Source organism: Mercenaria mercenaria, chromosome 1 (genome assembly GCF_021730395.1).
Source record: "Mercenaria mercenaria strain notata chromosome 1, MADL_Memer_1, whole genome shotgun sequence".
Lineage (NCBI taxonomy): Eukaryota > Metazoa > Mollusca > Bivalvia > Venerida > Veneridae > Mercenaria > Mercenaria mercenaria.
In genome coordinates, this window is record NC_069361.1 from 79886850 (window position 1) to 79947797 (window position 60948).

At 34.3% G+C, this 60948-nt stretch overlaps 3 protein-coding genes across 3 annotated transcripts; 2 read left to right on the plus strand and 1 right to left on the minus strand.

Moving 5' to 3' along the window:
* Window positions 1–8657: 8657 nt before the first annotated feature.
* On the minus strand, window positions 8658–19860 carry LOC123532745 (dual specificity protein phosphatase 10-like). Its single transcript, XM_045314310.2, has 4 exons — window positions 18777–19860; window positions 15733–15888; window positions 15352–15537; window positions 8658–12023 (listed from the first exon to the last, which is right to left on the minus strand). Exons 1-4 carry the CDS (start codon window positions 19555–19557, stop codon window positions 11758–11760), a joined length of 1389 nt encoding a protein of 462 aa, XP_045170245.1. The 5' UTR covers window positions 19558–19860; the 3' UTR covers window positions 8658–11757.
* A 16229-nt stretch (window positions 19861–36089) lies between these two features.
* On the plus strand, window positions 36090–54612 carry LOC123532734 (beta-scruin-like). The gene is made up of 5 exons (XM_045314298.2): window positions 36090–36564; window positions 42841–43030; window positions 51763–51878; window positions 52416–52574; window positions 54157–54612. The coding sequence occupies exons 1-5, from the start codon at window positions 36207–36209 to the stop codon at window positions 54378–54380; spliced, it is 1047 nt and encodes a 348-aa protein (XP_045170233.2). The 5' UTR covers window positions 36090–36206; the 3' UTR covers window positions 54381–54612.
* A 2078-nt stretch (window positions 54613–56690) lies between these two features.
* LOC123545445 (uncharacterized) lies at window positions 56691–59760 on the plus strand. The gene is made up of 2 exons (XM_045331765.2): window positions 56691–57259; window positions 58288–59760. Exons 1-2 carry the CDS (start codon window positions 57021–57023, stop codon window positions 58973–58975), a joined length of 927 nt encoding a protein of 308 aa, XP_045187700.2. The 5' UTR covers window positions 56691–57020; the 3' UTR covers window positions 58976–59760.
* Window positions 59761–60948: the final 1188 nt, after the last annotated feature.

Consider the following 60948-nt stretch of genomic DNA (forward strand, 5'->3'; position numbering starts at 1 on the left):
TAAACTGGTAAACAATCAATAGAACGAACTTGCCACCCCTACAACATACACACCAAGAAATAATAAATCAGTGTTTGCGGATCGGTCTTCCATTTTGAGACAGTACTTGCAGCAGCCAACTCCAGGCCTGCTCTTTGACAGAAACTCATCGTTACTTGATATATCTATTTCTAGAGCTGATAGATTATAAGTTAAGACTCATTTACCATAAGGTCAAAAATCTTTTACAAATATCGAAACGTTCGTGCAATCGTTTGCCACAGAACAGTCATCCACCAAGAATGTTTATATGTTTGTTTCCCTCATTTCTGCATCTCCAGACTGACCGACAACCTTCAGGTTAATTCTGTAATTAGTAGATTCTATATAACACATGTGTTTGTATACATCTCTAAAGTGTTTTCCAAAATAGACGTTGTTACGGACAGACCGGTGCAATGGCCGCTAGATATTTACAGATATCCAGCGGAGTGGTGACTCAACGCCACAAAATTTTTGCTGACTTTTGATCTGCTTGTTTACCCACTCATTCGGACATCGACACCTTGCGCGAGATAAGTTACTTTTGAGCAAACATTGCAAATGCTGGGTGGGGGGATATGGTTTTATGATTTGAAAGCCAAGAACAGAGTCGCACAGGGCCAAGTCTAACCACCATCAAGGCTCAAAACGGTTAAAGAGTGAACAGGTGTTCCATACAACTAACTGAAGGGGCGCGTGTGGTCGAGTGTTCCCTGGAGATGATTTCTTCGCATATATAAGGACCAAAGTCTACTTAATGGTCATCCACCTCTGTTACATGTGGGAATATTATATTTCACCTAATTTCTGAGAACAAGTAAGTAATGGTAAGACATTCGAGAACACGGCTTTCTAAGTAATTAGTGCAAGAAAATGTGTGTATAGAGAATGAGACCAGCGTTTTAAAATCCTTGATTCCTGGATAAAAAAGACCGCATATACTGTTGAACTGAAAGACGTTGAAGCGAATAAAATAAATTCCAGATTATCTCACTCACTTGCAATGTTGTTAGCACCATTAGCATAGTAAAACTGAATTATTGGCTGGATATATTGAATATTAGTAACACAAAAGTGCGCATTCTTTCAAATGAGTATTCTTGAAAATATTCTTAGAATGCGCAACAGTTCAATGAAAACTTATCAGGAATTTATTGTTGTATGTAAGGTATGAAATTCCATTGTATACAGTAAATTAGTACTTTTTCCGACCTTTCTAGTTTCTAGTTCCACTTTAGGGACACCAGACACAAAAAGGCAAGAAAAAAAGAAGAAAAAAGATGACGAATAAAAGCAACAACAGCAAAAACAACAACAACAACAATAACTAATTAGAAACAGCTAAACACGTGCGTTCTTCGAAAGTTTTCTGCAGAAGTAGGGCTTATTTCTTCTCCACAACAAAAAGCTCGAGAGATCGTGCATATCGATTAATATTCATTATAATGATGTGCTAAATTCCCCTACATTACCACGATGCTACAAGTGTAGGTTCACGAAAATGATTAAGCTGGTTCTATGCGGGGGAGAAAACACAAAAAAAGAATTATTATTTTGGCATCCTTGACGCAATCATAAAACCAATTCCGCTACAATACGCACTTGCTCTTAGTTTTGCTGGTATACCTGTGATTACAGAGGTAAAATAGAAATCAGTTTGTACGCAGGAAACTTTTATAACAATAAATTAACACCAAAAAATCGAACAACAGGTATTTTGCGTTGGGAGTGACGTTTGTTTTGTTTTTTGAACGAATACGATCGGATCGTGACTTTAACATTGACGCCAGGCGCAGTTTTTAGACTGAAAGCAAATTATTTCCGAGCCATTTAACTATCCTGTTTTTAGGTGGATCAAAAATAGACAGAAGAATATCTTTTCAATGAGACTTTTTTGTACTTTTTGATCTTGCCTAAAAACGTGGCAGTTGATAATTGAAAGTATTAAAATGACAATTTGTCCTTGGCAATGTAAACTTTAATCAAATGCCCGTTTATTTTAGTTGCAATTACTTTCTTATCCGTTAAGGTAAGAATGAATAAAAGTCCATTTTTCATGTAAAATTGAAGCAAAGTTTATTTTAACAAAATGTGGTAGGTTTGAAAGTAACACGAACAGCATCATAAACAGTGTTGGTCGGCATAGGTTTTTTCGTGGTCATGTCACGAGGATGTTATTTGGTTAGTTAGAGTATAATTTGCCTTTTCTACTGAATATACACCTAAGAGCTAGTAGTTATAAAATATTCTAAACTTAAAACGTGTCTGAAGAATGCTATGCATTTTTTTCATATATAGATCTCGCCAAATTTTTATAAAAGAACAGTTATAAATCTGCCAAACGCTAATTTTCACTTTCATTTTTATCTGTCTGTATAAAATGTTCATACTATAGTCACACTTACTGATTTAACTTCTTACTAAACATACATTGCATGCCTGCCATACCTGTTTATATCTATTTCATTAAAGTACATTCTATACTTCATTGTTGAAGTAAGGTGACTTATCTGCCCATTGGGTCTGGTGCTTTTTTGTATTGTTGTTTATTGTTGTTATTTAATGTGAATGCCCAAGTCACTATAATAAACATTTTTTTCTTTTCTTATCTTATACGTCAACGACACTGTTTTCATTCAATCAATCAATTTATCAATCACGCAAACGCGTCATATTTGTAATTACGGTTCAAACCTAATCAATATATATCTGCGTCACAAATTCATTTAAACTTGCAAAATATCATATTTATAACATAGAATTTAAAATGTGAATGCGCATTAAAGGGGGTGGACTGTGTTTTTAATATCAAACGCAACGAAATTCTGAAGAAGAAAAAAACACTGTTTGCAAGTCGCGATGTAAGCGGATGTAAAGACGTTTATTGATTATTGATTATTGATCGGTGTAAGTAATAAGAGCAGAAAGGGTATCGGAGACATTTCCAAGACAAGTATTTTTTCCAGTAAGTGTGGCATTCAAGACCAAATATGTCAGAATATTTCAATGTAAAAATACTTAAGGCCTTACAATTTTAAGCATGCCTTTCCAGACATATATCTTATTGTTTATTAATTATTTCGTTAAAGAGGCGTGTCTTTGAGCAAAGAGGCTGATTACAGATCGGTCCCATCAAAGAAATAACATAAGACATTAAAGTGGAGGAGATACATATTGTATTTTGATAATACAGTTCATATTCTTTGATGCGGTAATTTTCATATACCTCTAACCTATCTTCATATATATTTTACACCTTTGTAATTAATTATTCTTTGGTGGAAGCGATAATGCTGTGTGACGTCATCAAATAGATCTCGTGAAACGAAGGAAGCGTGGGAAAGTGGTGTCGGCTGCTGCAAAAATTTGGCAGTTAAAATATTGTTGATGCAGCAGATAAGCACAAACAATGAGTACACAAAACATTTAACGCTAGCTGTATATGTTGGAAATGTACGCAATTTGACAGAATGGTTTAGATTCGGGAGATAAGCAATAATAGCAAGGTTACTCTTTTCAATAAGGTGGCTTGCAATGTAATTAGGCTTAGATGAAGTCTCAAGTACAACAAAAAAAAGTATGTTCAGATTATTCATGTGGTAAAAATCATTATGAAATATAATTGTTTCTCACAGACTGCGTTTATTTCAGTAGAGTCTGAAAACACAAACCTATCCAGTAATAATGATCCTAATGATTGTTGAATGATGAAAAGTGAAAAAAAAAGAATATTAAACCTTATTCTTCATTTTTGTTCCCTCTTTCTTTACAAGATCATATACATGGGCTCTTTTCAACTTGAAATATTTCTTTTTTCCAATTTTGTTTTCATTTATAAATCATCTCCCAGGACAAATAAAATGCAAAACAGTCACCACTTTCTAGCTTTTTTGCATCATGTTTTATATGAAATTTTAAACACTGATGATGATTAATCTAAGATTTTATAAAGAGATGCTTAGGTGACTGAAGTCCTCGGATGCATTAGTCATAGAATTGTTGAAAAACAATACAGGGAAGCAGAATTCACGGCGCCAGATGAAGAGCTGGATTAAATAATTGGATAGAACTAAAACAATGCCACTTGGTATAAGACACAAATGATTTCCGTTGTTAAAGCTCTCAGTTATTTCTGTTATTTCTTTCCTTTAAATTTCTATTAAAACAGCACTGTGTTCTCATGTTTGTGTCTTATTTAGGGCAGATTATAGGGCTTAATACTAGAATTAATGGAATGTTTTTTAAAAAAAATGTTTATTATACTTTTATTACTCATATTCCTGGACATATGAAATATTTATTCCACAGACCAAATAAGACATGAGAAAAAAAATTATAATACCGCACCACTTGCATTATGTATGTGTGTGCAGTACAGTGTTCACTACTATAAAACTTGCGTATATGACATTTTTTCATGTCCAACTTTAAGCTTATTGATTGATTTAAAAATGGATGATCTCTATTCCCACAACAATTGCATTTGTATACATTATCTGTGCATTTTATTATACATTAAATATGTATGTTTTGTAATGTGTGTATAAAAATAAAATAAGATAAAAGATATGTTCTGGTCTGTTCTTTTCTAGATAATGTGGAGAAATATGCTTGAACCTTGTATTATTAGCCTCTTGACTAAAACATTGTGACATTCGTTCAGTTTTATTCAGAATGACTAAACCTTTTATTTAATCGCCATGTTCATAACTGACCATGTCGGTCATTCTATTGATATCGTTGATTTTATCGTGGGAATTTCCGTCTCCCACCAACCAAACCGTGAAAAATGACCAAAATTAAAAATGAACCCGATCAATATACATATAGTATGTTTACCTTTCAAATTTCAAGCTGCCTTTTAAATAATATTTTAACTTAGATTGCTCGCAAAAGAAAAACTGCCATGTGTTTTTCATATTTGTTTTCACGCAGAGTTTTTTTCTATTAAAACATATACTACGTCTAAAGTTTCGTTATTACAAAAAAAACTATGAGAGCCGCGCCATGAGAAAACCAACATAGTGGGTTTGCGACCAGCATGGATCCAGACCAGCCTGCGCATCCGCGCAGTCTGGTCAGGCTCCATGCTGTTCGCTAACAGTTTCTCCAATTCCAATAGGCTTTAAAAGCGAACAGCATGGAGCCTGACCAGACTGCGCGGACGCGCAGGCTGGTCTGGATCCATGCTGGTCGCAAACCCACTATGTTGGTTTTCTCATGGCGCGGCTCATGACATTATGTTATGATTGCTTGTTAATTGCTAAAATCAAATGATGACTTCATGAAATCTTCCGGTCATGAAGTACATATTGCGAAACATACACGACGACAGGCCCAATTTCTGGCCGCAGTTCCGTACAAAGCTCTCGGTTGAAGAAGGGACGGGCATTTTTCGAGATGTGTTTTGGTACGTAAAGGGAGGGACGCAGCACAGCATATAGAACTCCTCGTATGTTAGAAATCTAACGAAACTTTTGTGAATAATGGAGAACCTGTACAAAGGGTCTTACATCACTGAAAGAAGTATCAATGAAAAGAACGCATTGATTTTAAGGGACGGAAGTGTCACTGGTTAGAATTTTCAAAGGGGCTCTTGCGATACTTAGAGACGGACATGTTATGGCTCTATATATGGAGAACATTGTATGAATACAGGTGCTTTTAATGTCACTAAAGGCAGATGATTTTTTTTTATCACAGCTGTCAACAAAATCCAGGACGGTCACTGTCCGCCAGCATTGACCAACTGACCATGGTCTCTTGTAACATCAGGTACAAGCAGAAGAGAATCCAGTTTCATCTTTTGGTAAAATTATTAATCAACGGAAAACGTCCCAGCTGCAACATTATATGTACACGGCGCATCTGTAAATCAGCGGATATAAATTAAAAAATGGATCTACTGTATGATTAATTCTTGGTTGATATAAAACATATGATATGGATTAATGCTTGCCAGTACATTGACCTGCCGATTTAGTGTTTATATGTAAAACATATGGACATTATGCATATGTATAAACAGGAAACAGCTTGCGCATCAAATCAATAGGAACATAATTATATTCACAGAAAATTGTGTTTCCTCGGCACCTATAGTATGGACTTGATTTCTTCAATTTTAATTTTCAAATACACCTACACCTGCTCTTTAATAAAAATCATAGAAAATTTTGGAGAATGTTTTTCTTTCACACTGTCCATGATTATTTCATACCATTGTTTAGTACTAAAGAAGAACATACTTGAAATCCTCAACTAAATGAAAATTTTATTAATAATTTCAGCGATATAATGTATTCATTCTTTTTCAGCTTAAAAGTACAAATAAGCCGCACCATGAGAAAACCAACATAGTGCATTTGCGACCAGCATGGATCCAGATCAGCCTGCGCATCCGCGCAGTCTGGTCAGGATCCATGCTGTTCGCTTTCAAAGTCTATTGTAATTAGAGAAACCGTTAGCGAACAGCATGGATCTTGACCAGACTGTGCGGATGCGCAGGCTGGTCCGGATCCATGCTGGTCGCAAATGCACTATGTTGCTTTTCTCATGGTGCGGCTCAAATGTATTACAGTATTTCCCCACATTGAAACTAAGATGATGAAATGAAACCGCACATTTAATTTTCTTTGTTTCACTAATGTAAATAAAATGATATGAGAGAGTTTCCTGTAAGCTCGGGAACAATTATATATTTTGTATTATACGAATTGTTCTTTCCATTGTGTCTAAAAGTACAGTAGTAATGTATAGAATTGTAACTTAAAATTTGATTCAGTAATTTGGATTTTCTTAGTATTTTGAAAATGTCTTTTTCTGCTGAGCGCCGACTCTAACGTTTGAAGAACTTGGGCTTAATCCGATGTTTTTGCTTTTCGAAGCACTGTATATACATTTAAACGCAATTAATTTGATTTAACTGACAACAAAAATATTGTGCATTTTTAAGATATTTAGTATCTTCATATAAGCAGAGAGAAAAGGTGCTCGTCGGTTAGTTTAATTGATCTAGAGCCAGACGATCACGTGCACGCGTATACCAGTTATCTTCATAAGGGCGTATTACTTCTGTTTATGCATCATATACAGTAAGTAAAGCACCATGACCACAAAAAATAAATATTTTGTCTTGTTTACTCATTTAAATATGTTTCTGACACAAGATGTCTAACTAAATCGTTCACACTGAACTGGCTGCCTTGTCAATCACTGGGTTAGTCAAAAACTCGTTCATAGTTTTTCGAACGTTACACTCTATCGCGTGCATTTTGCACGGCTGGTTAATTTTAACGAGCTTCTCTGAGTCACTATTTTTTTGCTCGTATTTTTATGAAAAAGAAACATACCATGAATTCATTCATAATAATTGGCTTTGAAAACTTCATCGTCATGGTTACCGTGATTCAGAATTTTGTGATGATGAAAGTTGATTTTAAAATTTTCATATTTTTGATATTTCACAGTTTCATGACTTGAATGAAATGATCCGAGAATGACTCGATGATTCATCAAAGTTGTTGATATTTTCGGTTAGTAAATTAGGACATCAGGTTGTCACAAGACTGACACGGAAGTTTCAATTTTATTGTTTTGATGATATTGACGGCCTTGAAAATTTGCAGATCACTTCAAAAAAGAAAAAAAAAACAACCCCGTATCAAATGTCCCCCATTGCATTAGCATGCAATATATCATAAAAAGATGCACTGTCATAATTTAAGGTAATAAATTCAGTGTAATATTTATTTTCTGATGTGCGCAAAGCGCAGTGTGGATTTCTTTGTATATAAGCATTGTATATTACCAGTCCCTGATTAGACTGGCTACTTGTCCCTGTCTATATAGGCCTATATATGTTTTTGCTATAAGCATATAATTGTATGTTTAATGCAATAAACTATTTGAGTTTGAGTTTAATTAGACTGGCCACCAATACCTGATTGACACTGTCTAACAGTCCCTGATTAGACTGACGACCAGTCCCTGATTAGACTGACAACCAGTCCGTCCTTTGACTGGATACCAGTCCCAAATTAGACTGGCTACCAGTTCGTAATTAGATTTGTTATCAGTCCCTAATGTTTTTTTTAAACGTGACTTGGCTTAGAAAAAGCAGTTTTAAACGTCAAGGGGGCATTATCCAACTATGCATTTAAGGGGACATAAGAAAATATATAAAAAGAAGAAGAAAAAACTTCTTGAAATACTGCAGCGCGCTTTGGTCCCAGTGCCAAATAAGTGACAATGTCAGCTTGGTACGGAAAATATTGCATAATTGCTTTGTAACTTATCCATATCGCTATCTGACAAGTTTACACAATGAGTATGACAACTGGATTGATTAAATCTTTATAATGCATTCATCTATAAGGAAATGATATTCCTGTAACATATATATCTTGCATTAAGTCATGGCCATGCTATGATGTATCATTCTACATTGGTTTTTATTGAAAAAAAAAAGAAATGTAGACTTGGACAGTTCTAAAACTGGTAGTACACTCTTTATTATATATATGGCAAACACTGAACTCAGATCGTCCGTGGTCAGAAGTTATGTAATCTTTTGATTCAAACCATTTTTATAATACCGTTTCCTTGGTTAAATGAACGTAAGAACAAACAACGTGTTTATAATTTTTATATTTTTTATTTTTTCTCGTTTTTTTTCTTTCATTTTTTTTCTTTTCAATATTTTCTACATGTTTACTCCAATGACGTAACAGTCACAAGACTCCATATAGATCATGTACATGTAATGAAGAGCACTTGATTGATAAATTAAAAACACAAGAATGAAATTTACAATATATAACCAATATGACGAAACTGAAAATATATACAACATTTTTTTTCCATTCACAACTGTGTGAAATAAAAATCTAGATAACGTGTAAATGCGTGTTTTTCAGCAACTTATATATTGCCTTCTCATATAACATGTAAAAAATATCAATACTTTAAAAATATTTATTAAAATCATATCCGTAATTACACTGATAAACATCTGGTACATTTTAACAATTATTTTACAACTTAATGAAAAATGTTCAACATATTTTAATCAAACAATCAAACATTTTTTTTATTGATCAGAGGTAGCTCCTGTTTTTTAATAGTCAGAGATCCGGGTCCGTTTGTTTCCTTCTTCCTTGTGGTCAAATAAAAATGATAAAAACCTAGTCATATTTACTATGTATCATAATTGATTTTCATGTGTAATTGAATGAGTGTACACAACTGAATCATTCCGTTCTTATCAGAAAATAAACAAAATCATGATTGATATTGAACTAATAAATAAATATCGGCGTCGTAACGCCCGCCCGTCTTTTCAATACAGTGATCTGTCGATACCGATACAAGTATTATGAACAAAATAAAATAACTAAAATACAAATCAATCCAACTATAAAGCCAGTTAAGATCTTGTCGGAAAAGATTATAAATTAAGATTACAAAACTAAAATTTAAATCTACATTTAATCACTTACAACTTGAAATACTTCTATTTCAAGTAGTTTAGGATTTTGACTCATGTAATTAAAAAAGTTCAAAACTTTGTAATGAAAGGAAATAAATTCGCATGAAATAATAATTAATATGTTAACAAGTTTTTTGGCTTTTAAAAGCATGCGTAATTGCGCAGTATAACACAGTACTATAAATACATGGGGACTTAAGATTGACGCTCTGACAGATCATTTTGTGACAACATATACAAACGACATTGCCGCGACATGAGTCACCATAGTCGAACAATAGAGTACATTGCCCCAAAGTGTTTGCGTTCAGATTTGAGAAATAAATAGAACGTCTTAACTAGAAATCTGCCTTGAATGAACAATAAAAGGATATGGGTTGTGAAATTCTTTTAAAAGATATATCCTGTTTTATGAAATGACATTTTAATGAAATTGACAAGAAACTTCTTCAAATGAAACTTATAATTAAAAGAATGATCAATTACTTGTTTCTTCATTAATAAAAACACTTTTTATACAATTTTTTAAAAGCTTTGTAACAAGATTTCTTCAACTTTAAATGACTTATAGTTAAAAGCAATATGTACCAGTAAAGGAAAGTTGCATGTGACTTAATTATATTCAAAGTGACAACGAAATATGTGTATATTTAAGATAAATTCTAAAATAAAGTCTATACTTTAAAGATGTGAATTTGCTAAAGGGTCAGTTAGAAACCACTTGAAATTGTTAAAAAAAACATCAATCAAGTATAATGTCAACGTAGGGCCAGAACACTGTAATTTTACTAATTGTTTAAATAGACAGAATTGTTACTTTACAACTGGTATTTGATTTTGCACAATAGGTGCTGTCAAAATGTCCTCTTTGAAGATGACACAAATGGTAGTATGAATTGTTTATGTTGCTTGAAGGTGTTCTTTTGTATTGGTCCCCCTTCAGTTTTACAAAAATACCAAAAATGTGATTCATACAAATAATAACAGGCTAAGGCCTATTTTTATACTGATGGTTTGTATATGTTAAGATTTTTTGAGCAATTTTCTTTCATGATAATGTCTGACTAAGTCGCTAGTCAGGATAATTGAGTCTTAATTCTCTACCAACCAGGCAATACTTGTGTGTGTTTTACAACATTAAAACAATTGCAAGTACAAATAATTTTAAAATAACTTCTAACATAAATTAATTTTTCAAAAATATCAAAATACCATTAGGATTTCTTTATCCTACATCTAATATTGATGTGTCTACACATATTAAAATGCCATTTCTGGTCGGAAATTCTTTGGATATGAATCTCAAATTATTTTCTATACATATATTCCAGTTTTCATTTATTACTCATATATCCTTAATTAAGTCAAATAGATCAAAATTTGACCCAAATACATTTACATAATCTATGCATCATTTCTCCAATCGTATATACCCAAAAATGATTCAACCGACATATTTACAAAATGAGTGGATGGGTAGAGATGGCCTTTTCAGCAAACCATGTGAAAAAAAAATTAATCACTATGCCTCTTTAACGTTAATCTCTCATGTATCACCACTGCTATTACAAATTCTCGATTGATGAGAGAAATATGTCTATTATATAATTGCGCCATCTGTAATGTTCACTTTCTCTAATTTTCTCCACCCAACCCATTGCTCATCTTTGACATTTCATGTTCAAAAATTAAAAAGAACAAAAGCGATTGCACAGGCCAGGAAACAAATTAGTGAAAGACATGTAATTTTCTTCTCAACTCGTTTTTTTCTCTTCACATCTGATTTCCATTATTAATGAGTCACTGAAAGGAATGTTCTTTTTTTTTCTCTACAGCCGAAACTATATAATTATCAACATCAGTTGGATTTCAAATAATTATTTTCCCGCGCAGCGTTTTTGAATATCTCTTCGAGGAAGAATTTACGCTGAGTCAGCGTTTCGTTTGCATTCGTTTGTCCCTTGCTACAATATTAATCTCATTTTCAAATCCCCGTCTCCATTCATTTTGGAAATGAAATAATTTCCACGTTTTCTCCTGAGCTGTCACTTAATCAGTTTTTCTTGTCACTTATTATTTTCTGATATTCAGCAAAGTCACTGCAATTAAACGCTGCATGAAACGTTTCCCCGCATCCCTGATAACGCCTGACAACTCTTAGGAAAGAGTTTAGTCCCTTTGTAACACACGAATCGATCCGCAACTAGGTTGAGCATTCACATATCGTATCTGAAGGAAAATCCGGGTCACACAAATGTTTCGATTTCTTCAATGCATGGCGTTAACGTTCTAGAAACTCGTCCCTGATTCAAAGCTTGTTCAAAGTCTAAAAGCTGACCCATAAAGTTGAAATTAGGGGAGATAATTTGGCGCTTCGACTTGACAAATCTGTAAGCGTCGGTCATTGACATTCGTGAATGGCGAAGAAGGAATGCTATAGTGATTGTTGCTGATCTTGACACCCCTGCCTGACAATGGACTAGAACTTTAGCACCCGCCTCACGTGCCTCATCTGAAAATAAAAGAATTATAAACATATGTAATTGAAGTACACATGGCACATGGACCAACTATGATTTATCTGACTTAAATCATCAAAAGGCAAACATGTTTTATTTGGCCAAACAGTATCTATCTCTATGGATACGAAACATTTCCAAATCATGCGCGGGTTTTTAACTTTTCGGTACGAGGACGCGCAAGTGCTGTAAGCATATACATCGTTCAGTTTATTTAGTTACAGTTTATGAAAATTACAGACAGCATATCGATTATTATTTCCAGTTTTGCAAAACGGCCAGTAATGATCTTTTCAGTATTATAAGAAATAGTCACGTGACATGTTTATTGTCCTTATGCGCATTAATATGTCCTACGACATTTACAGTGCGGGACTAATTTACATAAATGTCCTCGACATACAATTATAACTAAGTATCTTGTCATGTTATGAAATTTACCTTCAATAACATTTATGAATTAAAAAGGTCGAATCACAACCACAATGTTAAAATTTGATGAATTGTATTTTTACATTATTAGACTATTTATGTACGAATGCCTACATGTATGCAATATGTATAAAGTAAGCGTGGTATAATGGGAATATGTGCATCTAATATGGTGGGTGATGTATATTAATGATATTATTGCATGAGTCAGCAGGCCATATGCCGCCCGACTAGCGTTATATTATGGAAAGAGATGTATATCACTATTAGCGAGATTGCCATATTGTTCACTGCTGTGTCTACATATTCAGTCACATATTTCAAATAGAGTTCGCACACAAAAGGAATACATCGATGAATCGTTCCTTCGCTATAAGAAAAAAAGTTTTAATTTAAGACCGCTTTAAAAAAATAATTCGTTAAGTATGTTATTATTATTATAAAAAAACACACACACACACACTTATTCTGGTATAAAAAACGAAGTACTTTAATATTATAAATGTCAAGTTTCATTGCATCTGCAATGAAACAAGTCGTTGCTAAGTTTTTTATGTTTGTTTAAGTGTTTCAAGATCATCCGGTAGCAATCAAACATCCAGGCAGTTCAATATTCGATTAATAATCGTTTCAATGTTTTGCTTTCGCTATATTTCGGTGACTCATGTTTCAATTGAATGTTACAAATTAAGACATGATTTGAATGAATGAACGACTATCTTGGAAACAAGCGGGTGTTCAATAGAGCATTAGTTTGTCTCTTTTTATAAAAGTGTTTCCAGGTTACCATATGTTTCCCTCGAAATCATTATTTTCGACGCCACAGCGCAATCGCATTTTAAGCCTAACTGAATTAATAAGAAGCAGCAGTTACTATGGTTTTCCGCGGAACGCTCAATCTTGTTTGGTCATAATACGGATTTTGGAACGACAGCATCTAGTTTGGGTGACTCAGAACAGGTGTCAACAAAGTATCGTCTGCAGCCCCATAAATGGCGGGAACAGGTTCCCGCGCGGAGGAAAGTATTGAACAGATCTAAAAATGACCAAGCACAACAATAGGAACAACATAAATGAGTCAAGCGTTAACAATGGAGTCTGATTTGTATAGAAGACATTTTTGACAAAAGCTCGTGGGAACCGGAACTGGAAGAAAGTGACAGCGGAAGCGTTCTCAAAAATTTTAAGGATTTTCAACATATAAATCGTCAGAAATACAGGAAACACATCTTAAAGTATAAAATAACACTAAACACTACATTATAAAAGCTTCCGAAATCTTGAAGCCCTTCGAAATAACTCATATTTTTTGTATGGACAACAATGTTTTAAATAGATTATTGACTAACATTGTTGACAATGGATCGTATCCAAGAATTTAATATCATTATTGTGAAAAAGCCGTGTGGTTTCTTTAAGTGTTTGTACTTCTCTTGACTACATGACAAATAAAACAGCACTTAAATGGAGAAATGTATAATAAAATCGAAAGTTTGTCTAATAAATGACAGGCATGACTCAGCTTCTATTGAAAGAGTTAAAATTGGCCGATTAAGTTTGCGCATATGACTGATCCACTTTTTGGTCATAACTCGTATCTCTGTCATAATCGGCATGTATATAGGCCTACATGTAGAAATCTAGTTTATGTAGATAAAACTATTCTGTATATTTTGTTTAGAGTTCAGTCGTGGATCCTATACTTCTCTTTTACAACGAGAACATATATAATTTTTTTTTATTCACTAACATTTAAACAAAATACACGACTAAACCCAACTAATTTTTTTTATGAAAAAAAAAATACAGCCTTGGCTAAAACGAAAGAAAAATATCAAGACATTGCGTAATGATTCAGTAAAACTAGATCTCCCGTCGTCATAGGAGGTTCCTATGAAATAATTTATGCATTACTTTATTAGAACACTGTGCGATACTTCATTAAAATTTAAAGCAAACTCGTTTTGTTGATAAAAACGAACGTTCAAGATAAAATATCCCCAATCCGGTTATTTATAAACGAAATGATTACCGGGTGTTACATCCCGTGTTTTAATTTCCTGTTCAGATTTTTATTGACTCATATACGCATGAGTTTTCAACACGAGCAACAAGGGTTAATAGCTCTTTTTTATTTGCAAAACATTTATGAGTACATGCTAAAGATCCACTTTCATGAAATTCGAATTTCCGCTATAACAGCTATCTCATTTGGAGTAAAATTAATTGACGCGCGCAGTAATTCTTTGAGGGTTATTTAACCAAACCTAATTACCCATGATGAAGCCGCTTTTGAACAAATTACGAGAACTGGCAAACGAAATGTGGCAGCAGCAATATTGCGTAACAAAAGACTCAGCCAATAATTGGAACTTAGATTTCGATTCAATACCATAGATACCGAGAATGAGTCATCAAAACGTCATCATAACGTCAACAATACCACCACCGTACGGAGAAAAATATTAATTTTCATAAAGTTTATCCGAGGGAATACGAATCTGATCAAACGGGAAAAAACATTTGACAAAGAAACAAAAGTAAATGATACTGCAGCAGACGACAAATAATGCTCTCTGAAACCAGTATTAAATACAGGTATCGGTCGTTATGTAACAAATATTGACAAACGTTAGTCATGATATCCTAACAATCGACCGGAACTAATTGGTATTTTTTCATTGTTGCTGCGACAGGTGTGAACATTACGGAAACATTAGTCGCACGGCGTACACCGTTTTCCCGCCGCAATACGAAGCGATGTGACAACAGATGCGCGAACCTAGAGGAGAAAAAATCTCCAAAACTTGAAAGATTCAGTCAAAGCAACAAAAAAACATTTAAAGGTTCCTTAGTATAAAGATACTGCAAAAACTAATAAATATTTACCTATAAATAATCCGGCCTCTTCAAAATACTGCCTGAGATTTTGCTGGCCACTGTCCGAGGCTGGAATTCTTTTATATTTTATTCCATGATTTTCAAAATGAAGAGGTATATGTGATGTCACATTTAGGACGTAGGTAACCCCCAGGTCGTTCAAACGTTGTAAGTTTGCCGCGTCACGTTCGTTCCCTAAGAAATTAAGGAAGAAGGTAATTAAAATCGTATTACATTCACAATTAAAAGTCAACACTCAACAGCATATAAAAAGTCAGCGCGTAGTTTAAATTAAATTCAAGACTAGTTTACAACTGATACCAATTCACAAATCCATTTCATCAATGAATTATGATTAAAACGGACATAGATGGTGTGATTAAAACTTACCTAAGTATAAGAAAGGTAAAATCTGTGATGCTGTTGCCGTTTCTATGGCGGGTTCTATAATAGGTGTCGTGGGGCTATATAGGGGCTTATGCTCGTGGGCCTTCAGGGAACTTTTACACAGGTCCTCGTGGTCCGCCTGAAAGTCGTCCAAGCCTCCTGGAATATCAAGTAATTACAAATTAAAAAAAAAAGTTTATTTTTATATCATAATTTAAGACTTGCTTCTTTAATTGTAAAAAAACGTAGTGTAGGTAATGAAAAACGGGCGCAAAAAATTTAGCTGTTGACGCAGAAGTGTAAGACTTTTTAGATTGGCGCATCGCCACGTTCGGTCTTCTGCTGCATCCTCGATCTGATCGTATCTGCTTCCCACGAAGAAAGTAGTTTCCATTCATTAAACAGCAGCTTATTACCTGGATATTGGTTCCTAGCGTATACAAATCTACGTCAAGAGTCTGTTTATCTATGCTACTGCATTTTTGTGGCTTTATACAAGTGTGCTACATCTCCCAAACAGCTGATCTCTATGATAAATCTAATTTTAGAGCGCGCGTGGTGCTGCACTGGTAGCAGCCGACAGACTCATCTCCGAAAAGATTCAGTGACGTCATAGCTCGCATGGCCCCATACAAAGAGGGAGCTTGAAATATGAGTCACTACCAGCCCCAGTTTCCAAAGATTAGTCATACAACATAAAAAAGAAAACAAAGACAGCAGCGATTAATTTTACAGGAGGTCAAAAACCGCTACTAAAGAACTTTATTTCAGTTCATCCCGAACTTTAATGTCAAGAATCAAGTACGCCCTTATTTCGATTAATTTGTTGTGCCCGTCTGACTAAGTATTTTAAGTCTAAAATAACTTCTAATTAATCAAAGTCGTTTTGGGAGTATTTTATTTTACCTCTGCCAAATTTTAATCAAAACTTCTCTTTCAACGAAACAAATCTTGAACCACTGCTACCGCTACTGTACATGTTTCTAAAAATACCCGATTTTCGTCTGGTGGAGCCAAAAATCGCTGATATTTCAGCGGAGGGAGATTAAGAGCTTTATAGATGCGATCAAAATGAGTCATTTATTCTACAAAAATAGTAAAACACTTACTACTACGCAGAGAATTTGTTTCTCTGATGTGGGCTCTTAGAAATTATCAGAACGCAGTTATGTGCAAATGATCATAAAAATGCCTTCGTGGCGGTTTCATTAGAATGGGTAAAATTTAATAGTAGAGAAAAAGTAAATCTTTAAGAAAACCCATTTTAGTAGAGCATGCACAAAAAGTAAATTATGTTTCAGGAATCTATTACATCTAATTAACCGGGGCACGTCAATGTTCCATTGTAATCCATTCAATTAAGTCTGGCATCATTTTCTACAGAATCGTGACCAGATTAGATGAATCATCGGATTTATTTCGCTGTAATCAAACATTTTACAAGAATGAAAAACAGCAGCAGAATGTCGCCAGTGCGCTTTCTTTAACCATCTTTGGTATAGTTCCATAGCAATTAGGATCAATTAGCGGTTTCCGTGACCTCATTGGCATGCTATGTACAAAATGTGGCTTATCAGTTAATCTTCTAAACAGTAGCTCTGGGGTACACGATGACGACTCTTTAGCACTATGTTCTGGCTTTGCTGCGAGAAATATTTCTCACAAAATCCTCACCGTTCATCAGATAGTAGTGAAATATTATTGTACGACGAACGCTGTATGTCACAACTGACTTATGTAGTAGATAAAGCGGTTTTGCATCGATAACATAGCTTCGGTTTGATAATAAAATGAAGTTTGTCATGATAATAGCGATCTATCAGGTGGTAGGCTGTATTTGCGGTTTTTGTGGGCAAAATGATAGCATGTATAATGTGAAGGTGATTATGAACGTCTGGTCACCGTTTGAGACACATGTCATTATCTGTAATACCAAGCTATGATATCAGAGTAGTTGTTGACCAATTTAGTTGTTTAGTAATCAACGCGATAAAGTTCATTTCGTAAGCATTGACCAGTCAACATGATTTCATGGTAAACAAAATGGTCAAGTTCAGCCGTAGTAAATAATGAAGCACCATGCATCACATGACGTCTTCCTTAAATAACATCATTAAAGTAGTTCACGGTGTTGACAGGACTGGTCCCATAAACATGAACAATATGATTTGAATACCGGAACGGTACGGGTTTAAGAAAATGAACAATACGGTTGGAATACCAGAACGGTACGGGACCATGTCGAGCAATGCCAGTCATCAGTTACTGATGGAATTGATGGAATTGATGAAATTCCTCTAGACTGACGTAAATCCAATCTTAACCGCAAACATTATGATCGCTATTTTATACTAAATTATTCATGCTGATAACAACATTCGGTGTCATCATGCACTTATTTTAAATGAATTGTCATGCATGCGTAATTTTATTTCGAAATAAAACTAACCATTAAACATAACCTCTGGAACTTCATCAACAAAAAAAGACTCTCAGACAATTCCTATGACGTCACCCGTACGGCATAATTAATGGATTAGATAACGCACATTTTTATCTCGAGACAAATTAATTTATCTATATTATAACGCAGTGTCATCTTTTATCTATGTAGGGATTTACGTCACCACTCTATCAAAGTGATTTATCAATAGTGTCGTGTTGAGAGCTCTTAAATAGAATATTTACAATTTAAATTTTCTTTTCTGTTTGCGTACATTATTTACTTATTTACTAATCATCTGATATCGATCAAGCACTAAATAATCGATAACTAACGTTATAAATATAAGATTTTTATCCTGGGGCCGTTGCGAATGAGTCATCCTGGACATCTGTACATTGACTTTGTGATGTGTGATCACTGACACATTTTTAACAATAAAAGACGCCAAATATCTTGTATTTAGAGAAAAGAAAATATTTGCCAAAGGGTTATATCAAGGTATAATAATGTGAAATAGAGATCTGAAATAGGAAGTTACAGAAAGATGAGTTTTTTTCTAGTTAAAGTATTTAAAAAATGTGTTACTAATGTATCTATTTACCTTTTAAAATCGAAGCCTGTTTTCCTTCCCGTCGGAGAACTGAAAGAACTATGTACATTGACGCGTCCGTGGCCACATCTTTAATGTCCTTGGTTCTGTCGTCGTACACGACGACTTCCTTATTAGATCTTTTCTTATAAAGGTCCTTTCCTTCTTTGGAGGTAACAAGATCTACTAGTGAGCACTTTCCCTGAAGAAGCCGCCGACGGTTAAATCTGTCGGAACAATTTATATTTACAGCTCCCTGAATATGATTCGCGTTATATGCAAAGAATGGTCGACAGTCAAGAACAAGAACCGTTTTTGATCTGTTTATCCGACAGGCTAAATCCGACGGCAGAATGGTCCTGTGTCCGATCCCTGAGCCTCCATTGTGAGGATAGGGTCCATTGTTTATTTGAATATTCATTGATTCTATTTTACACCTTTTGGTGACTAAATCGTCCGTTGAAATGTCTGAGAAATCCAAAGATAATCCAATTCTCCGCCTGGCCAACACCCCCACGCCTCTGGACACGTTTGGGTTTAAGACCTCGACGTCCCCAGATTCAGGCATTTGAAAGCCTAATGGATGGCTCGAACTTAAAATAATCCTCAAAACTTCTACAACAAATTTATACAATCTCTGTGCATTTTGAACTAAATTATTCCCAAGCTGTTCGTTCCGGAACGGACAGACAGACGAACACACACCACCCTTTTCTGTGAGCTCAACAAGCTTTTGTTGTGCCACTGGTGGCTGGCTAGCAATCGATGAACAAATGTAGTCTGTTGCTGACATAAATGTAGACAACTGTTTGAATATCGGTATGTGAACAAACTGAACTACTCCGCACTATCAACAATTCATGTATGAGTCGAAATACATGAATGATAGTTTACTCTGCTACGTCACATGACCTATTTGGATGAGATCATTTGTAACTAAAAATAAACCTATTCGCTATCTTTACATTTTGTATTCTTCCCATCAGGCAAAGCGGCGGTAAGATGCGCATGCGTTGAAGATACGGATCAATTGCTGACTTCCTGTACTGAATAAGCAGACGAAAATTTGTTACAGTTTATCTAACTAATGCGAGTAACAGAGTAAAGCATTTATGCATTAATTAATTAGGTATTCACCTTGAAAGTACCTGCAACAAACATTTATTCCTGCGATAACGATTTAATTTACATAACTGGTATGAAATATCGCGGTGTATTGGTCTATATTTAAACATTGCGTTGACATTAAGCCTATTGTGATGATCCGATAAGTTGTGTAATATCTACTTATATTAAAGTCTTGCTGAAATTGATACTTTTTGCTATCAATTTCATACACTGCTATTACTGATCATTCAAAGTTGAAACTAGGTTACTCATGATAGTAATAACACACGTCACGCCGATCATACTGTAAACAACTGATATTACATTATCTTGAATCTGGATTTCGCCGGACAAAAATATCACAGTACATAGTATCTATTAGACTAAGTCTCCTTGTTATAATTAATATAATCATGTCAACATGCCCAGCGAACTACCACTGTGCATTTAATGACAAAGTTGTTTACAATACTTTTCCATAGGTGATAAGCATAGGTTGCTGTGACAAAGGCAAAGGACGCAAGAAAAACATGGTGTTATTTTATATTATCCATTTCAAAAGCCTGGTTTTTTGTACATCATTTAAAATTTAAAAAAAAAGAAATTTGTTTTGTTTTGGGTTTTACGCCGTTTTCAACAGTATTTCAGTGATAAAACGGCGGACAGTTAACCTAATCAGTGTTCCTGGATTCTGTACCAGTACGAACCTGTTCTCCGCAAGTAACTGCCAACTTCCCCACATGAATCAGAGGTGGAGGACGAATGATTTCAGACAAATCAAATCGTCACGGAGAACATACTCCCCGTCCGAGGATCAATCTCACAACCCCGCGATCCGTAGACCAACGCTCTCCCTATTGAGCTAAGCGGGCGGGTTTAAAAATGTATATCTAAATGCGCCCATTACAAACCTATGTAAAAATTAAATGTTAATTTTAGACGCAATAAAGGAATGAATGATTATATTGTTTCAAATAAAACACAATTAAGAAAGTTTTCTGACAAATATGCTCTCATCATATGCCAAGAATGTATAATGACGATATCTGTATTTATAACGGCGTAGTCATTCGTGATGACGACACGATGTGAGAAAATGGCCACTTTGGCCAGCGTCCGTTTATGACATACCATTGACTTTTTGACAGCAGGCATTAAATCAGATTCATTTTAAGCTGCAAAATCACAAAGCTCATTACCCGTTTCCATAGTAACGTTTGCATGGAATAATTGTCTACTAATGAGGTTAAGCATGTTAGACCGTTTAGCGTTAGTTTACAGTTCAGCCATCAAAATGGTTGTCAAACAGCGAACCATCATTAGTGCGTTCACTTAATGTGATATACCCCAAAGAAATCTCATATACATCAGAATATATTTCTACTGCTTGATCATCTTGCAACTAATGTCGATGTTATTGTCCACCGCTCGATTTAGAATATTTTTAAGTTTGTACTATACGGTGTTATTCCCATTTCTATGAGAAAAAAAAACTTCAAACAGGTCATTTGGCATAATTATTAACCTGTACTTTTACCTATTTGAAATTTTCAAGTCGAGAATTACTCATCTCGAACTTGTACTACTTTTTACATGCATTAAATGACAAAAAGTTGTGTTTTTTTGTCATACTGTTAAACGTCGAACGTAGTGTAACTAACGTAACGTAAATTACGCAACGTAACACGCATTGTTGCACTACAACACATAACATGGGAAAATGCATCTAACAATCATTACTGTTGTTTTTTTTCAAGCCTTCCTGCAGACCTATAATATTCGTGAAAAGTTTAGCTCCTGAAAAAGCGAGATTTCCTGTCACTAAACGTCCGTCAGCGCTGATTTTTACAACGATATTAAAATTAACTCTTAATTAACCTTTTCCTTATAAAAGTGAAATTATATAACAGCATTGATGAACGAAAATACAATAAGGAAATAAATTCTTTTTGTTGAACTTTGAAGAAAAAGATTCTCGCAAACATTTTATCATAAATGTCAACATTATTGAGAAGAACACTAATACTAGAGAAATAAAAAAAAACAACAACAACACTATCTCTTGAATTCTTGATATAAAATAATATATGACTCCTACATTATATAAATAATAAGTCACCGGTCTCTAGTACTATATTACCCATCTATAAGCAACACATGTTTGCTGTGCTTAAGGCAAAAATAAGTGTAAATTGAAACTGAAACTGAAACTGACTAATTTAATTAAACGCCTATTTCTGTAGTTTAAACATATTTTATTGCATATCAATATACATAATATCTACATATCAAATACAAAACTTAACAATATTATATGCAAAAGGGTTGGGTAACAAGTTCTCTCAACATTATTACATACCCTCCCCTTAACAAATTTCACTTACATGAGATTCGGCTACAAAATGTGTATTTAAAAAGCTATGCAAAATTTTATATAATAACATATTCAATTCTAATGTCATGTATTAACAATCTTATTGGATGGCTCAAGCTCCGAATATATTGAACTGCGAAGAGCACTTGATAGCCTCTCTTTCCTTCCTCTCTTTCCTTTATTTCTGTAACGTTTTAAAATATATTTGTACTCTTTTATAGAAAATTTCAGAATGTTTCGCCCTTACTTAACATGCAGCTTTGTATGTGGTTTGCAAAGATGATTATGTAACATTTTCATATTGATATTAAATTTTCTTTTTTTTTTGATTTTCTGCCTCGCTTTGTGTAATAAATCTGACAAAATTTCGTAATGAAATGTAGTTTAGAGCTCTTAAATATGATATTAAATTATACATGTACTTAAGAAGTTTGACCTTTATTAAAAGTCAACTTAAATGTCACCCTGTCCTTGGCTCTTTGAAAGCTACCTAGCCCTTCATTAATTATTAATTTTCACCTGTGATATTTCAAACTTTGTCATCTCTCCACTAAACTTTTCAATCAAGAGACGTTAAAAAAATATTGCAAATCATTTCGTCGACGGCATTTTGTTTAGTGTTGAAATTTAAGCAATTTACCTTATAACTTTTACATAATTACGCTCTTTAAAATGCCATTCCTTGCGTATGTCTGTCTGTCCCTGTTTGATTTTCAATTTCATAAGAACTCATTATTACGTACAGACTATTTGTACAAATGTAGAACGTCTAGCAAAAAGTTAAGTAAAAATGGATTTCGATTTGTCAAACTATTATTTTGATATCTCACAATCTTTTATGTGTTTTTTTTCACCTACTTACTTCTTAATGTTGACTCCAGTAATGTCCTCAAAATATACAGAAAATGTGTTTTATTTTTCAGTGTTCTGTGAAGAGATTAACTGATAAAACTACCGTATTAGAACGTAAAACAAGACGTGACAGAAATTATTATAACGTGACGAGTCACATTGTTGTTTGTTATCAACAATGAGATACTTTGACAAACATAGATATTACACATTTATTGCGCATCGATCTCTGACCAATACCTCTAGAAACAATGCAACAGTTTAAACTGATCGATATATTCCACGAGATGATTTTCCTACGACCAACCAGGATATTCCAATAGTTCTCTATTGATCTCAAACCGCACCAATCCCGTTTCTCCGTCAGCTCTTAGAACCCTGGCTGTCAACAAGTACACGTGCGTTTTTCTTTAATACTGAATCCGAAAATCATATCATTAAAATTGATTGATAAACTATTAAAAGGCCATTCGCCAAGCCTGTTCATGGTGAGCTGATTGAATAAAAGTCACGGACCCAGGAAAAGTTTGAAAATACACCCTGCTAGATACGAATGTCCACATTCCATTTGAAATATTTCAAAACATGTTTGTTTGTGATTCGCAGTCAGCGACTCTAACGACTTCGTCACGGAGACCCTCTTTTCTCTTCTTTTTTTTTTGAAGTTGTACATGTATAATATTGTGCACACACAATCAAATGAATAAAAACCAAACATTACCGAATACACAATAACATAAAACATATCTTACCAATTGTTTCAGCTTTTCAGTTTGAATTTATTTTGATATCTGATCATAAGAATTAATATATCTTATTACAGCTGATCTTTCTGATTGCATCCCTTTAATATTTCTATGTCCATTCTTTATAAATACGACTTTTCCTGATTTTTTTAAAAAGATAATTTCTTGAAAATGAATTTAACGTGAAACAGAATTCATAAATTTTGTTTAAAAGGATACCATATTATGATAATGATGCAACCTCACTAGTAACCGATAGCAAGTTCGGATGATTTTGTTTTGTAGAATATTTTTTATGAAGGTGATTATTCAGCTCATGGGTTAACGAATGACCACACATTGCTTACTAATGCATCAAAGTACTTATACAATATGAATAACAGATCTGGATTCTGAAAAACGCTATAGGCAAACAAAATGACCACGGACATCAAGACATGTGATTTCACCCGACTTCACAGGACTAAAATGGTTACACTCATTTTATGAATCATACATGTAAATGCATCATTAGTAACACATCACCACCAACGAAGGGGTCACCCAGGGCAACCACAATTACAAGCCCTCGTGCTCTTTGTACGGACCCCACAAAATACATCTGTTATTAATGTATTTTGCAGACCAGCTGTTAAATTGACATGATGTGTTCTATTTATGCTCAAAAATCAAATACATATGTTAAGAAACGTTTGATTAAAACAAGATGTTTCGGACCATGAATCTTTACAGTCTGATTAATAAGAATTAATGACTGTTCCAGACATATTTTGCGAACGATATTCGAAATTTCCAGAAATTGACGAATGGGTAATGAACTCTGTAGAAAGTATATTGCATTCACAACATTTTGATGAAATAATCAGAGACTTTGCAGAAATAATTAAGCTTTTCTGCATAAACCAGAAAAAGTATTGCTCGACCACACCCTGCATGAACAAAAACATACTAGAGAGTATAAAGGTACATTTTGTAACAAACAATTATTAATTCAATGCATTCAACTGTTCTAATGAGCAAGTTGAGCTTTTAAAATATTTTTCCTGTTCTTAGAAATTAGATGACAGATTAAATATTAAACACTATATTTTCCGGAAGTGGGACTTTGCCAGTGGTTTTTATAGGATGAAAAAGTTAAGTATACATGCACAGTCATCATGTATGATGACCCATCGTTTTTGCTTTGTTTCTTTTCATTAATGAGAAATCAACTCATTATGTGGTTGACTCGCCCCGCTTTCAACTGATGAGCCATAAACAGTGGCCTAGCAACCATAAAAATTCTTCTCATTATTTCGAATTTTGTTTGTTTTGGTATAAAATCCGCATGGTTCTTTTTATCTTTAGTGTAAATCTTTTTAGACGATTTTGATCATGGTGTATATATGTTTTTGATCATGGTATATATATGTGTACATCAAAGGCTTTCTTTTCTCTGAAATTTAGTTTAAACACAATAATGAATATTAAATCTAACCGTCGCCTAACTAATGTATGATACATGCTGACTAATCATTTTTACCACAGTAAATTTGTACTTACTATATGCTTTATATACTATATGCTGATACTGAGCTGAGTAAAGTTTTCTGTACCGCAACGTATATGTTCGGGTAAAGTGTATGATTTCTGTAAGTTAGATAATCACTCGTTTAAGGTACACAAACTTAACTTTATAAGTACGGACATTTTCACGCATACCATTAAAATAGGAAGATATGGATATCATTTTTCATATTCTAATTTTGCTATTGGCCAACTTTAAGATTGTATTTTGAAATAACCAACGAGTTAAAACACATTGTGATAGGTGTCCAAATCTGGGACAAATTTATATATTATCTCATTTGTAATCATTATTTTCAGCATGACTTGCACGTAAACTGAATAAAGTCATATTTGGTATAGCTATTGCAAGTAAACAAATGCCAAAATGACAATATTGGTATATTCTGACTTTGAGTTGCTCATACTAGTACGTCAATTTTCCATTTAGAATCGTATCAATTTTCTGTTTCGTTGGGTTTGAAATCTCTTTAAAGTCAAAACCAAGAAAAAGATGCCTTAACCTTTGAGAAATGAGTAAATATGATACCTTTTATGGTTTGTTATGGATACTTGAAATAAGGCAAGAAAGAATGGAATTGTTTCTCTGTTTCAGTTTGATAAAATATATTTAACGTGTTGCCCATGTATCAAAATTGATTTGAGAAAGAAACAATATTTCCTTCTCCTACATTCTGTTCAGTTTAGCACCGGGTCGTTTCAGCTTTTTTTTTTAAAAAAAAAAAAAACGATCCAAAACTGTCTGTTATCGGAAGAACTGTAGCTAGAAGACAGTCTGAAGTCGCGGTTTCGAATTCTATGGTGAGCGCTGAATGGAACACATAAGACAATGATTGGAATAATTTGAGGTTCCTCTACAGCTAATTGAAAACAAATATATGCGTTGGTATCCGAAAAACTCATATTTAGGTTTTCAGGCCTTTCATTCTAACGAGGTGTAAATTACACCTACATATTTTTTCTTTGGCTTTATTATTTGATATCGCTTATATCATTGCATAAAATTATATCACATAATGATTTAAAGTTATTAAAGCATGTAAGTATTAAATAAAGTATGCCCCCTACATAGTTAACCATAATAAGACTTAAATTCGGATAAAGTATTGATCTTTTCATTGCAATGGAGGAATGAAATACCGCAATAACCGCAGACGTTTACACCTTACATTTTATTATCATGATTTATCAATGAATCGTGAAGGAATATGATCATTTTCCCTTTAATTCCCACAGTACAGGGTGAATGTATCATCCCACAATGTGGTTAAAGGTGACTTCATCAAAAATTAAAAGAATCAAAGTGTTATTAACTAATTATCTTGTTTAATTGATAGATAAATACCCTCCTGGGTGATGAGAGAGAAAAAAAATCTGGTGCCAAAAGGGAAGTACATTTGGACGATTCTATTTCGAAAGTCATAATGAATATTGTAGAAAAAATCCACCCTGAATAAACAAGCATCAACGTTAAAGTTCACTTATACTTTTTCTTTGCAGACCGAATACTTAATCGGTGCGACGTTAAACCAAACAAAAACAAATGTTTCAATGATGAAAAGTTGTAAGTGAAAGCATGATTCATGTTTACCTTGCAATAAACAAATATATTATTCATTTTTTGTTTGGTTTGTACATTTTATTTTGAAATACAGTACAGATAAAATTTTCTCCATGAACATGTACTTATACTGATATTGTTATGGCAACATCATAATCGCTTTTCCGGCAAATGTTGTCATTTCTTTAACAACATGACACCATATTGTTTCAAACTAAAATGAATCAAGGGCAATGTACTTCATGTTTTAGTGTTATTGTTGACAGGTTAGTGAGTTTGTTCTATAAATTATGCATGGACCGATCAATGCGATAGCTCATACTATCTTTACTAAGAAGAAATTACAAGATTGTGTGTTTGGGTATCCTCGCGTATTCTCCGCCATTTTTGTTGCAGAGGTCTGATCGTACAGTAAGTTTCTTCCAAACTAGTTGTAAGCCAAATTAACAACATCCCTACATAAAACAGTGACTGGAGACAGAATATTCCATTTTTTTTAAATTTTTTTTTTGTAGAAAAGTTACAGAAACATTTGCGTATTGTAGCTGCCTCCTTGCGTTTTTTTAACTACAAAAATGTATAGCCAGTTGTAATGGCTGTCAAATTGCTCGCGGTGGTATTTGAACCCTCTACCCTCGCTTGTGGAGTCTAAAGCTCTTCCACTTCGAGTATATCTTCACCAAAGAGGCGAGAGAAAATGAGTCAAGCTGAAAATCGAAATTTATGAGCAAATGAGCTGAAAGTCGAGATAAAGATCAGAAATTTTATAACAGGCAGTAAGTTATATCAAATATAAAACAAATCATAACCATTAGTCTTCAAGTTGATACTATGCGTATGTTCAGTCACAATTATTCTTTTTTTACATTATACTTATTGAATGGATTTCCGGTAAATAGTCAGCCCTATTTCCCCGAAGGACGGAGGGGTAACAGTTTTAGCTATTGACCGGCACACCAAACAATAAGTGTTTTATTACATTATATAAGAAATAAATTTCAAAGATTTTTTTCTCTCTCAATGTTGGACTTTAGCCAGGCAAACCTAAGTTGAACTATAGACAAGTCGATGTTATACTCTTTACTTGTGATTTGTATAAGTATTCATGTAATTACTAATTCTGAGAACAATTTAATATCGAATTTCTATTGACTGGAGATATTTCCTTTTTAACAGACTGTACACGACTGTCTGTGTAAGTAAATACTGCTTAAAAGTTCACTGAACCACTTTAGTTTTTACTTATTTACAATAACTTTCACTCATGAAAGAACTTTCTAATTTTCGAAAAAAATGGCGTAACTTTAAAATGAACATAAATGTAACTCAAACGTGCCCCTGTAACACAAAAATATTTGTGAACGAGATGCTTAATAGTACATGTGTGTTTAAAACAATAAGTAACAGGAAGTGTTGTTACGCATATACCCGGAATGTTTATGAAGTCAGCACGGAACAAAAAGACCAAAGAAAACTTAACTGATGTAATCTTCTAATAGTGTTCAGGTCACGCAAGACCGTAACAACCACAAAACCACAAAAGTCTCACCCTCTTGACATGTCACCTGACAATGCCTGCTGTATTGTGCGGAATGTAAACAAAAATATATCAACAGATATGTAAACAATTAGCGTACATACTACAATTTGTATATTTTAAACAAGCAAACTTAGTAAGCAATAGTCCGAGACTGAATCCTGCTGAGAATATTTTGAATCTGGTTTCCTGGGAGAAAACATTTGAGCCGCGCCATGAGAAAACCAACATAGTGAATTTGCGACTTGCATGGATCCAGACCAGCCTGCGCATCCGAGCAGTCTGGTCAGGATCCATGCTGTTCGCTAACGGTTTCTGTAATTGCAATAGGCTTTGAAAGCCTGACCAGACTGCGCGGATGCTGGTCGCAAATGCACTATGTTGGTTTTCTCATGGCGCGGCTCATTTTCAATGTATATCCGTTAACATGGAGATCACTTAAGTGGTATTGCTTGATTAGACAGAGTTCAAAGTCGCGACCTTCGTGTTCAGAGGTCGTCACCTTGTCCTTTTAAACAACCCCACAGTTTATATTAAATGAATTTTCTTGCTTAATGCGACATCAAATTTTTGGCTCTACTCTAAATGCAACAGGCTACATTCAAAATTCTTTTTTTAACAGACAAGTTGTTACAACTGCATTATTAATCAATTTGGGGGTTTCTGTTTCTTATGACAAGGCATATCGTGCTTCAAAATTTTTTAATCTTAAAATAATCATTCCAAATATGTATAAACAGTTTATTGCTGATAATCATTCCCTGTGTGCCCTTTAGTAAAGTAAGCTTTAATAAATGCATGTGAAATATGAGAGTAAAATACCAGTTCATATTAAGTTCATTTAACACTTTATAAATACGTCAAATGCCGTTTTGATCACTCTATAAATAAATATTAACAATTTTGATCACAGTTTTGATCATTTTTTAAATACATTGTAATCATTAAAAAATTTGATCAAAGATTTTTTTGAAAAAATAAAATCAGCTAATAGTTATTCCCTTGATAAAAAAAAAGTACTGAGAGGTTTTTATTAACTAGAAACGAAATTATTTGAAAATGAGTCAGTACGACTTTTAGGAAATAATGAGATTTGACTCGAGTACATACACATAAATGTTTTTATCATCAAAGAAATATATTAATAGGTATTTCGTGTATAACCGTTCAATTATTGATTAGAAAGGCTGATATTGATTTAATATGATTGACTTATCCTTCAAAAATGTGCTTGAAAAAAATGGAGGCTATTATAGGGTTCGAAAAAACAAAATACAATACTTCATATAAAATAATTGTTAACAATTTCATATAAAATAATTGTTAACAATATACATGGGAGATATGAAAAGTTAGACTTGTTTTAATTGTTTGACTCCTTAAATTCATCTGTAACGAGGAATTGTATACACATATCAGCATTTGATGAATGATCTGATCTGGAGAAATTTTGTGTATCATTCACTGACACAAATATAGTAAAGTATACAGTCAAAGCCTGTTTTAATATATAAAGACATAGATTTTTACAGTGTCAGCGGTATTTTTGAAAACAAATTAGTAAGGAACAGTGAATCAATCTACACATGCAGATCAAATCTGGTTTGATACAGCCTACAAATTGTTTAAGATTTATTAACAATACTTATAGGCACATATTTTCTGTTTCATACCTTACAGCAATTTTTAAGTTTATTTGGTCACAATATGGATTCAGTTTCCTCACGCTTTTTATGTAAGAAAACCATACACTATCTATCACAGATGGATTCACAGTTTCCTCACGCTTTTTATGTAAGGAAACCATACACTATCTATCACAGATGGATTCACAGTTTCCTCACGCTTTTTATGTCAGGAAACCATACACTATCTATCACAGATGGATTCACAGTTTCCTCACGCTTTTTATGTCAGGAAACCATACAAAACCTATCACAGATGGATTCACAGTTTCCTCACGCTTTTATGTGAGGAAGCCATACACTATCTATCATAGATGGATTCACAGTTTCCTCATGCTTTTATGTGAGGAAGCCATACACTATCTATCATAGATGGATTCACAGTTTCCTCATGCTTTTATGTGAGGAAGCCATACACTATCTATCACAGATGGATTCACAGTTTCCTCACGCTTTTATGTGAGGAAGCCATACACTATCTATCACAGATGGATTCACAGTTTCCTCACGCTTTTTATGTGAGGAAGCCATACAATACCTATCTTAGATGGATTCACAGTTTCCTCACGCTTTTTATGTGAGGAAACCATACAATACCTATCTTAGATGGATTCACAGTTTCCTCACGCTTTTTATGTGAGGAAACCATACAATACCTATCATAGATGGATTCACAGTTTCCTCACGCTTTTTATGTGAGGAAACCATACAATACCTATCATAGATGGATTCACAGTTTCCTCATGCTTTTATGTGAGGAAGCCATACACTATCTATCATAGATGGATTCACAGTTTCCTCACGCTTTTTATGTGAGGAAGCCATACAATACCTATCTTAGATGGATTCACAGTTTCCTCACGCTTTTTATGTGAGGAAACCATACAATACCTATCATAGATGGATTCACAGTTTCCTCACGCTTTTTATGTGAGGAAACCATACAATACCTATCATAGATGGATTCACAGTTTCCTCACGCTTTTATGTGAGGAAACCATACAATATCTATCATAGATGGATTCACAGTTTCCTCACGCTTTTATGTGAGGAAACCATACAATACCTATCATAGATGGATTCACAGTTTCCTCATGCTTTTATGTGAGGAAGCCATACACTATCTATCATAGATGGATTCACAGTTTCCTCACGCTTTTATGTGAGGAAGCCATACACTATCTATCACAGATGGATTCACAGTTTCCTCACGCTTTTTATGTGAGGAAACCATACAATACCTATCATAGATGGATTCACAGTTTCCTCACGCTTTTTATGTGAGGAAACCATACAATACCTATCATAGATGGATTCACAGTTTCCTCATGCTTTTATGTGAGGAAGCCATACACTATCTATCATAGATGGATTCACAGTTTCCTCACGCTTTTATGTGAGGAAGCCATACACTATCTATCACAGATGGATTCACAGTTTCCTCACGCTTTTTATGTGAGGAAGCCATACAATACCTATCTTAGATGGATTCACAGTTTCCTCACGCTTTTTATGTGAGGAAACCATACAAAACCTATCATAGATGGATTCACAGTTTCCTCATGCTTTTTATGTGAGGAAATCATACAATATCTATCATAGATGGATTCACAGTTTCCTCACGCTTTTATGTTATGAAACCATACAATATTCCTCTTTATAACTACATGTTATCTTGGATGCATCAGAACATGCTGAAGCTCAATACTGACAAAACTGAGGTCATTTTGTTTCACACAAATCACACAAAAATACCCGAATATATCTGCGTGAAAGTAGGACCCTCTCAGATTAAACCATCAATTTGTGTGAAGAATCTCGGTGCTAGAATGGATTCAAACATGGTCATGACACAGCATGTTAACTCTCTATGTAGAGCTAGTTATGCACAACTTCGGCAAATAGGCCACATTAGGCAGTACATCTCAGCTGATGCTACCAAGTGTCTTGTGAACTCTCTGGTTACATCAAAAGTAGATTACTGTAACTCGCTGCTGTATGGAATCTCCAAAGACACACTGCAAAAACTTCAATGTGAGTTCAAAATCTTGACACTTACATACAAAGCCATGCACAATGAATCTCCCAAGTACATTGTACAAGCCTCGTAGAGACTTAAGGTCGGCAAAGGCCCGGTGTCTTTGGTTGTACCGAGGAGTCGAACAGTAAAGTATGGTGACAGAAGTTTCAAGCATGCAGCTCCAAAGCTTTGGAATGCCCTTCCAACAAGCATCAGAGATTCAAGCTCACTGTCCGCATTTAAAAAATCTTTGAAAACGTATCTCTTTCACACATGTTATATAAAATAACAAAATCTGAAATACTGTTGAAAATGGCGTTAAACCCAACCCAAAACCATAACAGGTTTGTTTCGTGTTGAGAAAGGAATTGCTCGCGTAATGTAATTTAACGTTGAACATATTTCATGGATGATCTTGTTTTAATTACTATTCTTTTTAATCTTTTACCAATATATTTACATGTTTGTATATGTATGTATGTGTTCGTTGTTTTTGTAAACTTTGCACTTTTGAAAACACATATTTTGTATGAAAAGAGTGCTATAAAAGTGTGGTATAATAATAATAATAATGTATTTGTTTTTAATATACTCGTCATATTCTTTCGTTCCATCTGTGAACTATATTGGCCTCCAGTACAGCCTTTCACGACTATTTATGTATTATATGTAGTCCTATTATTATGTAGTCCTCCAGCTACGGAAGAGCATTAGTGTCAGGTGTATGTTATTTATCAACTCGAAATTTCGAGTTACATATCTCGAAATATCGAGTTACTAAGTCGAACTTTCGAGTTACTAAGTTGTAATTTCGAGTAACTTATTTGAATTTTCGAGTTACTAAGTCGAAATTTCGAGTAACTAAGTCGAACTTTCGAGTTACGTATCTCTAAATTTCGAGTTACTAACTACAATAGTTTACGTTGATATATAGGTTCTACCTGGTGTATCCATCGGGTAGCCCTACAGGGTCATATGATTAAGATGACCAGGCAGCGTTTGCTCATAAAAATATCACTATTTAAATCATGTTTAAGTCTGGAAGGGTTTCGACCTAGTTTGAGCCAATATGGCAATGAAATATAGACATACCCTATATGAACGTGTAGTTATGATTCTGACCAAGATTGGGTACCTGGATAGATCTAGATTTTTAGGAGCGGTCATTGAAGGTGACCGGGATGTATTCAAACTTACAATATTTCACTGTTTTGACCATATCTGGAAGGTTTTCGACCTAGTTCGAGCCCCTACAACCGGAACATACTATACATGTAAATGAAGGTATATATCCTGGATTCAGTTTGAAATCTGGAGTAGCTCTAGAGGCTATGGGGTAGGTCATACATTGATGTATGGTAGTATATGTTCAAGTCGCTACATGTCGGGTACAATATATAGATGTGTAGGTAGATGATTTCACTTCGAAGAGTCAAAAGTCGTCCATTAATTTTTTGGCCTTTGACAGACGGACAGACGTTCAAATTTTGCGGATAAAAGTGCAAGGTATGAAGTCGAAGTTCGTGTTATTAACTTGAAATTTCGAGTTAATTTCGACTTAGTTTCTCGAATTTTCGCATTAAGTGACTCGAAATTTCAACTCGAGTTACTAAGTCAAAATTTCGACTTAGTATATCGAAATTTCGAGTTAACAATCGAGTGAATAAATAAAACGCACCTTGCACTAATGCTCTTCCGTAGCCAGCACACTTGTTCTACCTTGAAACAACTATTTATTCATTTAATATAGGCCGCAAACACAAAATACTGTTTTCCAACATGTAAGTGGTAATCCATTTCGGATATAATTGTGCGCCACATGTCGTAGACTTGTTTTTGTATTGCTATGAAGAAGATTTGTGTTAAGCTTATCACCAGTTACGCAGGCATAGTCAGCAATAACTTAAGCAACACGATATGTTAGATATAGATAATAAATATATTATATATAGGCGGTTACCACTGCTTATTTCTTAAATTTACATATTTCCGTTAATAATAATATTATACGTACCAGGTACATGGCAAGAAATATGCCTTTAATTTTGGTGTTGTCACTTTATCTCACCTGGATGAAAATGTACACCGTGCCGAATCTAATGAGGTTTGCATTTGACAGCCAATAAGAGTTACCAGAGCTTGTAATATTACTCCATCATAAAAAGCCTCTTCAGCTAGGCTACCGTTATCACAAACAAATCGTTTCTTGGATTTTTTATAAATAATTCAGAATTACTTACTTATTAAATTCAAAAGGAATCTAAGGTTTCTTCTGCGACAAGTTGTTTCACAACCTGAAATTTCTATGGTATGTGATTATTCATTAAAATTACCAAACGTTTTATTGCAATAGGCTATGACCCTATAGTTCTGAGACACAATGCACGTTTAGTGTTCAGCCCATATACAGTTTGTTATACGCTTTCCCCTTAAATCGTATAATGACGAGACATTCTATGGCAACTAGCTATCAAATCCCCCAGTGGAGACGGTTTACTAGTAATTTGATAATTGTCCCCTAACCTGCTTTGTCGTGCCCTTAATGGTGTCTCCTTTGGTGCTCTGGCTTATATATGCAGTCGTTTCATAGGTTCTATTTGTATTCATTTATATGAGCATATATGTGTTTGAAATAGATCTATAGGAATATGGTAAGAGTTAAAGAGTGATGTGTGTTAACTTGTTGTGCATTATAAAACCCACATCCCGATCTGCCAACCGCCTCACAACTAAGTATCACATAGGCCTGAAGTCTAGTCTTTTCTCGACTTTGTCTGCATTGTATTCAGTATTTCCACATCTCATCAGTCATTTTTCTCTGCACAACTTCAACCTCTTCACAACTGTTTGTCCATAATATAGGCCTCAAACCCAATATCTTCACAACTATATGTGCATTATAAGGGTCATAAGCCCAGCCTAGTCATCTCTTTCAACTTGGAACAGCTACTTTTATTCGAACGCTTTGGGACTAAAATAATTGTTTGAACCTTTCCCTTTTTCCAGCGTATTGCATAAGGAAACAAAAAAAGCATTTCATATATATCGCATAGCTTTTATATATATGTACTTAACCCCCGTCAAACTAAACACGATTGATTCTGCCTTTGCGACCAGTGTAGATCATGATCAGCCTGCATATCCGTGCATTCTGATCATGATCTGCACTGTTCGCCCTTCAGTCAGTATTTTTCATGATAAGCACCACTTTTAACAGATAATGATACTGTCCAAATTGAAAGATGGACGAGTTCATTATAGAAATTTAGCAGGGTAAGGATTAAAAATCTTCTAACGCCCCATCGATATTTTGGCAATATCTTTCTTATTACATACAGTATATTTGTGACAATCTCATACATTCCGAAAACTATATTGTTAATTTTGAAGAAAGAAATCGCGTTAATGTTATGGTATCTTTTTATTAGTTGTAATATTTCAGCGCATTTTCTTTTAAACTCACAAATATAACATAAATATCTAGAATGTACATTCGTTGTAAGGTAGAAACATGGTGACAAGATGGTTTGATGTTTGACCATATCATATTAGTGGAAATTCAACATATTCACCCAGATGAATTTTATGGTAAGTTCTCCTTCCCATTATAATTATTTCTATACATGTATAAATTTATATCACATCATATTTAATGGCATTGAACCAAGTTTGAAAAACATGTGCTTAAAAGTTTAGAAATTAAACCATAACTTGCTCGTTAATACGTACTTTACTTCTTTATTTAGTAGCATGATTTCGGATTAAAAGATTTAATTGTAGTTTTATTACTTAATCTGAAAGATTAACATTTAAAGGAAAATGAAAATAAACTATTCCGGATATGTGAACTTAACAGTTAGTGTATATCATGTGCATAAAGAGTGTTTGTCAAATTTGCATCAATGCAGTCTACAAGTGCGTAAAACTAATTACTGAATGACGTAAAATTTCAAATATACGGACATAGCGGTTTCAACACTTGAAATTTTTAACCATGAGTATACGCCATCACCGCCACCGTCCGGACTATGAGTTTATCTTGCTATTCAATAGGGCTACCGGAAGTGACAGAATTTACTATTTCATGTTAGATCCACGTACTAAGGACAGGATGTTTCCTAGAATGAATACAACGCTTTTTCATAAACTGCGTAATCTCCTTGGATTCCGACCGATTGTACTTAACGGTATGCTATATATTGTTGGTGGGAAAGACTGGGTTTCCGGTGAAATGTCGGGAAGTACATGGCGGTACAATCCGGATACAGGGAAGTGGCACGCATGCGCACAGATGGTTGAGCCTCGATGTCGTTTTACCGCGAATGTTTTAGATGACAAAATATTCGTTACTGGTAAGACATTGTATCCAGAATTTCACATTACATTTCACACATTTTATTGTTTTTCACCAAGCACATTGTTGAGATGATTTAATAGACGCATTGTTATAGGTTTATGCCAGCAGACTTTCTATAAATGAACAACGGTGCCAGATGTAACTTAGCCAATATAACGCTTTCTATATTCAATTTCCATGCATATTTCGTATCTTTATATTAAACACGATGGCATTTAAAGGATTCCATATTTATCCGATTTTATTCTTAACAAATAAACAAAGAAAAATGTGGATGACTGGCTATGTGGTTTTTATTCGTTGAAGGTTTACCTAGAAATTTAGTTATTGTTGCAACAATTTAACATTTTCGTGATTTACATCAGATAACCAAAGTATGTTCTTAGCTTGAACTTAACTAATACTCAACCGCATCCTTGTCAGAAGAAGGAGTATTCAAATAAATTACGTTATTAGTCGTCACGAAAATAAGACGCCTCGCCGAGGAATGGTTCCCAAGTTCCACGTATTGAAAGTCTTAAAATTGAGTATCTGTTTTTATAAGATACAAGAACTAAACAAATTTATCAAAAACAATAAACGTTTTGTGGTATTCATTGGTAACTGGACTTCTAAAACGAGTTTCTAAAGCCCGAAACTGAAGATTTTAAAAGACGTTTTCACCATCTTGTTTTTGTTAAAGGCCAGAACTCACTTTCAAAGTTTTCTTTGCACAAAAAGAAACTTTTCTGTTATTGAACACTTTTTGACAGTGCAGACAGCCACGGAAAACTTTGGTTTAAAAAATTCGATAAACTTGGATACAAAATAGAACTTCATTCCATTGTTTTCAAGCTTCGAAGGTCTTTGATTGGAATTAGCCGATCAGACTTGAGTTTAGGACTGAAGTTGTCACAAAGTACGTGGCAAAAAGGCGAGACGTGCACTGCATTGTAGTACTTCTTTATCTCCACCCACAGTTATCAATTTCTAGTAATTGTTCTTCCGACCTTCAACAGTATGCCTAGAAAATACAATGATAAGGCAATGCAGTCATCCTTTGTGATTCAAAGGGAAGCTGGGGCCATTCTTATGTTTATATAATGCAATTTCCCGCCATTTCTGAAAACTTTGATACTGACAACTGACAATTTAGACAAAGTCTAAATTATCAAAATTTTCATTTACAGAGGTTTTATTAAATTTTTTGAAAATGACAACAGAAACAATTTTAGGATGTAAAAGAATACAACCACAGTCGTCCAAATATTTTTGTGACAAAGTTATTGATAGTTTAATGTCAGCCGCCTCGGAGTATAGACTTGAATGCCATAACTTGTTGAATAGAAATACAAGTTTGAATGGTTGAGCAGGAAACAAGTTAAGAACTTACAAATTGATGAAGCAGGAGTTTTTAACTGAAAATTACTTGAAAATGTTTATGCCTTTAAAACATAGGGCGGCTTTTGCTAAATTTAGATGTGGGGTTGCCCCCATCAGACTTGAAACCGGCCAGTATGAGAACCTCTCCATTGAGAATAGGATTTGCCCAATTTGTAGGGAATCTGTTAAAAGTGAAGTACATGTTATACTTCATTGTAATAAGTAGAGCTATCCTACTCACCACGGCGTCGGCGTCAGTGTCGGCGTCGGCGTCGGCGGCACACCTTGGTTAAGTTTTTCGTACCAGTCCACATTTTGATAAAGTCTTTTGAGATAAACTTTGAAACTTTCAACACTTGTGTACCATCACCATGTCCAGTTTTAGGCAAGAGTACATAATTCCATTAAGGGTTTTGGCTGAATTATGGCCCCTTCTAACTTAGAAATCTTGGTTAAGTTTTTCGTACCAGTTCACATTTTGTGTAAAGTGTTTGACAAATGGCTTTGAAACTGTTATCACTTGTTTATTATAACAGTCTTGATCTGTAGGCTAGGATACGTAACTCTGTCAACTATTTTGGCTGAATTATGGCCCTTTTTGGACTTGGAAATGGTACAATTTTTGTACAAGTCCATGTTTTGTCAAAACTGTTTGACATGTGGGTTTGAAACTTTGAACAAATGTTTATCATCATGATTTCTATCTGTAGGCAAGAGTACATAACTCTGTCAAGTATTTTGGTTGAATTATGACCCTTTTTGGACTTGGAAATTGGTTAAGTTTTCGTACAAGTCAAGGTTTTGTCAAAACTATTTGAAATGTGGCTTTGAAACTTTGAACACTTGTTTATCGTCATGATTTCCATCTGTAGGCAAGAGTACATAACTCTGTCAACTATTTTGGCTGAATTATGGCCCTTTTTGGACTTTGAAATCAGTTAAGTTTTTCAAACCAGTCCATATTTTGCATAATCTGTTTGTCATAGACTTTGGAACTTGACCACTTGTTTACCATCATAGTCTACATATGTAGGCAAGACTACATAACTAGGACAATGACTTTAACTCAGTTATTGCCTTTTTTTTTACATAGAAATACGCGTATCATTCTATACTTTGTCTAAACTATTTGAAATATTGCTTTGAAACTTTGAACACTTACTTACCATCATGGTCACACATGGTCATATAGTGCAAGACCTATCCAAATCCACAAATGCAGGTACATTGTTTGTCTATCTATTTTTCTTTTTTTTTTTGTCTGAAAATCTCTGGTAATATTTTGACTCTATACTTCCATCAATGCTTCGAATAGTCGAGCGCGCTGTCAACAGACAGCTCTTGTTTTGTCATAGGCTTTTTAGGATTCTATGTTTTTATTAACTTTTAGTAGTAGTTTTACTTAGTATTCTGTAGCCACTGATTTTGATTTTCTTTTATTTCTCTGTTTTATTTAAGAGATATAATTATATCTCATTTGATGATATGTTGTTGGATGGATTCATTGTTTGGAGTTTTGATGCAAAAGGATTATATCTCGAAGGCGCGAGGGATGTAATGGTTTGTATCTGAACGGCAGACGATTATTTTATTCAGGGGCAGATCGCTGTTTTACATATATTGTTTCTTTTTTAACAGGTTAATATTTTTTTAGACTTATAGCTTACCTGTTATATTGTCAGGTTATTAAACTTTCAACATTTTAATGTGTAGATATGATGTTGAAATTTCAGGAATGTGTAATAGAGTATTTTACTTATTAATAGTCTCTTATAATTCAATATTATGAATGGCATTGTACTTTTTATGACTTTTATATTTGTATGTATGTAAATATTTGTACAATGATGAGACTGAAATAAACTATTAACTATAAACCGTTTGATCCACCATATCTGCAATAAGGGTCTTTTTCTACATATCAATGTTTTATGCTAACTAAGAAATGATAGTCCATATGCATCCAAGGACAAGTAGAGTCAAAAATGTATCTTTTGAATTTTTTTTAAATGCAGTTGGTATTGTCCAATATTAAGAGAGAAATCGTTCAAGAAAAAGTTGATCAAACAATAGTTTTAGATTGTATACTCTGTTAAGCGATGTACATAAGAAGGTTGCTGTTGTATGTAAGAAAACCACAATCCATTTAATTAATAAAGACAGCCACCGGTTTATCTCCCCTGAGAATTATCCCAACAAAACTTGGTCGATTGTCAGTGTTTCTGGAATATAACGGATTCTGACATTAAAAGACAGCCTACAAATGGTCCTGTCAACTGAGAGGCAATTACACGGGAAAATGTGGGAACAAATAGCATCTAGAACCCAACGTTATCTCGTTAAAGGGACCAATTAACCAATCATTACAAGCATTAAATCCAATATATTCCATTGAAACAGAAAATTTTTATGATAAGTTTCAACCTAATTCGGTAATAAATGTACTTTTAAGCTGATAAACGATACTTTTGTGGGCAATTATGATGGAAATATGATTTATGTTGTGCTTCTTTGACAGCGAATTTATGTGTTTTTTCTTGATTTTATTTGTAAGGGTGAGTCATTGAGGTAATGGCAGCAAATTCAATATGGCGACATATTGTATAGTAACAGATGGCGTATACTTGTCGTAAAGCATTTCATGTTAGTTATATTGATCGATAAAATATGTATATCACAGATTGTTAGGGGCCTCCGCGGCCGAGTGGTTAAGGTCGCTGACTTCAAATCACTTGCCCCTCACCGATGTGGGTTCGAGCCTCACTCGGGGTATTGAATTGTTCATGTGAGGAAACCATCCAGCTGGCTTACAAATGATCGGTGGTTCTACCTGATGAAATAGTGTACAGAGGGGCAGCTGGGGTCTTCCTCCACCATCAAAGCTGGAAAGTCGCCATATAATTGTGTCGGTGCGACGTTAAATCCGACAAAAATCACACATTGTCAAGAGTTTGTTTGTGTTTGTTTTATAATAAATGCATATTGATCTATTGACATTAAGTAGACATGCCTATCTTAAGAAGCAGCCCAGACATGTCGGTCAAAGTGATACATACTTCGTCTAGTCATGAAATACTTAAGTAAATTTCAAACCTCTTAAATATTAGTTCATATCTACATTATATGCTTTAGCCAGTTACAACTTTCTATCTGTAAGATTTTAATATTTTTCCAGTTTTTAGTTATCACAAACCTCAACTTCCCTTTAAAATATATTCTTTCTAACTCATCAGCATCGAATTTGATTTAAGTTTTGGTTAAGATATGAAAATGTCGAAGGGTCGTGCCTTTAAGGTTTAAATTGATTTTCAGTTTTAGAATAATGATTTCAAATGCAAAAATGTTCCATTCTTAAAATCACTGCGATAATTATCACCGATCTGTGTCCATGGCTCGGTTTAGTCCCAATATAAAACAGTATAGCTGGCACGTTCCATGGTTCAGATTCGGAAATTCAAGTCTACGCCGAAATACACGCTTCTATTGACAAAAATGACAAAAGAACATCTTTGCATTAACCATGACGCGAGTCGACACGTTCCAAATATAATATAGACTCAGGGTGCAATACTGTCATTGGTCAATATCGAGATATTGTTCAGAAGCAAACTATCACGTGGTTAATTAGTTTTGAATCTGCTCCCTTCCCCCATAATGCAACATTGTCATTGGTTACTTTCATGTTTGTGCAAAAAGGCATATGGAACATTTAGATTTGTCTGCACACTCAATTTTTGTACCTGATCTATCGGCGTAAATATTATCATCAAAGAGGGAACTGCCCTCTCTGGGCTGTGGGCATACTAACAAGGTACATCAATATGAGTAACTCATGTTCAAATGGCAACAATGTAAGATATTCTGCGCTGATAAAACAGACATCGGAAATAATTATCAGAACGATCAATGCACACATTATTAACAGAAATATAGCTTTGTGAGTCAGTCAGGATAAAACAAATGTAACACTATCCAGATTGTCCATTTGTTTCAAATTTAGATAGTCTTTGATGATAAAAACGTACAGAACTCTAATGTATGTTTTACTAACTGATTTCATCAAAGCATCGACAATAAAAGACTTTTTCGTCTAAAACCCTCCTTGTTTTTTCAGCTATCAGAAGAACTATATCGGAATTCCATTTACTTCCGCTTATCGATGATTGGTTCGTTGATGCTCGTTTATGTTTTCAATTACTGGTTCGGCCACTTGAAGTGCCGATTAAAAACTCATCAGTTTTGATTTTTTCTCTGTGATAGGAAATAGTTGATTGTATCAACGAATAGCTTTATGAAACAATTATTTCGTTGATGTAAATATTTGTAGGGCATGACAGTTCTCAATTACAGACTCAGTAATCAATGGGGCTGCTGCAGCATTTGTTTCACGGGCAATAGTTTTATGAGTCCGAACTAAAATAAGAAATTTCTTTAAAATATCCAATAGTCTCACGCGGCTATTGTTATGTATCTGACCCTATCCTACTGTCTAGAAGTATTATAAAAAGAATAAGAATTGTAATATATATTTTGAAAACATTTGTTAATTGAGAGTTTTACACGATTTTCATCTTGATGATTGAATGTAATATGAGTAAAAGGGGCACAAATATGGCAAGTGAAGCTTAAAACGGTATTTTGCGTGACCAGGTATTTACAAATCTGCCTCTTATTCTAGAAATCATCAATTAGTTTACACTCATTTATTTCAGATGAACTTTAATTATGATGATGTAGACTAAATTTTAATAGTACATTCTTCAGTAAAACTGGCGTCTTCTTTTCATGCTGAAGCGTCTGCGATATTCGAACCAATGACCACTGATAAAAACAATTTGTGTAAGACTCATATGCAAACTATTTTTGATACTTTTTTGCTCTTAATTAATTCAATATATATTTTGACTAGGTGGTGAAGTAAGGGGCGGCAAGGTAACCAGCACGGTCGAGTATTATGATCCTGGAACGGATACTTGGACGCCAATCAGAAGTCTACCACGGCCTAGAGTGGATCATGCGAGCTGTGTAGTAGGGGGTACCAGGCTTTATGTATCTGGTGGTATCTCTAATATAAAACACCAGTGCTCAAATGTGTTCTGGTAAGTCAGTCGCATATGCATATATATTTCTTTCGAAGTTAACTTGCAGCATGACGTTGTGCGTACAACCGTTTTTGTCGAGCCCGCTGGCGGTGAGCCCGACATAGTTGTCACAATGGCGACTCGATGTATGTGCGTGCGTCCGTGTGTGCGTGCGTCCGTCCGGATTTGTTTGTCCGGACCATAACTTTGACATGCATGGAGCAATCTTGTTTATATTTGGCATGAATGTTAACCTCAGTGAGACGGAGTGTCCTGCGCAAACCTCAGGTTCCTATCTCAAAGGGCAAGGTCACAGTTGGAGGTCAAATATCATGTCAGAAGGCTTGTTGTTGTTCGACATGCGTTGAGGAAACTTGTTTATATTTGGCATGAATGTTTAACTCAGTGAGACGGAGTCACGGTCATGTGCAAACCCCAGGTGCCTATCTTAAAGGTTAAGGTCACAGTTAGGGGTCAAAGGGCTGGCTCGACATGTTGCCCGTGGGCATCTAGTTAATATTTTTTATTTAATTTTGTTAAGACCTACCATTAATTGAAATTATTAACGATTACAGACTTGTACTTCTATTGATTTCTACAAAATGTCAGTATGTTTTCTTTTTTCATTGAAAGTAATTGGGCTTTTTCAATAATGTACATATACAGATATTTTTCAGTGCAAATATTTCTTACTTAAGAAATACGTTATATTTGATATAATTTATTTTAGTGAAAAATGCGTCTACTCTATCCTTGAAGTAGAGGAATTTCTTCCTGTTGATATTTAACTTTACTGAAATGTTAACAAAATTCAAAAATGTGTACATGATTAAATACTTCCGGCATATGTATATTCTAACATTACTCATTTACGGGAATTTAAATAATTGTGCATTTTCATCTCCATAGTTAAAAAGAAATCCATTACATACCAAAGTCAGATTTGATCGCCTTTAAATTTTTGTGTTATATCAACATTATGTTATATTCCCCTTGTTGTATTGAACAATGCCTTGGTGAAATAAAAGATATGTTCTGTTCTCTTCTTTTCACTGATGGAATGAAAAGTCACAATGTTTAGGATCCTCGTATACAAAAAGTTTGACAACACATATATATCTTACACGGAGATATTTTGAATGAAGCGAGTTGTTTTTAGATAATTTCAAAATAACTTCTGTGCTGATCGAACTGTTCTTCAGAAAATTACAATTGAAAATACACGAAAAAATGCATGTACATGTCTTACACTGAGAAACAAACTTGCGAATATTTTTGCCGGATCTTAAAGATTTTAACAGATGTCGTAATGACTTGGTATAAACACTCATTATATTTTACTTTAATTTTATGGATATTTAACACGGAAATGTTAATGAATCGTTTAACCTTTGATATGTCTCATGTTGATATAAAACCATTTCCCCATTTCCCTCTGACTGCCTATCTATGTGTTTTTGCTTTACATTTTGTAATATAATTCATATTTAAGCCGCACCATGTGAAAACCAACATAGTGCATTTGCGACCAGCATGGATCCGGACCAGCCTGCGCATCCGCGCAGTCTGGTCAGGAGCTATGCTGTTCGCTAACGGTTAGGGTTTGAAAGCGAACAGCATGGATCCTGGCCAGACTGCGCGGATGCGCAGGCTGGTCTGGATCCATGCTGGTCGCAAATGCACTATGTTGGTTTTCTCATGGTGTGGCTCTTTTTTGTTGCTTCCTGCAAGATCGTTGCTTTTCGTAATGCGTGCACATGCAGAAATCCAGTAAAATGCCTATTTTGATTGACAGCTTATGTTTTCCGTTGTGTATTTTTAAATGAATTGTCACATAAAACCGTTTTAGGTGAACCTGAAGAAATATACATTTTACTATCATTTTTATTTCTAAATACACATAGTTTGCCAACAAACAATTTAAGTATTAAGTGTGATATGATCCCTACATTTCAACAAAGCAATAAATCTCAGAAAAAATGCGAGAGTACGTATGATTGGACGTATCCATTAGACCAGCCGGGTTAATGTTATATTGACGAAGTGTTTTTTCTCAAATATCATTCAGACTAAAACTTTAGAGACATTTTCAGGACTTCTTTAAAACAGTTTTGGATAATTTCAGTTTTAAAATGTCCCAGGAGCGGCAAGCAATCATTAAGGCTCATTTACCAATTAAGAAAAAAAGCTGTTAATTGTTTTTTCTTTCTAATTAATCTTTATTTAAGACAGCTGACCTTATTAAGAGCATAAGTCAGGTTGTGACTCACATTTTTTGTGTTAAAATCAACTTCTTTTTACAGATTTTTTTTCTGGAACCATTGTAACGCGCACGTTTTTATCGAAGGACGCGCGACTCATAACTTCATCATAAAATATTGAGCGTGTTTGATTGGTCCGTGTGGCGTAGTGATATAGAAGCGGCGAGATCAAAGGTCTTTGGGAAATGTGAGTGACCGTTCTCGGCGATTTAATGACTTAATTGTTGGAATCCGATTGATTTCTAGGGGCCATCTATAATAAATGTAATGAGTCAACAATCGGGACTCTTCACAACATTGGTACTTACTCATTTCGTTTTATTTCACTACTCCTTATAAAAACATCGCCGGTCCATTATGTTTGCTATACCGACGGTCTTTATTCAATACATGTTTACCAGGTTTATAAGCTATTTGTGAAAATTAATTTCTGGCGTCATGTTATAATACAATTGAATGGTATATCGGCCAATAGTCAAATCTACTGGCTCTCGGTCTGTCGGACCTCGGACAATAGTATTGGCTATAGACCGATAAGTCATTCCATATATACATATATTTAAGTGTATAATATAGTACGTAGGTCCTATATATTTGTATCCTCAACATACATGTGCTATTTTGACGAAGCCAGGCATGACAGTTATATTTGAAAAAAAATATATATTTTACCCTCAATTTTATGTACTTCATAATGCTGTGTTTAGCGTTTACAATTCAGTTTTATATACATGTAATCATTAATATACAGTATACCTGTGATATAAATGTATATAATAACAAATTTTGATATTTTCATACTATCTGTAGAAATAGGTTCATAATTATTTTCTAACACACATTTCGTGTTTGTATGTTTTATTGTTTTATTATCGTATATTATTTGGTGAGTAAGATCTTGTCTATAGATCAAACTAAAATTCATCATTTGAGGAAAGAACGATCATGGATATATTTAGCTTTCCATGTTTAATGATCAGTTTGAGTCTATTGCAGCTGTAATAAAAATAAAGATTATTTCATTTAAAACGTAAAATACATTAATATCTGTTACTAAGCTTTCTTAGTAACGAAATTATAAGAAATTTAATTATCCTGAAATGTTTAAGATTCATGTTCATCTGAGAATGATTTTTTTAAAATTTCGATTTAATATTTTAAAGAAAGTGGAACACTGAACGATACTGCCTGTTAAAGGTTTTCAAAATTAAAAAGTGTTGCTGATCAATCGTGTAAAAAATTATAAGTCTATAAAAAGGAAAGGAATAGATTTTTTTCTAATAATCATTGAGCTAGTTTTAAACATGTAATACCACATGTTCGTGACACGCACTTGCGATATTATCTGTTGCGAAATAACAAAATGCGGTTTCTGGGTATTTTTCTAAATGTGTATTTAATATTCATCTTGCGTATTCCTGTAACCGACAGTCAGTCAATACTTATTGGGAAAGATGTGTCTTTTTTGTAGAAACTGTTCATTAATTAGTAATTTTAATCAAATCATCCACAAAAAATGATTAATAGTGTTCCGAACTGAGTATTGTTTAAGATTTTTAATTGGTTATAAATTTAATGAGATAGTCTTTTTTCTTCTTTCTACACGAATTACATGCTTTTTACTCGAATGGGTTTGAGTCATTTAGTGTTTTAGCCAGTTACTACAGAAATTTGACTATTTTTCTCAATCAGACCTTTAAAAATGTAGAAAAGGTTACACTAATTCATTATGACATTGTTAAAAAACAAGTAAACAAATACAGAGACAAGTTGTCTAATAAATGAACAAGATGAAATTTATCATACTGCATTATCCATTATATGCTTTGATACTAATTCCTCTAATATTTCGATGACAAAAACTTTTCAGTTCAATAAACCAGGTGTTCATTTTTGCTGTAGTATCTTTTAATCAATGCAGCATTCAGTGCGCCGTATTTGACGTTTATAAATGAACAAACAGTGATTATAGAACAATATCTCAAAGTAAACAGAGAAAATGGACATTTTGTGTACATGTTTGCTCATTAATTAACTAAACTAATAACTAGTAATAAGGCTTTGTTTTTCAATTTCTAAAACAGCTTTGATGTAGGGTCGTGTCATCGTCAAATGATCGCGATGCCTTAAAAGTAATAACTCTTGCGTAAAAACGGTATGGTATATCAAATAACCTGACGCCTATTTTCTTTTGCTGGATTTGACAAAAGATGGCGAGACCACGTGATCGCTGTTCTCAGTCACATGACTCATAATGCCAACATGGCGACATGACTCAGCGGAGCGCAGTTCAAAAACGAATTTATAAACGGTTCAGCGTATAATAGTTTATATTCATACTCACGGGTATGGTGTCGTTATTGACTTCAGATAAGGTTGATTAATGAAGAAACACGTTTTGGGAACCATTTGGCGCAATATTTTCCATTATAATTAACATCATAATATAGAATCCGAGTGCCAGTCTTGTTAAATGTCATATTATTGATATGCATTAATTGTGCAAGTAATTATATAGATTTTATGGTATAATATTCTATAGTCAGATCAGCATGACAGAAATAATGATTAAGATAGACTATTTATATTAATGACTGAAAATTTGCTTGAGAAAAATACGCGTATACCGATTCAATGTGTAATTAAAGTTCTGACATTCTTATCACGTTGTAAAAATGATATAGGTCACATTTTACGTTTAACTACGATTTGAATATTTAACTAGGTCACCAGCGAACATTTCTTTTCGCCCAGGTACGGAATGAATCTAATTTAAGTGCACATTTACAAATGTCAGTGGGATTTTTACACCGTCTTATCTTATATCTAACATTTCTATATTATCTTTCCATCGCGCAATGTTTTTATTTCCGAATATAAGATGTATTTATTTCCATTTTTTTTATTTTTGCAATTTGAAATGTTGAAATATATTTCATGCGCGAAAGCGTACATCCGGACAGTACAGCTGTCACATGAAAAAATAGGACCATGAGCCAAACCGGGTTCGAACTCATGATTGCCCCACCTTTTATTTAGTTACAGCAAAATCTTTAACTCACAGCAAGGTGTCTAAGAAGGGACACAGTTGCGTTTTGTAAAAAAAAAAACATGGAGAAGCTACATGTAATTATGACTGGTATGCAAAATGATTCATGACCTATCTAATTAGGAAATATCATGTATGAACCACGAACTTCAATAATGCTACCTTTCGCACTGACATTTAAAATATAGGCAACCCAGACCGTTGTATAAAACTAATTATTTCACTTAAATAGGTGCTGATTACTCACAAACTAAAAATTAATATATATATATAGGTTAATTTTGAGACTCGTCTGCCGAATAGGGAAATCAGCATGATTTACCTTTCATAAGCGAAAGGGATTGGGGTGGGGCTGGGCCCCGCCCCCGCCAATTTTGATAGTGGACCAGCATATGGTCCCCCCGCCATCACCAACTTTTAACCACCAAAACTAATTTTTTTCTCAGAAAAAGACTGAAGATAAAGGGGAAAAAGCTTATTTTGGAGGGCATTTAGACGTACTGATATGGATTTGATGTGATGTCTACTGTCACTAAGGGGGGAGGGGGCGGCGTGGGGGGGGGGGGGAACGTTTTTTTTTTTTGGTTTTTTTTTTTTTGGTTTCTTTTTTTTTGTTGTTGTCCAAAGATTGTCAGGGAAAATCTGGGTAGGTTTAGCTGCCCGCCCCCACCATCCCCTATTGTCCCCTCCCGTAGTACGCCACTGCATTGCCTGCCTTATTACTGAATGACACTCCCTAAATAACGGACTATTCCATTATTAAAAGAACAAAAACAGCGCTGACTTCGAAACCGAACTATAGTAATTTGCCGATATTGTTGACCACTCAGTCGTCGTGAGCTAAATTATATAACCGAGTTAATCCATTTACCGCTGTTCTTTCCATAACTTTTGCCCCTTTTACAGTAAAAATGTACTGGAAATGTTTTGCAGAATTGTATTATACTTGTTTTACGTACAATTACACGCTGTAATAGCTCAACTTAAAGTAATAAATGTTATTGTAGAGGATTGAACTTGTTGCTATCCTACTGATGTGCTATGATAAGACACAGGGCACTGGTTAAAGAACGTCGCAAATAACCAAAGTAGACGTCAGTCGGCAGTGTTCTGTCGTATCGCAAGTTGCGTACTACAACGAAGCTAAATAGTGAAGTAGAGGGGCGAGAGGGTGGCGGGGGTCTGATTGTTCATGTCGTCCGGTCATGAGCCTTAACATGGATAAAGGGAGATAACAGTCCTTAAACATACAAAGCGTATAACCAAAGAGTACTTCCCCTACATTTAATCGTCAAGATTACAGTTAAATTGAATTCATTTTTATAAAGTATTGGCGAAATATTGCCATGGCTGAGTATATTTTGTTTGTAAGTAGTTATAAAATTTTGAAATGTTAATTAAATCTATCTTTATACAGTACATTCGATAACGGCAGCAAAACCCCGAAATATGCTATAGAATGCCATTATTTAAAGGAATAAGTTATACTGATATTAACTAACATGAGACATTTAGGAGACCATACAGAGTATTTAACCCACAAATACGAGCTGTCGTGTTTGCTCAGGTAACTGTTGCAAACTAGAGTCCAATTTTCTTTTCACAAGCACTTCCATCGTATATCTTCTTGCTGACAGATCGGAATATTGCTAGACTGATCTCCCAGTCGGCCGATGTTAATATATAACAAAACGGACTGAGGTGGGAGGCTGAGTTAAAAGGTTTTTAATTATGGTAAAAAGATCTAACTTAAAAAAAAATAAAAATGGCTTCAGCATGCTTACCTTCTTCGATAGCTTCGAAATTGGTAAAGGATGAATATCGGACGGTGCCACACTTTTCTAAGGAAAGTAGTTCTCAGTGTAACCCTCTGCTACATGTATACCATATTTAGTATGTACATGTACTTTGCGATGAGTAGTAGCGTTAATAATAGAAGTTATTAACCTGAATATATTGTATCTAAACTAGCTGGAGTAAGCATGTTCCAAATCCATATCGACATAACATCAAAAATTACCCTTACCCCCTTTTTACTGTCATTCCACCTTCCCGAATACCATACCTCATACCCGGCTCACTCTCAGAAAGGTGGCAACACTATGACGGATTCTTAGACACTTATGGTGGAATATGTCATGCCAGATCCATCCCTATCAGTGATTTAAAACTATCTACTATCTGTAAGCCATTTCACGTTGCTGACACATATGTATACCTGGACCCATCAAAGTAACAATTAAGATATGCTAATAGATGATGTGCTCCAAAAATAAACTGTTGTAAAACATATTTTAGCATTTTGAGACTAGCTGATGTTTTGCCATGTGCCACTAAGGCAGACTTAGAAAAAGTTTTTCTATCACCCTGTCATCATGTTTACTATCACTCTTCCATCAAGTCTGGAAAAGATTTATCAAGTCTAGAACTAGAGTCTTTTTTTGGTCCCCTTCAAGCATACTCTAAAAATTCTTTCAGCATTCCATTCTGATCCGGAATAAGAATTTAACAGCATTCTTTGGTGACAAATGTCTCCCTGTACTAACAATCAATGCATTCATTTTTTTCTTGTCCGTTGGGATAATGAATCCTATCCAATCGTTTGTTAGTCCCTTACTGGTTGAAAACCAGTTTCGGGGACTATAGGATTGCGCTTTTCCGTCCGTCCGTCCGTCATTCCGTCCGTCCGCATTTTCGTGTCCAGTCTGTAATTCAACAATCCTTAAAGGATTTTAATATTACTTGGCACAAATGTACCCCATGATAAGACAATATGTCGTGCGCAATACCCAGATCCCTAACTTAAAGGTGAATGTCACACTTGGAGATCAAAAGTCGATAGTTTCCCCCCCCCCCCCCCCGTATTATCAATAACTCTGTCATCCGTGAAGGGATTTTAATATAACTTAGAACAAATGTTTTCCATAAACAGGCAACATGTCTTACGCAACCCTTTATCGCTAACTCAAAGGTCAAGATCACTGTCAGAGGTCAAAGGTCAATAGGATTTTTTTCCCTTTTGGTACATAACCCTGTCATCAACTAAGGGATTTTAATATTACTTGACACAAATGGTCCCCTAATGTGTAATGTGCCATACCTATACCCCAAGTGCAAAGGTCAAGCTCACACCTTAAGGTCAAAAGTCAACATTGATCTTTTCCTGGCCAGTCTGTAAATATATTTATATAAGGTCATGTGACATATGGACCCAATTAAAAATGTTGGTATATTTTCTTCAGAATTACTTCCCTTTAATATGATGATTTCTTACATTTTTTCTCATATTCTCCCACCAGTTTCAAAACCTATACATCATATCTAAAACAGTCGTTAGTGACAAACTGTGTGGATGGTCAGAGGCGAGAAAAGAGAAATATTGCAACTGGTTTGGATTTTCTTGTAGGAAATAATAATTATATGTTTAATTTTTTTTGTAGGGTATACGACCTCCTTACTGACAGGTGGACAGATCCGTGTCCAAATATTGTATTACCACATGATAGAGAGAAACACCTTATGGTGCCAGTAAAAAACAACATTTACGTCATGGCAGGTACAGAAAACTATAAGACGAAACGCACGAGTTTTACCTCCGTTAAATGCACAAGATTTTCATATTGATAGCTTTTAATTATTGTAAAGCACGAGGTGTTCGTTTTCTAACTCTTACCTCCTAGTTAAAAATGTATTTGCTAGTTAACAATTCAGCAACGTGTTAATGAAGCCATGTACACTGTTGCATCCGTGCCTCAGCATTCTTTTTAAATTTTCGAACTGTCGTATCTCTTTTTTCATTGCGGTCCGATCTTAAAAGTCTTTCTGCAACACAACTGGGTGAACTGGACGATGTTTTTTTTCTTTATGAAATCAAGTCGTTATTAGGTTTTCCTAGTGTAGGAAGATTTCATGTTCTTTATGCACCCTTTGCGCTTTTCATTGTAGAGAAACTTGTATGTTTGAGAGCGACTGAATGTTGGATATACTATAAGTCTGTAACAGTTTCACTCAAGACATAAAATCACAATGGTAACTCTGCATGGCAGTGTAATAATACATGCATGCACGAATTAAACGTTGATGACTGTTTCAGGTCGAGGGTTTGATCAAGAGGTGTTCCAGGAGAAAGACGAGGGACATATTTGTAGTTATTGTACCAAAAATGATGGCGAAGTCAAGAGACCAAAAGCTTTTGACGTGGAGCACCCAACTATGTTTCATACCCGGGTCAACCCTGGTTACATTCAGTTAGGTTTGTACCAGTTCAGATTCATACATTCTATGGAAAGCCGGTGCCAAATGCTAAATGACAAATAGTTAGTGCAAAATGCTATTTGCCAAATGCTAAATGTCAAATATTGATAGTAAAACGGTAATTTTTAAACGATAAATGCTATTTGTTAATTGCAAAATGCGAAAATATAAATGCCAAATGCTTATTGCTAAGTGCTGATCAAATAAAGAGCTGAACTTAAAATATCAGTGTATTAATGCATCCTTTAAATAGTCATTGGCCTATGGAAAGCCGGTACGCCACGCTAATTGCCAAAATGCCATATATTTAATGCTAAATGCCAAATACTTAATGCTAAATGTCAATTATTTAATGTTAAATGCCATATATTTAATGCTAAATGGCACTTCTAAATGCCAAATGCTAAATGTCAAATAGCTAATGCTTATTGCTAAATGATGAATGCTAATCGTGAACTTCTTTAAATTTATGAATTACTGATTTCTATTTCTTAATCCTATGAACGTAACTTATGATTATTTGAAGACATATAACATTCTACCAGTCTGACTTGAAACAGTAACATGTTCATCCGGCCGTAACACTATTGGACCGAAATGTTTACTATTAAAATGCTTAGAAAATATGTTTTTGATACAGAACATTCGTACACTGATATATTCAGCTATTCTTTTAATGAACACACACTTAGCAATACGCATTATGGATTTTTTGTTTCGCATTTCTCAATTAACAGATAGCATTTATCGATTGGCAAAAAAGGCACCAATTGACAGTCAATATTGACATTCAACATTTGGCATATAGAAGACCGACCGGTGCGTCAAGCTAAATGACAAATGCTAAATGACAAATATGCTATTTGCTAAATGCTTATTGTCAAATGTTGACTGTCATATCGTAATTACCAAACGATGAATGCTAATTTTTAATTTCGAAATGCAGATCAATAAATGCCAAGTGCTCTTTTCAAATAAAGGGCTGATGAATTCATCCTTTTAATAGTTATTGGCCTTTGTAACATAACTTTTACCTATCATTTGTAAATGATTACTTATCATTGGTTATTGATTACTTCTGCAGTTATTTAGAAACTAGTTCCATATTTACGATATGTATGCCGTCATTTGCAGAACAACTTTATGCAGTTATTCGTAAATGGTTACTTTAATAAAAAAAAAGTTAAATGTAGCTGTGATAAAGGGTGAAGAGGAAATATTAGTACCGAGCTTCTAGCCTTGCTTTGTATTAGTTGGCGCCCAACGTAAATAACTCACGAGTAGATATGAATGGACACCTTGGAACGTCCCGCAGAGGTTCAAACTCCTGGAATTCGAGCACAAATTCTAACATGGAGGGGGTGTATGTAGTAGGGTAGAGTATAAGGGTGCACTTATACTTCCTTGCTTTTAAGCTAGCTTTTATAGCGTCGTGGTAGAGTGTCCGCCTTGGGTGTGAAAGGTCCCGGGTTCGATTCCCGGTCAGGCCTGAAGTATTTACAGCCTGTTACATTAGCGCTAAGTTATAAGTTACAGACTATAATGATACAGAATAAATACTTACATAATTCAATCTGCAGGCAAAAACATCTATCTTTTTGGCGGGAAAAGTTTCCAGAAAGACCGCGAAGTAACGGAAGTTGACTATTACAGCACTAAAACCCGGAAGTGGAAAACAGTGTTCAGTCTACCCGGAAGATACAGTTATGCCAATATAGACTGTGTAAAACTGACGGTACCGATACATAACAGAGATTTTAACTTTAACGCGGTTCAGCTGTATGAAAACTGGGTCATGTGGTAAATGTTTCAAACTCGATATGACCTATTAATGAAGAAATATAATATATATGTACTGTATATTTCTTTTTTTTTGTACTGGTGCCTTGGATGCAGGATGACACCATAGCTTCACAGAATCATATACTATGACGTCATATCGAAAGATGGCGGCACGTATATATAAATTGTAAATTAAACAGTTTTAGCCTCTGAAAAGAACAGTGCTCAATGTTTAATAAAAATGATTATGACAAGAGTGTTGTCTTGTTTTCTACAATGCCATGGTCGAAGTAAGGTCTTCTGTTTGTTACTAATCCGTCTAAGTACTTATCCACGTTTTTCAGCTCCATGCAATCGCGTACAAAACGCTGAATTGAAATATATATTGAAATACTGTATTTTTACAAGAAAAGATAATTTATATATTTTAATTTTATGAACACTTTTATGGTATCCTTCCAACGGGAATTATTGCAGAAAACAAATTCTGGTCTATCGGAAATATTACAATCTGGACAAACGGAAAGTTTATCATAGAACATTTTATTCCGGATTCCGGAAAACGGAAATAGCCTCAAGGAACCTTTTCAAGACAAACGGAAAAATATGGAACATTTTCTTCCAGATTTCGGACAGGAAATATGATCGAGCATAATATCAGGCAGACAATCATGAAAACATTATAATTATTTCTTCATGTAGTTGTTTCCCTTCCTGATGAAATATCGCTGCATGTTCAGAATCAGTGGTGCATGTGTGAACAATATAAAAAAAATGAGGTTGTCCTTATGACAATTCATTTTTTTTTAAAAAAAGAAAAACTATAGCCAGCCATCACTTTTTTACAATTTACAAATATCATAGAAGATTGTTTTAATCTTTAATAATATAAAGAACAAGAGATATTTTTAACTTAAGTAATTTTGTTTAAATGTTATGTCAGTATTTTCAAAGATGCAGTGGAAAATGTAAAACCATTTTGATTTATAAAAGAAAATCCATACCAATCTTAACGTTTTTTATTTTCAATGTAGACCTACAAAATATGGTAAAGCATAGGAGATTGTTGTGGGGCTGGTAAAGTAAAATTAGTTTAGTTTAGCCTTACAGTATCTTTATGAATCACAAGAATATTGACAACAAATGTTTTGTCGTTACTATTGTCATTTATCAATGATAAATAATACCTTTTTCTAAGAAATGTTTTCCACACCGTCAAATTCCTCTGTTTTTAGTTATCCAAATCGATATTGTACTATTTTCAGAATTTTGACGCACGATCTATTTTCTTTAATGTTAGTATCACTGACTGTCTCAGTCATAGATCACATTTAGCATAAATATTTCATCTGAGAAAATACTAAAGGAATCACATATTGTTATTTGTAGTTTCTTGGATATGTTTGACGTCACTTGAAATTACTACGATCTGTGACTACATGCCTTTAACAGGAACAAAGTTAATCCAAATAATGGAGGCCTGGAACTTAAAAAAGAAAGTTCTATTGTTAACAATGCAAAATTTATTTTTAAAACCATTTTCATTTTCAGCATATAGGGTTAATATTTGTTTTATGACTATTTTAACATAGAATATCTATAGGTTTAAGGTGTATCTTAGCACCTCAAAATTTTGTAGAACTATAAAATTTGGTAGTGACGCTGAGAATACCCAGTTTTAGTGTGAATCAAGTGGATGAATTCTGTATGTCAGTAGTTCCCAAAAAAGGTACCTTCGTTTTCAATAGTTTTACTTTTGCAGAAATCAAATGGCTTGACTATTTTGATACCCTGGTACCATGTCTTGTGAGAATTTCCAAGCACTGCCAAAGACGTTTATTCTTTCTATAGACTATGTATAGCCAAAATAGAGAATGGCTGAAAGTTAATCCATCTTCCACATGCATGTACGTGTATTCAAAAGTCTTAATCATCAGTATTGAATAATTCAGAAACATAATCTATTCATATTACTTTTTACTTGATTGGTTTTTATGAAAGAAAACAGTTTCTTCAAACTTGTTATCAATGAGTCAAATGCTTCGTGAAAATATTAAGGTCATGTGAACCGATTTGAGAATTTATATTATTATTATTCTTTGAGTTTTACAAGACTTTATGTCCTAAATATTACTGCATAAAGGTAAAACTGGTAATAGGTAAAATTTGGTTTATCTGTCAAGTTTCTTGCTCAAGCAAAAGATGATTAAAAATCGTACATCTATAGATACTCTGTAAAGGTTTCCCGCTACCTTAAAAGGATTATATCCTAAATATGTTCTTTAAAACAGTTTTGCATTTTGTCTATAGAGTTATGAATAGCGTTTCGCCGGATTATAAAGAAGATACCTGCTGAAATCATATACTCACTTAACAGCCATGCTTTATGAATAATAAATACCAAAATAGAGCTAACCGATGAAGGAGCAGGGAATCACTCGTGAGAGAAAAAAAGTATAGGAACATGGTATTCTGATTTAGAGTCATTGTTTTACAAATACTCTGAGTGTATCTAATTTATGAATGATGGATAAAAAATATACCATGCTCTAGGTTTCTGTATTTCTTGAAAGTGTTAGGTAAAACTGGAACAAGAAAAATTGTAAAATAATAATAAACACACACACACACACACGCACAAACATCGAAATAAAGTTGAAATATGAGTTTAAAGCGTGTGAGTTTAAGTGACACAAATCTGCACAGTGAGATGAAGATTTGGAGAAGAAACAAGATGGAGGATAGAAAACTTGCTTTACAGAATGATATGGTGGACAAACATATGGCGGTCAGACGAAAAAGTTACCTTCAAGAACAGGTGTCAATAAATAAGGACTTTGATAAAAGGTTTTCAAAATTGACGCCTACTGCGGATGAATACCTCGAAAAATCTCAGGCCAAGTAAGATTATGTTATTGTTTTTACTTTATTTGTGTAAAATAAATAAGCAAGCAGAAAACACAAACGTTGACGACTTATTGTATATCTGGACGCCTTTCAATTAAATCTTTATAATGCTATATATGTAAGTATTCATTTATGCTGTACAGTCTTTGATCCATAGCAGAGCCTCGTTACCGCCAAAACAGTAACCCTTTAAACACTCTTAATTGCATCTACAGCCAAAGACACGTTATAACATTCTCGACTTCAGAAAATATAAGTTCACGCGAAATCATAACGTTTCGCTACAAAGCGTCGACTAGGTATATTCTTGAAGAAGGTCGTTTGACGGACTTTTGTGTCCTGCTTTCATTTTCCGACATTCCTATTTCAGGTCAGAGACCACAAAATCAAAATAGTATAGCGTACTTTTGGGAATAAGGTAATCGTATACCTGAGAATAAGGTGATGTCTAGTCCGTTCTGATTGGCCAGTAATGTAAACAAACCGAAGAAGTGATTTCTTTTTAAAATTGGACTATTTTACTACGTTTACAGTATTTTATAATGCATTTTGACAATACTTGCTACATGTGATGTATATTGAAAAAGGTTTCAGGGAACAACTTTCTCCCGCCGTGTCGACGATGCAAACAGGGGTCATATCATTTATGCGAATAAAACTAAAATGAAGTATAACAACTCGCATGTTTTTCGTTCGTTATCTGAATGGAACTGAGATACCTCTTTAAGAATATATGTCTCGTACACGCCATAATGTTATAACGGAAGTCTCCGGGAAAACAAATGGTGGTCTCTAACCAACAGTTACAAACAAGTTAATACAACATCTTGAATCATCATCGTCCTTGTGTTTTTCTAAATCTGTATACAAGATGTATATCGATTTGTTTGAAAAAGCCTGTATTTGAACGGAAGATGTTTATGTAGGTAGATCTAATATACTTTTATATTCGTAGTGGCATAACTACCATATTGACATTAGTATTCAAACATTGCAGTCATGTTAAAAATTCAACTTTTCAGGTACTCCACATGGAAAGAACGTGAAAGAGAACGGTTGGACAGGAAATATCGTAGTCTACACAAATCATATCTGAACGAGTATAACAAGCTAGGAATAAAACATTATGGTCCTCAGAAAGAACGCAATTATTCAAAATCCGAGAACCAGGCTGATGCTACGAGAGAAGATACTGAAAACGATACGGCGAGTGTGTCTTTTGCTGATGAGCCAATGAGCGAAGAGGAAGCATGGTTAGCGTTAGGAAAATTAAATTTGGATATAAGTCGCAGACGATTTTCTGACTTGAATATCACTGGTAAATATCCGACAAGCAGACGGCGCGGCTCAACGGGATCTATAGATCTTGCAGAGTTTGCGAAGCTCCGTTCTTTACATCTTGCCTTAACATCTGTTGCAGAAGACGCTCATGACGAAGAAAGTGACGATGAAAATGAACGTGAAACGGACGACAAATTGGAAGAACTGAATGATATAACCACTAGACGCAAATCTGTGACGATCAAAGAGGAGCCGGTTGAAGACGTCGAGGTGGAAGATTTAATTGTAAGACCTAAACGGAGAGCGTCTATTGCTACAACTACAATTCCTAAACTTCCGGTCAAAGACAGTCCCATTCCTCTTGGAAAACGCTTTGACAGAAGGCCCACACTTCCAAACTTAGCAATACCATTCAATTATGGAAATTGAATTCTACTGCCTATATTCTTGTTCTTGATAATAATGCGTGTATATAGAGTTAAAATAGTTTCATAAGCACAGTGTTACCCTTCCTTTGGTGGAAATGACGTCTGAAATACTTTTCTGTGTGCACGATTTGTCTATGTCTTGCGCAAGACAAAATATCTCACGTATGCTGTGTGCACGACATAAGAAATGTGTCTGGAAGCTGGAAATAACAAAATGAAAATATTTTTTCTAAGTTTTATGCACGACATGCTATCTCATGCACCTGACTTGGCTTTGTCGTGATTAAGAATATTATCTCGTGCGTACGACTACAATAGTATTTACATGTGTCACATTTAGTATACCGTACTTTCTGCCTATGATGTGCCATTTTTTTCTACGTTGTACAGACAATACACTGTCTCATGCACACGGTTAGACATTTTTTTCATATCAAGGCTGCAGTGCGTTTCGTTTATGATAAAATTCCAAGAAGAATGTTTCGTACAGTTGCATGCTTATTTCTTAGATGCACCTTCGGGTTCAAACATACGGGCACACATGGGGAATGCTGCTAACGTATTGCGAAACTTATTCTCAAAATAGCTTAAGTCGTTCAAAATTCCAGAATTAGTGTTTTGCTAGGACGAGCATTATAGTATTCGTTAAATGAATAAAAATTACAATGCTTCAACACATAGGTGGGTCTTTGTAAAATTTTGTGTTTGTGGTTTCACCAAGTTTAATCTTCAGACTTCTGATTTACCGCTTATCAAATAATTCAAAAAAGAATCATTTATTTTGCAGTTATTGTTTATTTTTATCTGATTCATTGTTGTCCATCCATAATGTAAAATCGGGCTAAGCAAACCATGTTCATTAGCACTCGGTATTTTTTTTTTTTTTTTTTTTTTTTGTTGAATGTGGTAAATTTGTCGCAGTTATGCTGAAAGCAAATCTCAGGCTCCTTTCGGCATTTGAGGCACGAGCAGGCATGATAGCTTAGCCACAACCCTACAACAAACAAGATTTGTTTCACGAAACCTACTTAGAATTTATGAGTAAAGTGTTTCACGAGTCTCATTTCAAGTTGATTTATCTTAACTATTGGGCTATTCCTACAATATACTGAGTCGGAGAAAAGTAAGGTACATTTATTATTAACCTTACCAAAAATAATACGTTTTATCCTATTAAAGTCAACATTTAGGAGAGAACTTAGCAGGCCTACATACTAGTATTACAGTTGGCTGTTGACAAGAGCAGACAATGCAAACTACATTTCCTTTCAAGTACAACTTACATTTGTTTCCCTTTATATTCATATATAAATTGCAATGTGACAACATATTAGCAAAGTATAATTATTTTGATCACCAAATAAACTTTTTATGTGAAATGTATATTAAGTAGTACAAAGCATTGATTCTAAGGCTTTAATTAAGGGACAAGTAAAGAAATAAGAATATTATTCAGGTAAAAAAGTTGATCAATCTAGTTTTCTTCAATATGGTTCCGAGTAAAAAAAAAGACGTTTCCAGTGCTTGTATGCGATTGTTGACCTGCGGAGCTTCTTACTGAAATAACAACTTCTCCCTTATATCAAATACATGTAGTACCATACAGGATGCATGATACCAAAGGTGCAACAACAATAATACTCCCGGTAACACCAGTTAAGCGATTCTATCTTATATAGAAAGGATATTTTATGGACTCCACGACACAAAAGAACCGTAAATAATAACAAAGCTGAGTTCAACTACGATGCGCCAATTTACGACCGCCCGGCATTTCAGTCGATATCTTGGAGTTTTTTTCACGCGTTTTTCTTGTTTATGTAACAAAACATTTGTCTCATTTTCCCGAGAAAGTTTAAGAACGACATAAATAGAACATATTTGTCCCTTTTAATGCAATTTTAGTAAGGTGTGCTACAGAGTGCATCTGCAAAGCCAGCTGTAAACATTTGCATGCAATAAAAAGGAAGCTGC

Coding starts and splice junctions, on each gene's coding strand:
- LOC123532734 (XM_045314298.2), top strand. CDS start 36,207: ATGAGTATACGCCATCACCGCCACCGTCCGGACTATGAGTTTATCTTG. Junction 36,565..42,840: donor TGACAAAATATTCGTTACTG/GTAAGACATTGT, acceptor TATTTTGACTAG/GTGGTGAAGTAAGGGGCGGC. Junction 43,031..51,762: donor CAGTGCTCAAATGTGTTCTG/GTAAGTCAGTCG, acceptor TTTTTTTTGTAG/GGTATACGACCTCCTTACTG.
- LOC123532745 (XM_045314310.2), bottom strand. CDS start 19,557: ATGTCAGCAACAGACTACATTTGTTCATCGATTGCTAGCCAGCCACCA. Junction 15,889..18,776: donor ACAGGCTTCGATTTTAAAAG/GTAAATAGATAC, acceptor TTGATATTCCAG/GAGGCTTGGACGACTTTCAG. Junction 12,024..15,351: donor AGAGGCCGGATTATTTATAG/GTAAATATTTAT, acceptor TTTTATTTTCAG/ATGAGGCACGTGAGGCGGGT.
- LOC123545445 (XM_045331765.2), top strand. CDS start 57,021: ATGAGTTTAAAGCGTGTGAGTTTAAGTGACACAAATCTGCACAGTGAG. Junction 57,260..58,287: donor CTCGAAAAATCTCAGGCCAA/GTAAGATTATGT, acceptor TCAACTTTTCAG/GTACTCCACATGGAAAGAAC.